The sequence below is a fragment of the Mustela erminea genome, chromosome 20 (genome assembly GCF_009829155.1).
Source record: "Mustela erminea isolate mMusErm1 chromosome 20, mMusErm1.Pri, whole genome shotgun sequence".
Taxonomy (NCBI): Eukaryota; Metazoa; Chordata; class Mammalia; order Carnivora; family Mustelidae; genus Mustela; species Mustela erminea.
This window is the reverse complement of record NC_045633.1, coordinates 1,009,778-1,067,276: the sequence shown is the minus strand read 5'-3', so window position 1 is coordinate 1,067,276 and position 57,499 is coordinate 1,009,778. Positions and strand designations below refer to the sequence as shown.

The window sequence follows — 57,499 nt, the reverse complement described above, 5'->3', positions numbered from 1 at the left end:
GTTCGAGCTCTGCATTGGGCATAGAGATTACTTAAATAAACAAATAAAATAAAATACAAAGAAAGAAAGAAAGAAAGGGAAAAAACCCAAAAAGCTCAAAGGAAAAGACATTTTAAAAATCATTTAAAAAATAAGAAAATTACTGTAGCAAAAGGCATTAAAAAAATTTTTTTAAGGGGCGCCTGGGTGGCTCAGTGGGTTAAAGCCTCTGCCTTCGGCTCAGGTCATGATCCCAGGGTCCTGGGATCAAGCCCCGCATTGGGCTCTCCGCTCAGCAAAGTGCCTGCTTCCCCAGCTCTCTCTCTGCCTATCTCTCTGTCAAATAAATAAATAAAAATCTTTTTAAAAATCTTAAAAATTTTTTTTTTAAGATTTCATTGATTTATTTGAGAGAGTGGGAGGGAGATGAGAGGGGAGGTCAGAGGGAGAAGCCGACTCTCCGCAGAGCTGGGAGCCCGATGTGGGACTCGGTCCCAGGATTCTGGGATCACGACCTGAGCCGAAGGCAGAGACACAACCAACTGAACCACCCAGGCACCCCAAAGCGAAAGGTATTTTTGACAATATGTCATTCCAACCGGATTACCGCTGGCAAAGTTGTGTGGGGCTCCATGTGGGGCGGCGGCTCTGGGCAGAGCAAAGAGGATGGATCCAGGCTCCAGGCTGAACGCTCAAGAAACGGAGCCTACCCCCACAAGCTGCGGACAGTGGGGTGCAGGGAAAGATGAGAATCCGAACATGGCGTGTTCACTGCCTTCAAGACATCCCAGGAGAGCGATACTGAGAAAGCTGGGGGCAGCTGTTCGCTGGGGACAGAACCAAAGGTCCTCTGGGCAGGGTTCTAGCTGCTCCGCACCACAAGCCCATTTTACAGATGAGGGGGCCACAGACAGAGACATTCCGTAGCCTGACCCAGAACAGGCCCGGCTCAGTGCCAAGCACTTCCCATTGACAGAGACTTGGCTCCTCACAACCTCTCTGTAAGACACATGTCCTTACCCTCATCCCTCAGGTGAAGAAAGAGAGAAACGTAACAGCGCAAAGACTTTTCAAGGCTCAGACTACGAGCAAGTGCTAGAGATGAGCTTCAAAACCAGGTTAGGGCACCTGGGTGGCTCAGTTGGTTAAGTGTCTGCCTTGGCTAAGGTCACGATCCCGGGATCCTGGGACTGAGCCCTGCGCAGGGCTCCTGACTCCTCAAAGAGCCTGCTTCTCCCTCTCCTTCTACTGCTCCCCTTGCTCGTGCTCTCTCTCAAATAAGTGAATAAAATCTTAAAAAAACAAAAACAGGTTGGTCTAAGGGCTCAAGGCCCAAGATAAAGATCACCCAGGTAATACCAGGGTCAGGTACTTAATTACTACACTGCATTTAGAGACATTAACTTAATTAATGGAAGGAACATGGACTTTAAAAAGGACTAGGGGCGCCTGGGTGGCTCAATGGGTTAAAGCCTCGGCCTTTGGCCAGGGTCCTGGGATCAACTCCTGCATCGCACTGGGGTTTTCTGCTCAGCAGGGAGCCTGCTTCCTCCTCTCTCCCTGCCTGCCTGTCTGCCTACTTGTGATCTGTCAAATAAATAAATAAAATCTTTTTTTAAAAATAAAAAAATAAAAAGGACAAATCTAGAGCCACCACATAATTGACTCAAGTAAGAACGAGTGTTAGAGTTGTTGAATAAAACTGAGACAGCAGTGCGTGTGTATGTTTAAGTAATCTCCACAGCAGGCCTGAACTCACAGCCCTGAGATGGAGAGTTGCACGCTCTACCGACTGAGCCAGCTGGGCGTCCCAAACAAGCGATCAAACTTAACATCACCAGTAGTGGGGCCGGCCAACATCAGGGGACTCTAGACATGAAGCACCCAGAAGGATACGACGTACTCCTGTGACAGCCCCAGGAACAATGCAGATCCCAACTGAGGGTCATTTTACAAAAATAACTGGCCTGGACTCTCCACAAATGGCAGTGTCAGAAGGACAAAGAAAGCCCCGAGACATTCTTCCACATCTTTCTTTAAATTTAATTTTATTACTTATTATTTTATTGTGTGGGGTTTTTTTTTTTAAGATTTTATTTATTTATTTGACAGAGAGCACGAGCTGGCAGAGCAGCAGACAGAGAGAGAGGGAGTCCAATGCAGGGCTCCACCCCAGGACCGTGGGATCATGACCTGAGCCAAAGGCAGAGGCTTTAACCCCCTGAGCCACCCAGGCGCCCCATTTCCCTCATTTCTTTAGCGTCTGACCTGAAATTTGAGAAGAGCTCAACTCTGGAATAAATAAGCAAGAACAAATGTCTTCCAGATCTTAATTCTCATCTAAGCTGCTCATTAAAAAGAAAGAAAGAAAGAAAATAAGAAAGAAAGAAAGAAAGAAAGAAAAAGAAAAGAAAAAGGCTTTAATTAGGGGCCTTTAACAAAAATGCTGGGTGGGGTCATCACGGGTTCCTGAATTCAAGAACAAAGAAGACCCAGAAGGGGCTTCTGAGAACCACAGAGTTTTAAAGATGTACCCAAATGCCATACTGAAAATTCTATCACCAAACTGTCATTTGCTTAGGCATACATACAGCAGGGAACATGTTTAAAAAAAAAAAAATAAAATAAAATATAAAATAAACTGGTAGTAAAGCCATGCAGAAGGTAGATGGGTGTTCATTGTTTTATCCTTGCAACTTTTCTGAGTTTGAACGTTTTCAAAATAAAACAGCATGGAAAGATCCAGAATCTGGCTAGTCTTGCTCACATTCATTGCTGCCTCCCTGGGCCAATCTCACTGCTGCTCCAAAGCCCGAGACGGCTGCCACCCGAGCCCAGTCCTCCCAGCGGTCCGCCGGACCACCCCCTCCCTCTCCCACCAGGACTCCCTCTGCTCCTGCCACCCATTCTGGCTTCTGAAGAATGTCAGCCTTGGGGTCTTGCGACCGTAGTGGCCCCACTTGGAAGGCTCTTCACCCAAGTAGCTGGACGGCTCCCTTTCTCGCAAGTGTTGGCTCCAACGTTACCTTGTCTGGACGGCTTCAGCCTGTTTAAAATGCTACACGCCCACGGCCTCTCCCTCCGCGCCAGCCCTTCTTTCCTCCGCCGCACCGCGCACCTTGTCATGTGCTGTATCTACCTTCGCCTTCTTCTTTTTAAGATTTTATTTATTTATTTGACAGACAGAGATCACAAGTAGGCAGAGAGGCAGGCAGAGAGAGAGGAGGAAGCAGGCTCCCCGCTGAGCAGAGAGCCCGATGCGGGACTCGATCCCAGGACCCTGGGATCATGACCTGAGCCCAAGGCAAGGGCTTCGTCAAGGGCAGAGGCTTGGACCCACTGAGCCGCCAGGTGCCCGCTGTATGCACCTCCTTATCTTGTTCCTGCCTTTCTGCCCCCAGGACGTAAGGTTCGTGGCAGGACAAGCCCGGGCTGTGCCCGCGGCCCCTGGAAAGTGCTTCTCCACAGCAGGTGCTGGGGATGGGGACGGGCAGTTGCCAGGCTGAGAGGGGAGCGGGCATCCAGCGGGCCAGAGGGGGCCGAGGAAGGGGTGGAGCGCTGCGAGCCGCGGGAACCCGAGCTGGCGGTGGTGGGGTGCGGGCTGTGGCTTGAAGGCCCTGCCCAGCGCGCACCGCGACTTCCTGGAGGCTGTCCCGGCTGCTCCAAGGCTTGAGAGCTTCGGAGCGCGGCACCACTCGGGCTCTAGACGATGTCTGCCCCACCCCCACCTCCACCCACCGTCCCTCACCGGGGTCTGGACGTGCAGCTCTGACCTTCAGCAGGTCCTTGAAGAGCCATTTCCTGCCAGACACCGCAGCAGATGGGAGTTGGCGCAGGACAGCCTGTCCCCCCTTGCTTCGAAGCGGGGTGCCAGGAAAGCCACAGGAGAGGGGACCGGGGCACCTGAGCTGTGTCACCTCCTCTCTGTGTGGCCTAGGCTCAGTCATTTCACCCCTCTGCCTCAGTTTCCTCATCTGTAAAATAGGGATAATAATGCTATTTTTCCAAAATTTGGGGGAGGATTAAATTAAGTTAGTGTGGGGCCCTTGGTGAGAACTTATCATCTAATAGCTGATGTAATAAGAACCGAATTGATAAGTCCGGTTCTGATCTTCCAGGTTGGGGGGGGGGGGTGTCCAGGGCGCCAGGATGTGGGTTTGCTTTGGGGCCCTGGGGCCCTTTCTTTGCATCCATAACCCTGTCCAGGGACAGGCAGGCAGGCCTGTTCTCCAGGGAATTTCCATCAGGCCAGAGATGTCTATGTACTGATTTATTCACTGGACAAAATTGTTTGGTATTTTTAAATCAAAGTAATGATATTATAAATACAGAGGATTTATCACCAATGACCAGTCTCCTCCCCAAGTCATGGTCTGGGGGAAAAAAAAATGTTTTTAACTTATTCTAGTCTCAGTTCTTCCGATGGGTCCATATCCCTAAACAGGCTGCTAATTCAGCTAGTTCTTCCCATGCCCTCACTCTGCCTGCCATAATCTACCAGCTTCCTCCTCAGTGGCTGGACCCTTGGCCCACTGGCCTTGTCCCACTTCTCAGGTCAGCTACATCCTTTTTTAAGGCTTTGCATCTGTAACTAAAGTTGCGTTATTTTATTTTATTTTATTATTTTTAAATATTTTATTTATTTATTTGACAGAGAGACACAGCAAGAGGGAACACAAGCAGGGGGAGTGAGAGAGAGAAGCAGGCTTCTCACTGAGCAGGGAGCCTGATGCGGGGCTCGATCCCGGGACCCTGGGATCATAACCTGAGACGAAGGCAGACACTTAACGACCGAGCCACCCAGGTGCCTCTAAAGTTGTGTTATTTCAGATAGTAGCCCTGGCTATGGCCATCTGGTCAAGCTCCATGGCACAGTGGTTAAGGAAGTGGACTCTGGGGCCAGAGTTTCCGAGAGTGTGTGATCCTGGGCACCGACGTGGCCTTCCTGTGTCTGCTGTTGCTCACTCGTGAGAAGAGGCTGACCCGGGCAGTATCTGCCAGGCTGCCCTGTCCCGAGGGCTGAATGAGCTCGGACGTGGACGGTGGTCGGAACAGTGCCAGCGCTGTACACGTGGGCTGGAACGAAGCCGCCATCGTCACTGCGCAGCTTCCCTTCCCTTAGCTCTCTTCTGTCCAAGATCTGTTAAGTGTCCGTTTGCTTTTATAGGGCTCTGGGTAGACGGTACTCGCGTTCTCTTCTGGTAGTGTCTAGAGCTGTCCTACCCCAAACGGCAGTGACTAGCCACATGGGGTTATTTTAATTTAGATCAGTGAAAATTAAATAAGATTTTAAAATTCAGTTCCTCTGTTGCAAGTAACCGGCTACATTTCAAGTACTTGAAAACCACATGTGGCCAGTGGTTACCTGACTGGATACAACCCAGTAACCTATTTGCAACCCAGTAACATATTTGCTGCATCTCACTGGCTGGTCCAGAATTTCAGTCTAACAATAAAAAACCATTAATTGTCTTTCCTTTTAAAGGTTATATAATTTGGGAAGCATCTGAGTGGCTCAGTCGGTTAAGCCTCTGCCTTTGGCTCAGGTCATGGTCCCAGCGTCCTGGGATTGAGCCCGTGTCAGTCTGGGGAGTCTGCTGCTCTCTCTCCCTTGCCCTTCCCCTTGCTTATTTATGTTTTCTCTCTCTCAAATAAATAAATAAATGAAATCTCTTATTTCAAAAAGTTAATACTTTTTTCTGTGCACAGCCAATACTTTACTATGATTATCCTCAATTATACATCTTTCCATTTTTCCTCGTGTTTCTTCTTCTTCCTTTTTTTTTAAAGATTTATTTATTTATTTATTTGACACAGACAGAGATCACAAGCAGGCAGGGAGGCAGACAGAGAGAGAGGAGGAAGCAGGTCCCCTCTGAGCAGAGAGGATGCGGGGCTCGATCCCAGGACCCTGAGATCATGACCTGAACCGAAGGCAGAGGCTTAACCTACTGAGCCACCCAGGCGCCCTTTTCCTGGAGTTTCTAATTGCTTTTCATAATTCCTTGCTCCAAGGGGAGGCCTCCCTACCCCCCGCCTCTTCCTGTTGCTACACAACTTTATCCTAGAACCAGTGGTTGTTTCTCTCCCTGGTGGGATCCCCCAGTTCCTGTGCCTAACATCCTCTTCTTTCAAAGGCTTAACCTCCCATTTTAATTTTTATTGTATTTGTTCATTTATTTTAAGTAAGCTCCACGGCCAAGTGGGGACTGAACTCACAGCCCTGAGATCAAAAGTTGCATCCAGGCACCCTCTTATTTTTGCTAGAGCACATCCTCAAATCATTTCTTAATGAAGAGACCTTCCTAAGAAGAAGATAAACTTTTTGATTAATCTTTCCCCTAGATATGTCTTTATTTTATTCCTACACTTGCCTGATATAGAATTCTAAGTTAAAAATTATTTATTTTCTAGTAGGATCTGAACACTTGATTTTACTGAGGAATAGTTTGGTGTTAATGCAAGAGTTTTTCTTAAAAATAAAAAGAGTGGGGGCGCCTGGGTGGCTCAGTGGGTTAAAGCCTCTGCCTTCAGCTCAGGTCATAATCTCAGGGTGCTGGGATCGAGCCCCCGCATTGGACTCTCTGCTCAGGAGGGAGCCTGCTTCCGTCTCTCTCTGCCTGCCTCTCTGCCTACTTGCAATCTCTCTCTCTGTCAAGTAAATAAATAAAATCTTAAAAAAAAAAATAAAAAGGGTGGGGAGGGGGACTTGAAAATCCAATCTCTGAGTTAGAATGCCCTACTCTAGTACTGAAAGCCCCACTTAGTGTTTTAGTGGCTCACTCTGAAGGATGAGAGGACTTTGAAGAAATACCAGACATTCAAAGAAGCCTGGCAAAGTGGAAAGAAAACACCAAAATGAAACTATCCCATCAACCATTCTGTCTCCCTCCCAGCTAAAGAACCCCAGTTTGTTCAGAGAGCTACCCTCCATGCATATCGAGAAGAATGAGCCCTCCTTCCGCCCCTGGTTAAGGGGCCCTAGCTGGCTCAGTCAGTGGAGTGTGTCACTCTTGATCTTGGGGTTGTAGGTTTGATCTTCATGTTGGGTATAGAGATTACTAACAGAGAGAGAGAGAGAGAGAGAAAGAGGAAGAAAGAAGGAAGGAAGGAAAAAGAAAGAAAGAAAGAGTTTGATTAATTTAAAGGAACTACCTTAACCCTTGCCCATGATTAGAAAGGGAAATGTGACCCAGTTATAGCCAGTGAAATGAAGGAAGGGGGCCTTCTTGGAACGTTTTTTACTTTTATTATTTTTATTTTTTAAAAGATTTTATTTGTTTATTTGAGAGAGAGCGAGAGAGAGAGAGAGCATGAATGGGGGAGTGGGAGAAGGAGAAGCAGACTCTGAACTGAGCAGGGAGCCAATGCAGGGCTGCATCCCACGACCCTGGGATCATGACCTGAGCCAAAGGAAGATGTTTAACAGACTGAGCCACCCAGGCGCCCCAGTTCTTTGCTTTTAAAAGAAAACAAGGGCCACTGGTTTCCCTCTTCCACTAGAGATGATTAAAGACACACCCAACAAGTCTGGAAAGAACCAGCCCTTAGATGGTGATGTGCGTGGCAGAGCAGGGAGGCAAAGCATAGGATCCCTGAGGCATTGTAAAAGCCGGATCAGCAGGCCCTGAATACCACCTGTCCCCTTCTGTGCTCTTCCTAGAAGCTGGATCTCTAGTTATTCGTAGTTAAGAGCATTGAGGCACCTGGGGGGCTCATTTGGCTGGGTGTCTCCCTCTTGATCTCGGCTCAGGTCTTGATCCACAGTCATTGTGAGTTTAAGCCCCACGTTGGGCTCCACACTGGGTGTGGAACCTACTTAAAAAAAAAAAAGAATGTAGTAAAGATTTATTACATGTATATAACAAACTGAAAAATAATCCTTGAGGAAACAGTAGAAGTTATATAAAGAAAACGGGGGGAAGGAAGGAAGGAAAGTCGGTCTGGTATTTCTGGAGAAATTGAGAAGATATTGCTTCCTTAAAATATAAACAGGATGCTATTAAAAAGAAATAGCATGCAAGATTGATTTCTTAGAAATTAAAACTGTGATACTGAATTAATAAAAGTATTAGAATATAAAATCAAGAAACCATCCCCCCAAACAGAAACCCCCAAAAGTGGAAAGTGGGGGAGAAAATATGAAAGACAATATATAAGACCAAATTATTTCAGACAAAACTTTGTGTTAGAACAAAGGTGGCCAAAAGAACAAAGTAGATCATTTGTCCTTAATGTAAACAAGTCCAAGTGAAGTGGTGGTGCTGGTGAGGCAGCTCTGTATCTCACATCACCCAGAGACCAGACCACTTCCTCCTCACTTTTATACCATCCACTGGTGCTTAGATAAATCTACTATCTTGAGTTTTAACTGGCAGGAAGAAAAGAGAGTATGGAGGAGGCATGCCTTGCCCACCTTCTTAGATGTATGTCTAGAAGTCTTTGTTTTTAAAGATTTATTTATTTAAGTAATCTCTACACCCAACATGGGGCTTGAACTCATGACCCTGAGATCAAGAGTCACATGCTCTACTAAGCCAGCCAGGTCTTAGACAAGTCTTAAACATCAATTTCAAAACATTCTGTTGTTAAAAACGTAGTCAGATGATCACGCCTAACTGCAAGGAAGGCTGGGAAATGAGGTACCGCCACGTCAGCAGTGGGAGAGGGGATGATTGGATTTTGGTAGAAAATGAGTAGTGCTCACCCCAGAGAGACAGAAGGTCAGTTCAAGAGGCTCGAGCCAACCATACCAGGAGGAGACCACACACACACACACACACACACACACACACACACACACAAAAGGATGAAGGTTAATTATCAGAGAAATAACATCAGACACTCAGCTGAAAACGCACTTTCAGACAGATCCCAATAAAAGACTCCTTGGCTGTATTTATTTCTATGTATTTTATTTTATTTTTTTAGAAGAATTGGTAGAAAGTCATTTATTTATTTTTTTATTTATTTGAGAGACAGAGAAAGGGCATGCTGAGGGGCAAAGGGAGAGGGAAAGAGAGAATCTTTAAGGAGGTTCCACACCCAGTGTGGAGCCCAACATGGGCTCTATCTCATGACCTGGAGACCATGACCTGAGCTGAAATCAAGAGTTGGACGCATAACTGACTGAGTCACCCAGTTGCCCCTTCTTATATATTTTAAATTTTTTAATGCAATTTGTTCTTTTTTTTTTTTTAAGATTTTACTTATTTATTTGACAGACAGAGATCACAAGTAGGCAGGGAGGCAGGCAGAGAGAGAGAGAGGCAGAAGCAGGTTCCCTGCCAAACAGAAAGTCCGATGCTGGGCTTGATCCCAGGACCCCGGGATCATGACCTGGGCTGAAGGCAGAGGTTTTAACCCACTGAACCACCCAGGCGCCCCACAACTTGTTCTTTTTGATGGAGATTGAAACATTTGCCCAATAAAAGAAGACTCATGCCCAGACACTTCACAATTCCCAAAGATGCCAATTATGACTTCCATCTTTCCGAAGGCATAGAAGGCACCTGAGTCCAAAAAACACAGGATGAAATCAGAAGTGAAAAAAGAGACATTACAACTGATAATACAGAAATACAAAGGATCTTGAGAGACTACGATGAACAATTACATGCCAACAAATTGGACAGCCTAGAAGAAAGGGGTAAAGTCCTAGAAACCTACAACCTACCAAGACTGAACTGTGAAGAAATAAAATATCTGACAGACTCATCACTGGAAGGAGATTGAATCAGTGACCAAAAATCTCCCAACAAACAAAAGTCCTGGACCAGATGCTTTCACTCATGAATTCTACTGAACATTTAAAGAAGAATTAATACAAATAGTTCTCAAACTCTTTCAAAAATAGAAGAGGAGGGAATACGTCTGAACTCATTTTATAGAGCGAAAGTTACCGTGATATCAAAATCAGACAAAGAGACTACAAGAAAAGAAAATTATAGACCAATATCCCTGATGAACATAGACAAAACAATTCACAACAAAATATTCAACAATACATTAAAAGGTTCATAAGCCACCATTAAGTGGGATTTATTCCAGAGATGCAAGGGTGATGCAACGTGTGTGAGTCAATCAATATGACGCCACATTAACAAAATGAAGGGTAAAAATTATATGATCATTTCAATAAATGCAGAAAATGCATTTGACAAAATTCAACATTTATGACTAAAAAAACCTCTCAACACAGTGAACATAGAACATAATATCTCAACATCATAAAGGCCATAAATGGCGAGCCCACAGATAACATCATACTCAATGGTAAAAGGCTAAAAGCTTTTCCTCTGAGGTCATGAATAAGGTAAGAATGTCCGTTTTCACCACCTTTGTTTAACATACTATTGGAAATAGATGGAGCAATTAGGCAAAAAAAAAAAAGACATTTAAATAAAAATAAAATAAGTAAAAATTTTAAAAGGTATTTAAGTCAGAAAGGAAGAGATAAAACATTCTATTAGCAGATGTCATGATATTATATAAAGAAAATATTAAGACCACCAAAAAACTGTTAGAACTAATAAAGGAATTCAGTAAATTTGCAGCATACAAAATCAATATACGAAAGTCCATTGCGTTTCTTTCCTTTTTCTCTTTTAAGATTATTTATTTATTTATTTATTTGACAGAGAGATCGTAAGTAGGCAGAGAGGCAGGCGGAGGTCAGGGGAGCAGACTCCTCACCGAGCAGAGAGCCCGATGCGGGGCATGATCCCAGGATCCCGGGATCATGACCTGAGGCGAAGGCAGAGGCTTTAACCCACTGAGCCACCCAGGTGCCCTGTCAATTGCGTTTCTATTCACTAACAGTGAATTATCAGAATGAGAAATTAAGAGAACAATTTATAATTGCATCAAAAAGAGTAAAATGCCTAGGAATTGACTTAACCAGTAGATAAAAGACCTCTACACTGAAAACTGTAAGACAATGATGAAAGAAATCGAAGAAGATACAAATAAATGGAAAAAAAAAAGTCCATGCTCAGGAATTGGAAGAATTAATATTGTTAAAATGTCCATACCGACCAACATAATCTACAGACTCAATAATCAATTTAATCACATAGAAAAATTCCAATGTCCTTTTCACAGAAATAGGACAAGCAATTCTAAAATTTGTATGGAACCACAAAAGAACCCAAAGATCCAAAGCAACCTTGAGAAAGAACAAAGTTGGAGGCATCATCCCATCATGATTCCTATTTCAAACTATATTGTAAAACTGTAGTGATCAAGTATGATATTTGCATATTAGTATAAAAACAGACACACAGACCAACTGAAAAGAATAGAGAGCCTAGAAGTAAACCCACACATATATGGCCAGTTAACTCATGACGAAGAATCCAGACTATACAAATGAAGAAAGGCTAGTCTCTTCAATAAGTGGTCTGGGGGAACTGGGCAGCAATTAAAAAGAAAGAAAACAGACCCTGATCTTACACCATACAAAAATCAACTCAAAATGGATGAAATATTTGGACATAAGACCTGAAATCATAAAGCTCTTAAAAGAAAATATAGAGGGTAAACTTGATATGGATCTTGGCAAAGATTTTTTTTGGATTTGACTACAAAAGCAAAAATAAACAAGTGAGATGACGTCAAAAAGCAGAACCTAAAAGCTTCTGAATGGCAAGGAGCCACTGGCAAAATGAAAAAGCAACCTACCCAGTGGGATAAAGTTTTTGAAAATCACATATCTGATAAGGGATTAATACCCCCAGTATATAAAGAACTCATACAACTCGATAGCAAAAACAAAACAAAAACAATTTGATTAAAGATGGGCAGAGGAGGGGCGGTGCATGGGTGACTTGGTGAGTGAAGCATCTGCCTTTGGCTTGGGTCATGATCCCGGGGTCCTGGGATTGCGCTCTGCATTGGGCTCTCTGCGAGCAGGGAACCTGCTTCTTCCTCTCCCCACAGCTCATGTTCTATCTCTCACTCTCTTTCTCTCTCAAGTAAATAAATAAAATCATTTTTTAAAAATGGCCACAGCGGGGGTGACTGGCTGGCTCCGTAGAGCGTGCAACTCTTGATCTCAGGGTGGTGAGTTTGAGCCCCACGTTGGGTGTGGAGCCAGTTGGGTGGGCAGAGGATTTGAATAAACATCTTCCTGAAAAAGGCATACAGATGGCCAGCAGATTCATGAAAAAGTGCTCAACATCACGAATCATCAGGGAAATGCAAATCAAAACCACAATGAGAGCTATGAAACAGGACCTTACATCTGTTAGAGTGGCTATCGTAAAAAAGAAAGAAAGATCGAGGGAGAAAGAGAAAGGAAGAAGAAGGAAAGAAGGCAGGAAGAGAGAAAGAAGAGGAGGAGAGGGAGGAGGAGGAGGAGGAGAAAGGAAGGAAGAGAGAGAAGGAAAGAAAAAGTGTGGGCAAGGCTGCGGAGAAGGGAGGATGCTGTGTGCCATTGGTGGGCGTGTAAATTCGTGACGCCACCATGGAAAACAGTGCAGAGATTTCTCAAAAGCTTAACAAGAGAAATATCATGATTTAGCAACTCTACTTCTGGTATTTATCTGAAGAAAATGAAGACACGAATTTGAAAAGAGATCCACACTACCATGTTTCTTGCAGGACTGTTTATAGTAGGCAAGGCATGGGAGCAGGCTAAGGGTCCATCAGCGGGGGAATAGAAAACACACACACTCACACACTCTCACACACACTCACACACTCACACACACACACTCACACACTCTCTCACACACACACACACTCACACACACACACACTCACACACACTCACACACACACACACACACACACACACTGGAATATTATTCAGCCATCAAAACGAATGAAATCTTGCCGTCTGTGACCGCATGGCTGGACCTTGCGGGCATTATGCTAAGTGAAATAAGTCCAAGAAAGACAAATACTGTCTTGGTCTCGCTCGGTCCCACTCACTCTTGTTTTGGACTCTAACACAAGACAAAACCAAAAAATGAATTCACGGATACCGGGAATGGACAGGTGCAGGTCAGAGGGGGGCACAGGAGGGAGTTGGGCAAATGGGGGAAGGGGGTCAAAGGTACAACCTTCCGTGTGTGAAATAGGCAAGCCCTGGGATGTAATACAGAGTGTGGTGACTATAATTCATAATGCGGTGCTGTTTATTTGAAAGTTGGCTGGAGAGTAGATAGATACTAGTTCTCATCACAAGAAAAAAATATAACCGTGTCACAATATATTTTCAGTAGACTATTGTGGTGGTCTGCCAATATGAATACACTCTATTGCTACAAACACATTATGCCATATACCTCAAACTGATACAATGTTGTATGTCCATTTTGTCTCCATTTTTTAAAAAAGAACACAGATGATGAGTTAAAATAAAAATGAGAGAAAAAAAAAATCCAAGCCCAATAAAGGGCTAATAGAGGGACCAAGTTGACATTTGACGTGGAGCTTCTTGGGGCTAAGCCCAGAAGGGACAATTTACAGGAAGAGATCCCTCTGTCAAAAAGGAGAAACATGGTAGTTAGTTCCTCTGAGGAGTCCAGAACTCACTTCTAAAATTAGTTCTCATGAGAGACCGTACCTCATGCCAGCTGATGTCACGGCTGTAATGGTGGGTGGACAATGTGTCAGTCACGAGAGAGGGTCTGGGCCTTGGAGACAGACAAACGGGCTGGAAGGTGACTCTGCCGGTCATTAACTGTGTACTCCTGGGCACATTTCATTTCTGGGCCTCAGTTTTCCTGCCTGCCCCCACTTTCTAGGAGATGTGGGCAGGGGCAGAGAGAGAGAGAGAGAGAGAGTCCCAAGCAGGCTCCACACTGAGCATAGAGCCCCACGCAGGGCTCGATTTCACGAACCCTGAGATCATGACCTGAGCTGAAATCAGGAGTCGGACGCTTAACTGACTGAGCCACCCAAGTGCCCCAAGGCCCTTGTTAAAATGGGTCACACTTGGTGTTCTCTGAGAACCTCGAGGAGGCCGGTGGCTTGAGCAGAGCACACCACAGGCAGAGGGTGGAGGGGAGGTCAGAGAGGAAGTGGCCATGTCCTGTGAGGGGACTTAAGGACTTCTGCTCCGGGTCAAAGTCAGCTGCTGATGGGCCCTGTCTCTGAAACGGCCCCTTCTGGCTGCTACAGGGAATCTGGGGGGACATGGAGGGGAGGGGGAGCAGGGAGACCCGTACGGACACTCCTGGACCTGGCCAGGTCGGAGACCACCGGGTCCGAGCCAGGGTGATGGGAGACGCGGAGAGACGTGGGCAGGTGTCAAACATCTTTTGAGGTGGAACCAGCAGTTGTTTAACAGGCGGGATGTGGGTGTGCAAGAGAGAGCAAGGACAACACCAGGGCTTTGGCCGGACAGACCGTAGCGATGGAGTTGCATTTTCTGATATGGGGAGGCCAGGGTGGCACGGGTTTGGGGAGGAAGATAAGGGTTTATCTGGGGGCAGCTTAAGGCTGGGAAGCCCTAGTAGACAGCCACGTGGGGGTACCAAGTGAGCAGTTCTGAAGCTCACAGAGGGGGTCTCCACTGAAGACGTAAATTTGGGGGATATCAACATTTGGATGGTGTGGGGTTTTTTGTTGTTGTTGTTAGATTTTGTGTATTTATTGGACAGAGAGAGAGACAGAGCACACAAACCGGGGGAATGGCAGGCAGAGGGAGAAGCAGACTCCCCGATGAGCAGGGAGCCCGAGGTGGGGCTTGATCCCAGGACCCTCGGATCATGACCTGAGCCAAAGACAGATGCCCAATGACTAAGCCCCCCACAATCCCCTGGATGGTGTTTAAAGCCATGAGTCTAGACAGGTTCACCTCAAGAGTGAGCGCGAAGAGAAGAGCCCAGCACTGACGTGTGAGATGGGTACTACTTCAACTGCAGAGAGAACCGTAGGGGCTCAGAGAGGTTAAGTAACTTGCCTCAGGACACACAGCTGGTAAGGGGTGGAAGCCTTGGGGCTTGTTGCCCTGAGCTGGTTGTGATCTACCTGCCGCCCTCCAGAGCCGTCGTCTGCTCTGCTCCTTGACTTGAAGGTTCCTTTGCACTCGGCTTCCCCTTGGGCTTGGCTAAAGGGAGGACGGGTTGGAGAGCAGAGGGAGAGGCAGAGCAAAGGCGTCGGGACATTTCTTCCTTGCTCCCTTCCTAACGTGGGTCGCACCTCTGGCAGTGGCTTCATCTCCACACGCTTGTCTAGCATCTGTCAGGTGGTCCCTTGTGATAGTGGGACTTATCATAACTATATATTTGGTCTCTGTCCCCGTTTCTGGCACGGAGTTCTCCACACACACACACACACACTCTCTCTCTATCACTCTCTCTCTGGAACTGGTGATCAGGATTTTAGCCCTCCTCCGCATCTCCAGCTTTTCCCTAGTTTCAGTGACAGCATTCCGCCCCTTCCCCAACACTCCTGTCCCTTGTTGCTGGCCCAAGTGCTTCCACATTCCTTGTGGGTTCTTTCAACCATCCCCACCTCCACATGGAGTCCTTGTAGTCAAGTCTCTAGAATTGGTTTGTGTGTGTGTGTTTTTTTAAGATTTTATGTATTCATTTGGCAGAGAGAGGGAGGGAGCGCCCACAACGGGAAGGGGCAGAGGGAGAGGGAGACGCAGACCCCGCACTGAGCGCAGAGTCCAACGCCCCAACGCGGGGCTTGATCCTCAGACTCTGAGATCAGAACCTGGGCCAAAACCAAGAGTCAGATGCTTAACCGACGGAGCCAGCCAGGAGCCTGGGAATTGTTTTTTCTTTCTTCTTCTTTTTTTTTTTTTTTTTAAGATTTTAATTATTTATTTGAGAGAGAGAAAGAGAGTGAGCACAAGCAGGGGGAGGGTCAGAGGTTACCTATTGAGTTAGGAGAGTTCTTTGTGTATTCTAGATACACGTCACTCCTATTAGCAGCCACTCCTCATTCCCCACTCCCCCCACCCATCCTGGCAACCATTAATCTATTTTTTTTAAGATTTTATTTATTTATTTGACAGACAGAGATCACAAGTGGGCAGAGAGGCAGGCAGAGAGAGAGGAGGAAGTAGGCTCCCTGCTGAGCAGAGAGCCCGATGCGGGACTCGATCCCAGGACCCTGAGATCATGACCTGAGCTGAAGGCAGAGGCTTAATCCACTGAGCCCCCCAGGCGCCCCCCCAAACAGACCCTTAGATACAGCGAACAAACTGAGGGTCTCCAGAGGAGCGGTGGGGGGAGGCGGGTTGCAGGAAACGACTAAGAGCCCCCTGTCCCAAGACATCCCTCTGGTATGGCGGGTATGCTAGTCACTCCGGCCTGTCCTTCAGGAAACTCCTCTGGACACGGACTGGCCTGGCCAGTGGAACGTGTGACTCTGGATCTCAGGGCTGTAAGTTCGAGCCCCACGTTGGGCATAGAGATTCCTTAAAAAGAAAATCTTAAAAACAAAACAAAACAAAACAAAACAGCCCCCCCAAAACCCCCCAAAACAAAAACCAAACACCAACTCCAGAAAGCCCCAGTTTCCAGGTAGTGCTGGGTTTATACCTGGATAGTAACAGCCGCGCTCAGCCCGTGTTCTAACGTGCATCGCATGTGCACACACAGCCATCCGCGTACCACGGAACGCCTTTGTCATCAGGTAGTGAATATGAGCGTCGTGAATCCGTCCCGCGCATAAAAGGCAGCCTCGAGTCTAAGTGCCCGTTACAGTGCTCGATCAGCTGGCGAGTCCGACTCCTGTGCGCTCCCTGCTGATGGCGGGTATCCAGGCTCCGCGCCCGGCTAGCCGGCGGCCGGAGGGCCCAGGGCGGCCGGAGGGCCCAGGGCGCCCGCGCCAGGCTCTTTCCTCCACCTGCTCCCGGCCCGGCCCCACGGGCTCGCGGGCTCAAGAACACGGAGAACAGCGCCCTCTGCTGACCTCCACGGAGAACTTTGGGTTCATTTGTGGAAAACCAGAGGCTGCCCGCTCCGGTCTCTCCGCCACCACGGATACTGGGGCGCAGCATGGTGTAACCAAAAAGCCTGACCGGGGCTTCTGATCAGAATGAAGAAACGGGGCCCAGATATACCTGATGTGGAGAACAGCGGCAAGAAAAATATTCCATTTCCTTACAACCCACTGCCCATTGACAAGTCTCTGCGACAGGCAGGGGGAGCTTCCTCCAGGAACTCAACATCTCTGATGCTAACACCTTGCTAAGGGCAAGAGGCAGCATTGGCTTAACATTAGCCTGACCTCCAGGATCCTGTAAGTCTCTTTGAACATGTAAAAAATTCCTTTGGAAATTTCCTTTATCTCTACTCCCCAAGATACACGGTAGCAATCGTCTTCCGAGCATATGACCCACCAGTAGACATCTGAAGGGTCTCAGGACTAAGATTTTACTAGACAGTCATAAATGACCTTTTTCTAACAACAGCTATCCCCTCAAGGTCCCAGAAACCTTGCTTCCAAATTCCTTAGCAACTTCTAACCCCCTTCCAACCTGAATGTCTATAATCAGTCCTTCCTCACAGCCCTAGTGAGCTCTTTCGGCCCACGGGACCTATCACCATGCTTTAATAAAACCACCTTTTAAAAAATTTTTATTTTTTAGAATTTTATTTTTTCAGTGTTCCAAGATTCATTGTCTATTTCTTTTTATTTATTTATTTATTTATTTATTTATTTGAAGATTTTATTTATTTATTTATTTGACAGAGAGATCACAAGTAGACAGAGAGGCAGGCAGAGAGAGAGGGAAGCAGGCTCCCCGCTGAGCAGAGAGCCCGACGCGGGGCTCGATCCCAGGACCCTGAGATCATGACCCGAGCCGAAGGCAGCGGCCTAACCCACTGAGCCACCCAGGCGCCCTGTCTATTTCTTTTTAAAGATTTTATTTATTTATCAGACAGAGAGAGATCACAAGCAGGCAGACAGGCAGGCAGAGAGAGAGGAGGAAGCAGGCTCCCCACTGAGAAGAGAGCCCGATGCGGGGCTCGATCCCAGGACCCTGGGATCATGAAGGCAGAGGCTTTAACCCACTGAGCCACCCGGGCACCCCTCATTGTCTACTTTTTTTAAAGACTATTTATTTATTTATTTGACAGAGAGAGATCACAGGTAGGCAGAGGGGCAGGCAGAGGTGGGGCGGGGGTGGGAAGCAGGCTCCCTGATGAGCAGAGAGCCTGATGTGCAGCTCGGCTCGGTCCCACTACTCTGAGATCATGTCCTGAGCCAAAGACAGAGGCTTAACCCACTAAGTCAGTTGCCCCGAGATTCATTGTTTATGCACCAAACCCGGTGCTCCATGCAATAACCACCACCAGGCTCCCTGGGGTGGCTCCCTCTGCCCCTCCCCCACTCCCTCCCCTCCAAAACCCTCAGTTTGTTTGTTTCTCAGAGTCCACAGTCTCTCATGGTTCGTCGACCCCTCCAATGTCCCCCACCTCACTTCTGCTGTCCTTCACCCAATGTCCTTTGTTATTCCTTATGCCCCACAAGTAAGTGAAACCATATAATGGACTCTCTCTGCTTGACTTATTTCACTCAGCATAATCTCTTCCAGTCCCGTCCATGTTGCTACAAAAGTTGGGTGTTCGTCCTTTCTGATGGAGGCATAATACTCCATAGTGTATGTGGACCACATCTTCTTTAAAACCACCTTTTTTTGCACCAGAGATACCTTAAGAATTCTCTCCTGACCATTTGCTCCCAAACCCCAACATTTTCACATCTTAAACAAGAAAAAGAACTTTCGGTCCCTGGACAACAGGCAGTGCAGGGTAGAGAGCCATATGGCTTCCTTGGCTCCCTGCCTGGAGAGAATTTCTGGGCTGTAGCCCAGGAAGAGGGAACTCAAACAGACTCCAGCAGTCTCCCTGGGGTGAGGAGACCACATTCCACAGGGAGAATCCCCAGGGCAGAGAGGGACGCTAGGCCCCGGGCAGAGGTTGCCACACACCTTCAGGTGAGCACCAAGGGGGTTAAACAATCCCCAGGGTCTGCGTGCGGTGGAAAGAGCTCGTGGTCCCACCAGCCAGAGCGAAAAGATCACCAAATGCACAGGTGTCTAGTAGAGGACTCAGAAGGTCATTGCCGCAGCAATGGGGCCAAATTCACCCTAGACGGAAGCTATTCTGGTCCTGTCTAACATGTAAAGGCAAACCTTGAAAGGATCAGACTGTTTCGAGCCATTAAGACCCTCCAAACTTTTTGGACGAGGAACAGAACGATTTCCCAGAACAGAGTTCAAAATATTTAAAGGAGGACGTTTCCACCTACGGTTGAGTGGGGAGGTCAGCAGATCCTCTCGCCAGAAGCAGCTCTAATGCTGCACAAGGCAAACCAAACAGCCCGTTCGGGGCTCTGAGATCCACCAAAGGCCGACCACAATCTGAGAAGCGAACCGTCTTGAAACCCACTCAGCTTTGAGTTAGAACAGGGGGAGTCTCGCTTTCCAGTGTGGGAGTCGCAGAGGCTCTGGCAAGGTTGGGGGTCGGGGGTGGGCTTTGAGGACTGGAAGCTTCCCTGCTGCAGGGGGTTTCTTTGATTTGGACGTGTGGACGATGGCCACACCCCGTGATGTCGCAGGAGGAAGCCGCAGGCTCAGTGGCGAGTGGGGACAGCGACAGCCCACAGCGCTCTTAGCCTGACTTGGGGTTGGGGTGGAGGCAAGCATGCTCCCTGCTGAGGCTGTGGGCATTTGCAGGCCTAACCCTGGGGCTGCGTGCGCGGGGGCGGGGGAGCAAAGCTGGGGTCAACCTGAAAATGGCCCAAACTTTGTCCTCTCCCACGCACATATAGATCATTGTCAGAGGACAGAATTCTCACTGGCTCAGGGTGGGGGGCTCAGTGGGTTAAGCGTCTGCCTTTGGCTCAAGTCATGATCCCAGGGTCGTAGGACCAACCCCCCTTTCGGGCTCCCCTCTCAGCCTGGAGTCTGTGTCTCCCTCTCACTCTGTTACTCCCCCTGCTTGGGCTCTCTCTTTCTGTCAAATGAATAAATAAAGCCTTAAAAAAAAAATTAGCGGATCATGAAGCTGCCCAGACACAGGGGCATTCCTAGGAATCCGAGCTTAAGAATAAAAACAAGAATTATTTTAAATGGGGCAGAGACAGCAGTGGCCACCCACCCTGGGGGAAGCAGGTTGACTGATGTGGCCCCGGCAATTGTTAAACAAAGAAACAAACCAAAGCCAGTGACAACAACCACCTGTAGAGGGCATCAGAATCCAGTCTGAACGCAGGAAAAGCCAGTACTCTAATCTGTCTGCGCCGGGGCCCAGATGTTGCAGTTAGCAGACAAAGACTTTGGAACAGCTATTATAAAATATGCTCAAAGAACTAAAATAAAAAGACTCAAAGGAAAGTGTGACAACAAAATAAATAATCTTGATAAGGGCTTAGAAAAAAAATTTTTTTGAGAGAGAGTGGGGAAGGAGCAGAGGGAGAGGGGGACAAGCAGACTCACTGTGCGGTGAGCCCAACGCAGGGCTCGATCTCGTAACCCTAACTGAGGCGATGACCTGAGCTGAAATCAAGAGTTGGCCGCTTAACGGACTGAACCCCCCAGACGCCCCAGAATTTTTTTTTTTAAAGGAATGAAGTACTGATATGTGCTACATTATGGATGAGCCTTCCAAACATGCTAATTGAAAGAATCTGGATGCATAAGGAAAAATACTGGGCTTGGGCTTTTTTAATTTTTATTTGTTAAGGGAGGGACAGGAGGGAAAGAGGGAGAGAATGTTAAGCAGGTTCCACACCCAGCATGGAACCCAACACGGGCCTTGATCTAATGACCCTAAGATTATGACTTGATCCAAAATCATGAGTGGGCTGCTAAACCGACTGAGCCACCCAGGTGCTCCCAAAAGGAAAAATATTGTATGACTCCACTTATATGAGATACCCAGTATGAAAATTCACACACAGAGACAGAAATAAAACAGAGGTTATCAGGAGCTGGGGGAAGGGAGGAATGAGATGTTGGTTAGTGGAGTGTTTGTTGAGAAATGAATCGTACATGTACTTAATGCTATTGACTTATACACTTAAAAAATGGTTACAAGGGAGGCGGGTCTGTCTGACTCGGTTGTTGGAGTGTGCACCTCTTGATCTCAGGGTTGTAAGATAAAGCCCCACGTTGGATGTAGAAGTTACTGAAAAAGAAAATCTTAAAAAAAAATAAATGGTTAAAATAACAATAAAAAATAAATAGGAGCGCCTGGGTGGCTCAGTGGGTTAAAGCCTCTGCCTTCGGCTCAGGTCATGATCCCAGGGTCCTGGGATCGAGCCCCGAGTCGGGCTCTCTGCTCAGCAGGGAGCCTGCTTCCTCCTCTCTCTCTGCCTGCCCCTCCACCTACTTGTGATCTCTGTCAAATAAATAAATAAAATCTTAAAAATAAATAAAAAAATAAATAAATTCCAGAGTTGAAAAGTGTAATAATAACTGAAATTTAAAATTCAGTAGAGGAGCACCTTACTGGCTCAGTGAGTAGAGCACAATGACTCTTGATCTCGGGGTTGTAAGTTTGAGTCCCATGTTGGGTATAGAGATTACTTAAAAAATAAAATCTTAAAAAAAATTCACTAGAGGAGCTCAACTACAGATCTGAGCTGACAGTTGACGGAACCAAGGAACATGAAGATGGGTCGATAGAAACTATCCAACCTGCAGAGGGGCAAAGGGAAGAAGAAATGAGTCCTTACTCAGAAATCTGTGGAATGACATCAGGTATACTAGCATAAGAATAATAGGAGTCCCAGTAGGAAAGGAAAAGAGAGAGCAGAAAAAGATACTTGAGGAAAAAATTGTAGAGCTTCCAAGTTGTGTCCCACTAGAGTTCCACACACTGGGAGGGTAGCACACCCCATTTTCATGGGACCCAAAACTCCCGAGCTTGGGACCCTTCCAGACCCCATCCTGTGTACTTCTTCATCTGGCTGCTCATCTGGTTATCTGTATTCTTTTTTTCCCTAAAGATTTTATTTATTTATTCGACAGACAGAGATCACAAGTAGGCAGAGAGGCAGGCAGAGAGGGGGAAGCAGGCTCCCCGCTGAGCAGAGAGCCCGATGTGGGGATCATGGATCATGACCTGAACCAAAGGCAGAGGCTTAACCCACTGAGCCACCCAGGTGCCCCAGTTACTTGTATTCTTTATAGTACTCTTTATAATAAAGCAGTAAACATAAATTAAGACTCAAAGTCATGAGTCTCGAAGCCATGTGTCCAGATTCACACAACTCATAACTGGTGGAGCTGGAATTGAAATCTGGGACTCTGTGTCTAGGAAACCAAAATCTTAACCATTTTTTCACAGAATACATCACCACGAGAACTCATAGAGTACTTTATCAGGGAAAAAGAAAAAAGAGAGAAACAATGGCCAAAAACTTTCCAAATTTGATGAAAAACTAATCTACACATCCAAGAAGTGCAGTGAATGCCACATAGGAACAATATGAAGAGTCAGTCACATCATAGTCGACATAGTCAGACACATCATAGTCAAACCACTGAAAGAGAAAACAATAAAAGCAGTAATGAAAATGACTCATTATGTGCAAAGAAGCATTGATACTGATCTACACGAACTTCTTGTCTTAAACAATGGAAATCGGTAGAATGACACATTCAAAGGGCAACAGACCAAAAATGAAATTAAGAAAGTAACTCCAAGAACAACTTTGTGCCAGTAAATTTCAATCATATAGATGAAATGGACAGATTCCTTAAAAACAGCAACTGCCAAAGCTAACTCAAGAAGAAATAGAAAACTTAAATAGCCCCACATATAATTAATGAAATTGAATTGTAGTTAAATCTTCCCATAAAATTAATTGGAGCTCTGTGCCTAAAATAAAAGCATTATTTTTGGAATGGGCACAGACCTCTAGGCACTGAAAGGAAACCTGCCTAGAGGTCTGTGCCCATTCCAAAAATAATGCTTTTATTTTTCTCTTTCATTCCCAGAAATACTCTTTCATCATAAAATGTTTTGTTGTTGTTGTTGTTGTTTTACAGGAGCCAACTTTCAAAATATTTGGAAACAGAAAGGATTCTCTCTCAAGTTTCTCATCATTGCTGTGCTGGTGAACTTGATAAAACCTATTGAATTCTTTTACATTTCCCATATACTGGAGATAATAAATGGAAATATTCAGGGGAAAAAATTCCTACAAAAAAAAATTCCAGGTACAGATGGTTCCCTTGGTAAATGTAGTAATTTTACATAGATTTAACATTATTCACATCAAACTCCAAAAACATTTTTTAAAAAGATTTTATTTATTTTATTTATTTGACAGAGAGAGATCACAAGTAGACAGAGAGGCAGGCAGGGGGTGGGGGGGGGTGGGGGGAGTAGGCTCCTTGCCTAGCAGAGAGCCTGATGCAGGGCTTGATCCCAGGACCCATGACCTGAACCGAAGGCAGAAGCTTTAACCCACTGAGCCAACCAGGAGCCCCTCCAAAAACATTTTTTGAGAAACTGACAAGCTGATTCTAAAATCTGCATAGAAATGCCAAAGGACCTAGACTAGCCAAAACAATTGGGGGAAAAAAAAAGTTAGAGGATGTTCACTACTTGGTGGACTCACTCTAAAGCCAGTTATCAAGACAGTACAGTATTGGAGGGCACCTGGCTGGCTCAGTCAGTAGAACATGCAATTCTTGATCTTAGGGCCATGAATTTGAGTCCCATGTTGGGCTTAGAGATTTTTTTTTAATGAAGGAGAAAAAAGACTGTGTGGTATTAGTATGGAGATAGCCATTGAAATCGATGGAATAGGGGTGCAGGGGTATCTCAGTCGGCCGAACATCTGACTCTTGATCTCAGCTCTGGTCTTGATGTCAGGGTTGTGAGTTCAAGCCCTGTGTGTGGAGTCTACATTAGAAAAGAGAGAGAGAAAAGGGGAGAGAGCATGTACCTACGTGGCTCAGTCAAAAGTCTGCCTTCAGCTTAGGTCATGATCCGAGGGTCCTGGGATCGGGCTCCCTGCTCAGCAGGGATCTGCTTCTCCTTCTCTCTCTCTACATCTTCACCCTTGCTTGTGTTCTCTCTCTCAAATAAATGAATAAAATCTTTAAAAAATTCCAATCAATGGGATAAAATCTGTAATCCGGAAATAGATGAACATATATGTGGTCAGTTGATGTTTTGCAAAGGTGACAAGGCAATTTTTCAACAGCAGAAAGGATAATCTTTTCTACAAAAAGTGCAGACACAACTGGCTACCCACAAGCAAAAAAAAAAAGTGTATACAAAAGTTAACATGAATGGGGGCGCCTGGGTGGCTCAGTGGGTTAAGCCTCTGCCTTCAGCTCAGGTCATGATCCCAGGGTCCTGGGATCGAGTCCCGCATCAAGCCCCACATTGGGCTCTCTGCTCAGCGGGGAGCCTGCTTCCCCCTCTGTCTCTGCCTGCCTCTTTGCCTACTTGTGATCTCTGTCAAATAAATAAATAAAATCTTTGAAAATTAATTTTAAAAAAGTTAAAATGAATGGATCGTAGACCTGATGTCAGAGCTGAAACTATAAGACTTAATGAAGATACAGGAAATTTGGGGGATTCTGAGATTTCTTGAATAGGACACAAAAAGCCACAAACTGTAAGAAAGAACAATAAAAAATTAAACTTCATCAAAATTTAAAACTTTGACCCTTCAAAAGATATTGATTAAAAACAAGTTTAAAGGGGCGCTTGGGTAGCTCAGTGGTTAAACTTCTGCCTTCAGCTCAGGGCATGATCCCAGGGTCCTAGGATCGGCCCCTGCCTCAGGCTCCCTGCTCAGCAGGAAGCCTGCTTCTCCCTCTGACCTTCTCCCCTCTCATGCTCTCTCTCTCTCAAGTAAATAAATAAAATCCTTTAAAAAAAAAAAAAAAAGGAAAGAAACAGGCATTTCACCAAATTTTCTGGCTAGACTTTAGGATCCCACAGACCCAGGTTCACATGCTGGCTTTACCACTTTCAGGCTGCGTGACGTTAGATAGTCACTTTACTTCACCTCTATGAGCCTCATTTTTCTCATCAGCAAAATGGAGTTAACTTGTAGTAGGTAGTCAAGAAAATTCTTTCTTCCCTTCCAAATACAGATAGGTTTAGTGATCGAATTTCAAGCCTTGGAAAAGCCAACACTGTGTTTAAGCCTAAGAGGTTAAGACAGAGAAATGTGTCCAAAACAGGGCATTGGAGCTGCCAGCCCTGGGGCTGCAGGGCAGAGATCCATGGTCGGCGGAGATCGGAAACCAAAAGCAAGAATAATAGCGTCAGGACAGGAAAACCAGACGCTGCCCAAGCAAATAAATCTCAGGCAGCACAAGCGTCTGCTGTGGGTTGTACGCGCTTGTCGCATGCTGTGTTTACGCAGGTGGGGAGACCCAAGCCAGCCTCCTGGAGAACAGGGGACCTGGTGGGGACAGGGTAGCAGCAGCCTTCACTGGCCAGAGGGAGATGTGTGCTGGGATGGCCCCTTGGAGGGGGCTAAAGCCGTCTGGGGATGGGGGCGCAGCACCTCCCATGGAAAAGCATACCCTTGAACCTGCGGAATGGCCGAAAAGGACCAAGGGGCAGGCCTGGCCTCCAGGTGCAGTTCAGAAGTGGCTACTGACTGGAAGAAACATCCACACTTGGGCCTTGTGCAGAATGTTTGCTTCCAAATCTACCCTGGGGTTGAGTGTCTAGAGGGGCTGGGCATCTCTAGGACTTTAGCTTGGTTCTTGGGAGAAACAGAACGGAAGGCCAGCTGCTTGGGCCCAGGCCTGCCACTGCCTGGGAACCTGGCATTCAGTGATCCTGCCTGCCGAGGAGGCTTCAAGCCCGCCAGGTGGGTCTGGAAGGGGTGACAGATGGATCAAAGGCATTGAGCCCTCCCCACCCAACTCCATGGGCTTTGTGGAGCCTGACTCTTCGCTTATTTTAACTCCTTTTGGCCATCCTCCGTGGTCTTTGTCTCCCTCAAGACCGCACAGATGCCTAGGACAGACCGTGACACTCTGAGCCCAGACTCGCCTTCTCCCACTCCTGCTAGTCTTCTGGAAAAATGGTTTACCAAAGACAAAAGGGTGCATTTCAGAGGTTCTCATGTCATCAGTACAGTGATGACATCTGCGGGTTTGAACTTGAGCCCCCCTGGTTATTTTGCCAATGGCCCTGGGGACACCCCAGTAAGAATGACCTTACTGACCCCTCGGCCTTGTTCCCTGAGACTCTTGGATCTAGATACCTGTACACTGCCAGGTCATAGCTCACCCCTTCGGGGACAACAAATAACCTCATTAGCCTCAAGTTTCTGGTCTTGCTCGAGAGGGGAGTGTCCCACGCAGGACCAGGAAAAGACTTGGCCCGTTCCCTATTCATTCGTCAGGACTGATCTCCAGTCTCAAGCTATCTGGTGGAAACAGACCAGGAAGAACTGTCCCGGGTGTGGTGTCGGGCATCTACGCTGTTGGGCCCAGTGGAAGAAACGCTGACCAACCTGGGGGATGGGGGGTGGGTTAGGAAGCCTTGTAGGGAAAGGAGGCTTTGGACCTGATACAACACACGTGTATTAACTGGTCTTTCCCGGATAAAAGAAGAGAGAAAGGCATCCCTGCGCAGGCCTGGAGAAGTGAAAAGGCCTCGTTCTGGGGGGAGGCTGGGGCTCGCAGTCAGGGACCCGACGGGACAAGAAAGCAAAGGCGGACGTGGAGCCGGAGGGCTCGAGCCGGGCCCGGAGGCCTTCTCCGTCAACTTCAAGTTGTTGAAATTTATCTTCTTTTTTTTTTTTTTTTTTTAAAGATTTTATTTATTTATTTGTCAGAGAGAGAGCGAGCGAGCACAGGCAGACAGAGTGGCAGCAGAGGCAGAGGGAGAAGCAGGCTCCCTGCGGAGCAAGGAGCCCGATGTGGGACTCGATCCCAGGATGCTGGGATCACGACCCGAGCCGAAGGCAGCCGCTCAACCAACTGAGCCACCCAGGTGTCCCTGTTGAAATTTATCTTGAGGGAAACGGAGCCAATACAAGTTTTCAGTAACGGGGGCGGGGGGGCTTCACCCCCACGGTCTTCCTTCTCAAAACCCATAACCCATATCTAAGCATGAGAAAATACCAGACAGCAAAAGCCTACATTTGAGAAATATTTTACAAAATACCTAGGCAAGGCTTCTCAGAACTGTCCGAGTCAGCAAAAACAAGTCTAAGAAACTGTCAGGCCAGAGTTCAAGGAGACCTGACAATTGCATGTGAGGGAGAATCCCAGAAGAGATTCTGAAACAGACGAGGGGCATTAGGGGAAAATGAGTAAAATCCAAAGAAAGTGTGAGGTTTAGTTAATGATAATATAGTATACATCCATACGGTGGGACAGTATTCAATAAAAAAAAGAAGCATAGAGTACTGTTACGTGTTACACAAATGAATCTCGAAAACTGGCCAAGTAGAAGCAGACGCAGAAGGCACGAGACCACGTTTAGGCGTCCGTCTGTATGAAATGGCCACAACAGGCAACTCTGCAGAGACAGGAAGACTGGTGGTTGCCGGGGACGGGGGTGGCTGGAGGATGAGGGGGTGGAGAGGAAGGGGGCTGCTGATGGGTGGGGTTTCTTCGAGGGTCGACAAAAATATTCTAAATTTGGATTGTAGCGATGTCTTACAACCCTAAGGATATACTGGAAAAAAAAAAACCACTTAATTGTACACTTCAAGTGGGTGCGTTACATCTCAACAAAGTGGTTGGTCAAAGTATTAATGTTGGTTCATTACAACAAAGGTACCAGTGAAAGAGGTTAATGAGGGAAACCGGCTGAGCTCACTGTGCTATTTTGTACGTTTTCTGTAAATCTGCAACACCACTGTGTTGTATAGAAGGCTTAAGAAAAATTACATATGTCCGTATCTACCCGCAGACGTGTACACACTGTTTAAGGAAGAGCAAGGGAGGGGCGCCTGGGGGGCTCCGTGGGTTAAAGCCTCTGCCTTCGGCTCAGGTCATGATCTCAGGGTCCTGGGATCGAGTCCCGCAACAGGCTCTCTGCTCAGCTGGGAGCCTGTTTCTCCCTCTCTCTCTGCCTGCCTTTCTTGTGATCTCTCTCTATCAAATAAATAAATAAAATCTTTAAAAAAAAAGAAGAGCAAGAGAGTTAAGCGTGGATAAGGGCTTGAAACAGAGACAAGGCCACCCGGAGAGAGAACTTAGGGACGTTCGCGGGAGGGGAGGGCATTCAGCCAGATGGGGAATGTAGTTTCCGACTACAGCTATAACAAGCATAAATTCAGTGGCTTGAAAGACAGACTTTATTAGGATTCTAGAGGTCAGAAGTCCACAGTGGTTCCCACCGGGTTCAGACCCACAGGAGGGCTGCCTTTTGTGGTGGCCCTGGGGAGACTTTTCATGCCTTTGCCAGCTTCCACAGCCACACATGCCTTGGCATATGGCCCAGTCTTCCATCTCCAAATCCAGCAGCTGTTTAACGCCCTCACCTCCCTCTCTCCGACCCTCCCGACTCTCTTCGGCTTTGTAGGACCCTTGTGATGACACTGGGCCCACCCACCTCAATAATCCAGAGTAACCCGTCCCCCAACTCAGTCACTGATTTAAGCACCTACAAAGTCTCTTTTGCCACAGAAGGTCCCATATTCAGATCTCTTGAGGATACGACATCTTTGGGGGACCACTGTTCTGCCTACACACAGCATCATCCGGAAGGTTGGGGCATCCTGGGTGGCTCAGTGGGTTAAACGTCTGACTCTTCATTTCCGCTCAGGTCATGAGCTCAGGGTGCTAAGGTCAAGTTCCATGTCCGGCTCTGTATCAGGCTCTGCCCTGGGCATGGAGCCTGCTTTAGATGCTCTCTCTTCACTTTACCCCTCCCTGCCCAGCTGGCTCTCTCAAAAACAAAACAAAACAAACAGAACAAAACAAAAACAAACAAAAAACCAACCGTCAAACCAACGGTGAACACTAAGACAGGGTGAGCTCTGGGTAGGTCTGTTCAGTGGTCCTCCAAGAGCACCATGCCCTTGGCCTTCATCTGTTCACCAAACACTAAGCCCCTCCCACAAGTCAGTCACTGGGGTAATAAAAGTGACGGGTCTTTTGCTTTTCACTTCTGAACGTTTCTGAAATCAAGACGCACCTTTTAATCAATGACATCACATAAAGGTAACTGGCAGGGGTTTCTCTCTTACGACTTACCGCAGGCAAAGGCATCTTGGAGTCAATGAACACCAAGTCTGGGCCGGCACTAGCGTGGACCCCGTTATTAGAGAAGCTGGAGCCCTCACGGGAGCCCCGACTCTCCCCAGGCCGTCCTCGTCTTCCTGCTTCCCAGCCTGGCTCCTTCCACCTGGCGAGTCTGGTGCTTCTCCACCTGTCTGCACACTGGAATCCCCTGGGAGCTTTCAGAAGCCCCCACCACCAAGCCACTACCTAGCCCGATTCATTTGGAATCTGAGGAGTAATCTTACAGCTCCCCCGAGACTCCAATGAACAGGGAAGTTTCAACCTCAGCCGGTGCGAGAAGAGGCACGTGGCAGCACAGGTGAGAGGCTGCGGTGCTGGGTCCAATGACACCTGCTTGTCTCCCTCCCGACCCCACGCCCCGGAATCTCAATTCCTGAAGGGGATCAGCCCCCTAGTTAGCTCAGTTCCCCCAAGGCACTAGCCCCAAACCAGGCACACTTCTGGGAGCCCAGGATATGGAAGCTTCAGGGCCTCAAAAGTGCCACGAAAGGCCTAGGAAAGAAGCCCAGTGGGTCTGGGCCAGCCCCCTGCTTTGCTCTGAGCTCGAGGGAGGCACTGGTCTTTTTTGTGTCCGATCAAGTGTTGGCCCAGTGGCCCTGAGTTCGCCCTTCCTCTGAGGAGCTTGAGACCCCTGGGAGGCCAGTGTGTACCAGGCTTCCTACTCATCCCCAACAAATGTCCTAACCCTTGGAGGCCTAAAATCTTCACTCCTGGCGCTCTACCTTATAATGGCTGCAAACAGACTCGGGGGTTCTAAAAGCCGAAGGCCGAAGACCAGCAAGAGAGGAAGCCTGCTCCGAAAATACTGGAAAACAGCATGTGAACAAAGGGGTTTTTTCCGGTGAGCAGAGTCCACTCGCCCCAGGAGCGGTAAACAAAGGTGAGGTGGTTCAGGTGACCAGAAACTCCCAAGAAGGAACTCGGGAAACAGTCATGAGACGAGTCCAAAGGGGCTGCGAAGGGCCTCGGCTTCCGGTCAGCAGCACAGCCAAGGCCCTGATGTACAACGAAAGGCTTTTATTGGAAAAGGAAAATTGACTGAAAAGTGGCCCCCAAATCCTCCCTGCCTGAGGCAGCCGGGGCCTCCTCCAGAGTCCAGGAAAGAAGGGGACACCAAACTGGGCCCCTGGCCAGCTCAGGTATAGAGGTCAAAGTCAATGCGTTTGGAGTTGTAGAACTGTCCACCGGGAGGGTCCAGCTTCCGGCAATAAACTCCGTCTGCGAAGTAGCCTTCGTTCACCCAGGTCTGCAGGGAGAGAGCGCAGAGCTGAGAAAGGCCTGACGCGGGTGGCGGGGGTGGGGGGAGCGGAGGAGGAAGGGGCTCACCTGCATCTGGGTGCTGGTGAAGGGGCCGTACAGCTCAGCATCCCCCGTGTTCTCCCATTTGTATTCCCACATGACGTCCACCAGACCATCTCCTGGCGACTCTGCTGCTAAAATAACGGGCAGGGCCATCTGGGCGGCTGGCGCCCTGCTCCCTGCCCCCACCACCCCTCCGCCACCTTCCAGCCTTACCTCCCTTCTGGCTAGGAGTCGGAGTCTCCAGCTCTCCCTCGGCCACTTCGTCAGCAAACATGTCCAGAGAGGGGGGTGGTGTGGGCTCAGCGGGTCCCTGGGTCCGGGACCCCAACCCCTTCAGCCGCATGGCTAACCGTTCCCTTGTCTCCTGATAGACACCAAGGTTGCCCCGGGCCACCATCTGGTCAGCCAACCCAGACAGCCGATCCAGGCGCTGGGGGGAACTAGGCCGCCCAGCCCCCTTGCCGCCCCCTTTGCCGCCTCCTCCTCGGGCCCCCAGACGCCTCAGCGCTCCAGCCACTGTCTCTCTTGGCAACAGCAGCTCCAGAAGGCCCTCCAGGAGAGCCTGGGCGCTCATTGGTGTCTGGCCCAGGCCGTCCTCCTCCTCGGAGTCTGACGGCGGGCGCTGATCAGGTGGCCGCTCCCTGATCTTCACCTAGGATAGGAAAACGGGAGGGGGGGTGTTATCTCCAACAAACCGTGAGCGGGGCCTAAGCCCAGCACTTTCTGCCTCCAGACCCCCAGCCAGGTCAACCCCTGGGCCACACCCAGTCAATGTTGTCCAGCCAGCTGTCCCGGATCTGAGCATCCCGGTTCAGGAAGTAGTTGCCATCGGCATCGAAGTGGCCTTCCTCCATCTCCTCCTGCAGGTTGAAGGGTGTGATCCGCACACCTCCCTCACTGGGGAGTGTGGCTGCTTCCTGACCTGCGCCGAAGACACAGGCGTCCCACGCTGAGCGAGCAGAAGGACAAAAAAGCGCTCCCTGCCCCCCACCCGCTGAAGCCCCTCTGCTCCTCGGTGGCACCAGGGGTTGGGTTGAGCTCACCCTCCACATCCTCTGAAGCCAGGATGTCGTACTTGCTGGGCCGCTCGTCGTCATCCTCCTCCTCGTCGCTGTCCAAGGAGTGCTTGTCTTTGAAGCGGCTCCCAGGACCGCCTGCCCCAGTGCCCGGGTCCGCCAGCTGCGAGAGGAGCCGCGAGTCAGGACGCGCGGGCCACTGGCTCCCCCCCGAGTACTCTAGCGAGGTTTGTCTTCAAAGCCTCAAACTGGAAATCCTCCAGACCCACTTCCCAGGGCGCGACGAAGCCGGGGAAGCCGGCCCTTCCCAGGTGTTCTCGGTCCCTGCCCTCACTCCTCCCCACGCTGCAGCAGCCTGGCCGCACCTTCTTCCTGGGGACCCGGGTGTCGTCGTCGTCGTCCTCATCTCGCACGCCTTGGAAGGTCACTTTCCTCTTCGGCATGACCGCACACAGGGGCTCCCCAAGCGGCGCCCAGGTGAAAGGTGCGGACTAAGGGAGCTGGGAGAGGCCGCTCGGCTCCGAAGGGCGCAGCCAACGAATAATCACCTGCTGCGCATCAGATCCGGCCTGGGGGAGAGGGAGCCCCGCGTCAGCGGCCGAGAGAGAAGCCGGCAGCCCCGAGGCCCCCGGGACTCGCTTTGGTCCGAAAGAGCTGCTGGAGCCTGGCCAGAGGCGGGCGCGCGGAGGGGCTTCCCACGGGCAACCCCCGCCCGTGACGAAAGGACAGAGGCTCCCCCTGCACCCCTCCTGGCCCTCGCAGGCCTGGGGCGACGGAGCCCCGCGGGCTGACACCGCCCCTACACCTCCAGCTCCCTCGGAGCCCGCGGGGCCCGGGCCGCCCCTCCTCCTCCCAACTCCGCGGGGAGACCCCCAACTGTCCGGGGCTCGCCATACACGTCAGAGGGCGGCAGAAGCGTGGGGATTCGCGGAGCCCCACCGGCGCGCGCTCACCTAGGGATCCACGGGAGGCGCAGGGGAAAGAAAAAGAGAGAGGCTTTCGCCAGGGGTACGTCCGGGGCACCGGCCGCCATCACCCGGAAGAGAACTGCGAGGGCGCCGCCATCACCCGGAAGAGAACTGCGAGGGCGCGGCGGGAGCCGGAAGTGGCTTCCCCCGCGGGAGCCGGAAGTGGCTCCCCCCGCGGGAGAGGACTAGCGGGGAAGCGGGCGGAAGTGCGCCCTGAGCGGGGAAGACGGCTCCGCCCTCCCCAGCGTGACGTGAGCCGCGGCGGGCGACAATGGCCACGACGAGGGCCGCCTGAACGCCTAGACCCCGGTCCGACGAGAGGGCCGGCCGGATGCGGTTTCGACTCCCTCCTACAGCTCTTAGAGGCTCTGGGGAGGAATGGGGGCGCCCTCTGCTGAAAGGGGCGCCCGGGGCCGTGCCTGGAGGACCGAAGTGGGACCGTGGGTTTCAGCCCGTTTCCCTTTCCAGGGTTGTCCCCCTTGCCCAGGGCTGGCCCAGAGCTTTGCGCCCCTCGCCATCTCTTTGGGAATCCTGCCTTTCCTCTCAGGGTCCAGCTCTGTCCACTCCCACTCCGAGGTTCGGCCTTGCTCTTCTCCCGGCGGCGGCCCCGGATGGCTCTGGGGGCGCTGGCGGAACTCCGCTCTCTTTAGGACCCAGGGGAAGTCATTGACCCCACGCCTGCCCCCGGGCCAGTTCCTGCCTGGCGAGGTGGGGAGTCGCCGGAAAGGTGGCGGTGGTACCTGTGCCCGGTACTCAGGCCAGACGTCTCTTGTGCCCTGACCTCAGGTAGGCCTGCAAAAGGGCACCAGTGCCTGTCTCAGACCGCAGCCGCAGGTAGACAGGAGCCCAGGCGAGCGGCCCCTGCCCTGTTTGTAAACTGGCCCAAGGGGCAGAGCTGGAGGTGGGAGGTGTGGGTCCCAGTGCCGTGGGGGCAGGACCGCTACCTCTGGAGGACAGCCTTAAATCTCACTGGGCTAGGACCACCTCTCTCCTCTGCCGCCCCAGGGTTTACTCTCAGATCGGATTACCATGAAACTGCACCAGAAGTCCGTGCTCAGTTTCTTCCGCGGCTGCAGAGCACAGGCTCCAGACCGGGAGGGCATTTTGCTAAAGAAGGGAGCCCGAAACACCAGCTATCAACGCCGCTGGTTCATCCTCCGGGGAAACCTCCTCTTCTACCTGGAGAGCCAAGCGGACCACACACCCCTGGGCCTCATTCTCTTGGAAAACTGCCAGGTGGAGCCACGCCTTGGGGCCACAGAACCCCATGCCTTTACCATCCTGACCCCCAGGGTTGAGGGCACAGGGGGGCGGGCCTACAAGCTGGCAGCAGAAAATCAGGAAGAGCTGGGAGCCTGGCTGTGGGCGCTGGCTGGGGCGAGCTGCAGGCAGCTGGTGGCGCTCCTACCCACCCTGGAGGCCCAGTACCGGGAGCTCTGCCAGGCAGCTGGCCAAGAGCCCAGCTCACCCCCAGAGGGCTGTGGCTTCCTAGCCACCCTCAGTACCCCCTCCAGCTTCCAGGAGTTGCACGAGCACTTCGGGAAGCAGATCCGGGTGCTGCAGGTCGTACGTGGAAGGCCCCAGGCCAGTAACAATGGAAGCAACAGATCCCAGGCAGAGGAGGGGCCGGAGCCCAAGAGCTGTTGATGAGGGACTGAAAGATGGACCAAAGGCCAAGAGGTGCCTACCTGCCAAGACCAGCCAACTGCTGCAGTCGACACCCAGATCCCGCTTACTCACTGTTTTCCACCCCCTGTCCAGTCCTTACTCTGCCCCCCATTGTCAAATAACAAAGCAGGAGACAAGCCCAGGTACAACAGCAGGTTCTTTTCTGATTCCTCAAAGCGCCGCACAGGGTGGGAGCAGAGACAGAAGAGAATGTAAACATTGGGTTCCACCCCCTGGAGCTCAAGGGAAGACCCCTTCCCCAGATAGGGGCTGGAGGGGAAACAAGGCGAAAGGTGGGGATCCTGGCGGAGACAAAGCAGGAGAAGCCTGAGAACACACAGGAAGGTGGGTGAAGAGGAAAGAGCCAGGATGGCAGGTGGGGGGGGACGTTTCCTGCTCCAGCGCGTGTCCCTTTAAATAAGTGAGTGCAAGAACACTGGGGAAGAACTCAAGGACAGAAGACAGAGAACACACCCACCCTGGACCCCCCAGGTCCTCTGTACATAATTACAACAGAGATGTCCAGAAGGAGAGCGAGGAGAGCCTTGGCCCCAGGCAGGAAGACGGGACCGGCAGAGCTGAAGAAGGGGAAAAGGAACCCCGCTCCACGCACGGATAAGGGGAGCAACTGGTGTAAGAATCTGGAAACTGCTGATTCCCACTGCCAAGTCACCTCCGAGGTGACAAACGGCCCATCAGGACTGCACCTGGGACGGACCCCAGAGGGAACCGGGGCAGGACTGACAGAGACCCCAGCCGGGCCCAACTGGAGGTGAGGGCTCCAGGCTTGTTCACGGCTGCCCCAGGCCGGGCCTGCTCTTGACCAAGGAAGAGGGAGGCCATGCAGTCCAGCCCTAAGACAGAGGTCAGAAGTAAGCATCCTGCCGGGCCTCAGATGCCGAGGACCTGTCCCCACCATCCTGGGGGGCCGGCGGCCCATCTGCCTTTCGACGCAGCGAGAGCTTCCTGCCTTGGGCCTTCTTCTCCTGCTTCTGGCGCTCCTTCTCCTGCTTCTGTTGCTCCTTCTCCTGCTCTCTTTCCCGCTTCTGGCGCTCCTTCTCCTGCCTCTCCCGTTCCTTCTCCTGCTTCTGCCGCTCCCTCTCCCGTTCCTTCTCCTGCTTCTGCCGCTCCTTCTCCTGCTTTCGAGTCTCCTTGCTGGGACCCAGTGGGGTGCTGTTGCCAGTAGGCGAAGGAAGGGATGGATGCAGTCCCTCAGCGGTGACCACAGGCCCTGGGGCAGGCCCCACACTGGCCCGGCGGGCAGGAGGGGGTGGAGAGGGGGCCCCCCCAGCTGCCCGGGAACCTCGGCTCTTGAGGCCAGGGAGGCTCAGAAGGCTGGAAGAGGGGCCCAGGGGTGGCTGCTGTCGCCGCCGCTCCTCATGGATGGCCCGGGAGCCGTGTAGTCGCCGAGAGGGCCGATACTGCAGCTCGCCCCGGGTTTCCCGCCACTTCTTGAGCTGGGCCGTGTTCTCTCGCTCAATCAGTGCTTCCGTCACCGGGAGGGTGGTCACCTAGACCGAGAAGGATTGGGTAGCAGGATGCAGGGGAAGGGGAAGGGGAGGGTGGGGACAGGCAGAAGCAGGTGCCGTGGCCTTGGGCCACCATGGCCTACCTCGTGCACCAGGAAGTCCTCCTGCATGCACTGCTGGGGCAGGTTGCGCAGCTGCTCCATGGTCTCGTACATGCCCTGACAGGAGCGAAGCTTCTCCACTGAGCCCAGCGTGTGCCTCAGCAGCACGAGGGCCACCCGGAAGATGATCTTGACGCCTGGGAAGGCGGAAAAAGAGAGCACAAGCGATCAGGGCTGGAACCGCAGCCCCCCTATGCCCAGCTTACTGCCGTCCTCACAGATGAGGAAATGGAGGCCCCACGGAGGGAAAGGAGCTGCCTTGGGTTTCAGGTTCCCGGGAGGGAGTAGACTTCGGGCTGATGGCAGAGCCAAGACCAGGCCCCAGTTTCTCCGGCCCCCACACCACATACAGGGAAGCCAAGGCCCTGGCGTACCTCCCGGCAGCATGCCCCTCTCTGGCAGCCACTGTTGAAACCCCAGGCCCTGCCGTGGGCTGAACGGGTGCAGAAGTACCTTCACAGAAGAACATGTCCCAAACACGCAGCACGGACGCCCAGGGCAGGGTGCGGGCGAAGATGCACATGAACCACTCGGTCATGTAGAGCACGGGGTCGATGCGCTGCCGCCGCAGGTGCCGGTGCGCCAGTGGGGAGGCCCGGCGCAACAGCGCAAAAAAGATCTCTCCGTCCAGCTGAATGGCCTCCTGCGGGTGGGAGAAGCCATGAGGGGGTCTACGGGGACCCCCTCAGGGCAGCCCTGCCGCTGGGAGGAGATCCTCACTTCGGGGGGGAGAGGCGCAGGGAGGAGGGACAAATGCGCAGGACAAGGACCTCCCCGCGGCCTGGGGCGCCCGAGCCTTTGCACACTCACCAGCCCTGCGCTGTAGTAGCCGGGGAGGTACTTGTCACAGATCTGCACCAGGCACCAGAAAGCTTGCTGAGGAGGGCAAGAGCAAGCGGGGGAGAGATGGGGCCTGAGAAACGGAGGAGAGTGCTCCCCGGTCGCCGCTGCAGGCCCAGGTCCTCCCGGGCCCTCCCCTCCCAGGACCAGGGGATGCTGACCTCCGCAGGCATATGCATGAGCAGCACGGCGGCCACAGGGGCCTGGGCCTGGCAGTAGCCCTCATCGGGCCGGTAGATGGTGTAGGCCTTCAGGATTCGGTACAGGTCCTGCTGCCTGTGGGTATTGGGGAAGACGATGAGGGCAATCCCAGGGGCTGGGGGGTCTCTGCCCCAAACCAAGCCTGCTCCCCCTGCCCAGCCCCATTCCAGACCCTGCCTAGACCCACTTCCAGATTAACCTCAGAGCTTTGCCACCACATGCCTCCACTGATGCTCCGAGTGCCGCCCATCGAGATGAAGCCAAAGACTCCGACCATAACCAAAGCATTCCAGGCTGCAGCCTCACACCCTGCCTGCACACCCCACCTGCTCCCTACCCGTTCCCCCGCACAGGCTGTGCTCTCTCCCTTCTTCATCTGCCGCCATCGCGTAGACCTTCAAGGTCACCTTCTTGGGGAAGCTTCCACTGCCTGCAGCCATCAGCCCTCCTGTCACACTGTCTGAATGCTTTTAGCACCCCAGGGCAGGGGCTTTCCCAGGGCAGGGCCCGCCTCATCTGCCTCACTGGACTGAATCAGGTCCCCACCACTGTGTCCAGCGGGCCCTGGTTCTTGGAGAAGGCCTGGGGAGCCAGCTGTGCCTCAGACCTTTCTCTGGTCTCTGCAACCAAAAGGATCAAGTCCCTGCCCTCGACCCCGCTCCTCTCTTGAAGGTGCGCCATCACTGCGTCTGGGAATCCATTCTGTCAGCCCCACGTTGGAAAAGAGAGGCCTTCCTCAGTTCCAGTGGCTCATCACCAAATCTCACCTCTTGAATTTCATTCGTGCCTGTTCCTTCAGCCTCCGCAGCCATTCCGTAGCACAAACCCTCATTTCTTACCCAGAAAAACATAAAAATGACCTCTTCTATCCCAAAATGTAGTCACTGAAGTGTGATCTTCATTTGTGCTTTGTTTGCATACCCCCCGCTCTTTTTCATTTAGCATCTTTTCTCCGCTTTGCAACGGCATCCATGAAAGGACCGGTTGGACGCACTAGTTATTCTCTCTAATACCTGTTCCAGTGACACGGAATGCCCACAAGCTCCCAGGCTTCACTCACCTGCCTCCCTGCATGTGTCCCTGTTTCCTCCCCCGTGGCTCTGGGAGAAATGTCTGTGATCCTGGCCAAACACAGCCTTTCCTCTTGGGCGCCGCTGCCCATCCGCTCTCACCTACACGGGCCATCACCCCAGCCAGCTCCCACCTCTCCCGCACCATCAGATTTCCTCTCCCTATTAGATCATTCCCCTTGGCATACCAACATCTGTTATTTCCTCCTGCTTAAAAAAAAAAATGTCTCTTGCCCACCCCCCCCCGCCCCTCCAAACACCACATCATTTCCCTCCTTACCTACTCAGCAACACTTCAGGGTACAGACTCGCTGCCATCAAGCTCTCTCCTCCCGTTCTGCAGTCAGGCTTTAACCCACTGCCCCGCACAAAACGGCTTTTATCAAGGTCACCAATGACCTCCACTGTGCTGAGTCCCGAAGTCAATCTGCAGACTTGACTTGACTTGACTCATCAGCAGGATTTCAAGCAGCTGGACCTGAAACCCCTCTTCAATTTGCTTCCAGAAATCACACTGCCCTGGTTTTCCTTCTACCTCTCCAGTTTGTTTCGAGTCTCCCTCATTGGTTCGTTCTCATCTTCCCATTCCAGAAAATGCTGGAGCTGCAGGGCTCAGTCTTTGAGCTTCCTTTTATATCTACACTTGCTGCTCTGATGATCTCATCCAGTCCTATGGGTGAGATTTAGTCCCATCTGGAAGCTGACAATCTCCAGCTCACCTCCACTTTAAACTTCTGCCCAAGTCCCCGACCTGGATGCGGCAGACGTCCATCCGACTTACTCGGCGTCTCCATCTGGACATCTAATCAGCATTTCAAGCCTCATATTCCATAACTGAGCTCCTGACGTACCCCTCAAACCTCTTTTCCCCCATCTTCCCCATCCACATCAATATATAAAATTCCATTTTTCTTGTTTCTCAGGCCCCAAACCTTCCGAGTCAGCCTGAATTGTACTCTCTCGCTCGCTCCCTCTTACTCCGCATCCAATCCGCTGGCAAACCCTTCTGGCTCTACCTTCAGAATATATACCTTCTCCTCATAGTTCCACGGCTACCATTCTGGTCTATGTATCATGATCTCACTACTGGATTACAGAAATGGCCTCCTAACGGGTCTCTGCTTCTGTCCTTGTCCCCTTATAGTCTATTCTCAGCACAGCAGTCAGAATGATCCTTTTAAAACACAGATCCGATCACTTGTAACTCCAGCTCCATTCTCATTCTCCATTCCCGTTTCTGGTTTTAAACTCCTCTTTCATACTTACCACCATTTCACATGCAACATACTTTTTCTTTGGCTTCCTTATGTATTGTCTATCCCCACTAAAATGTAGTAAGCTGCATAGGGGCAGGAGTTTTTGTCTCCTGTTAACTGCTGTCATCTGTGGCTAGACCAGTGCCTGGCAGACAGCAGGAATTAAGTATCTGCTGAAAAGATGAACCAACTAAAGAAGAAAGTCCACCTGAGAACCACTTAATACCATCTTGCATACTACTAAGGACTGATATATACACATCTCGGGGAAGCCTAGTAGATACAACAGAAGTACAAGTGCCTGGCACGTTTTTAAGGGCCTTTGGTGACCTGGCCCTAAACTGCTTCTCCAGCCTCAGCTCTACCCAACTGCACACCCCAGACAGAGCTTCCAGAAACCCCCAGCCACGACAAACCTGCCCCTGCTCTGCTCCCATCTGTCCTTCAAAACCCAGTGCAAATGCGACCTCTTCGGTATGTTGTTGTGCCCTCCTGTCCCCCCTCCAGCAGCCCCCCAAGATTCCAAGTCAGAATCTTCCTCCCAGGACGTTTCCTTCAGTATGGCCTGACACTCAGCCCGTTAAGCGCCGCCCTCCTACAAGCCCTGGAGAGCAAGAACCACTTCCAACCCAGCCCTGTATCCACTGGAGCCCTCTACCAACGCTTGCTGACTGACGCACGCGGTCCGGCCGTCTTACCCATGCCCCCCTCGAGCAGCAAACATCTCATGGAAAGGGAACTGGCGGTGCAGGTCCTTCTCAATCACATCCAGCCACTTAGGGTCCCCAGGCGCCCGTTCCAGCTCCTGCAATGCGACAGCAGGGATGATCTCAGGATCTGGGGGACTGATGATACCCTTCACACCATGTCACATCCCCATACCCTGGACACACCTCAAACTTGCCAGGGTTCTGCTCCAGGAGTTCCTTGCTATTGGACAGGTACTGCCAGGCCTTGGCTCTGAGGGAAGAGGGGATCCCCTTCCGGCAGCGCAGCTTCACCTAAGACAGAACGGCGGGCAGGGCAGCAGCTCCAGGGGCTGGCAGAGCCTCCAGGCTTTCCCCAGCAGCCCTCGGGCTTCCTGGCACACCCCTCACACATCCCACTGGCTGGACGCCACTGGACCTGGCCTGGCCTTCTATCAGCAAAGCTGCTCCTCCCCCCAGGCCCAAGCACCACCTGCCCCCAGTGTAGTCTAGAGAGCAAGAACTAACACGGCTTCCCCGGAGCACATGAGCCCTCCCGGACCTCTCCACAACCGGCCCCATTGGCCTGCCCACCACTCAGCCTTCCAAACCTTCTGGAAACGCCGTGACAGCCACTTATCCCAGTTACTGAACATCTCCAGCCATTTGAGCTCCCGCTGCCGAGCCACATCTACGGGAATGGAGCTCTCTCTGCAGGATGAAGGGAACACGGAAGGGGTCAGAAGGAGTAGTGTAAAGCAGGGACTGCTGGAAGAACTGAAGCAGGCCACCTCCCCGGTTTCAAATGAGAGACTGGATGCAAAAGCATTTTGTGAGCTACCAAGCCATCAGGACATCTGGCCGCTTAGCCATCCAAGAGCCTTGCTCACCACACAGAAAGGACTTCTCTTTGGAAGGAATCTCTATACAAAGGTTGAGCTCTCATGGTGGATCTCTATACATGCTGGGTGTGTTCAAATCCTGCTTATGGCACATACAAGTTTGGGGGGTAGGATACAGAATATTTAAAAACCACACTTTGCATGAGACCTGGGTCCAGGTTCTAGCTTTACCACTCATTCCTTGTGTGACCTTGGGCAAGTCACCGAATTCTGAGCCTCAATTTCGGCATCTGTAAGGCGGAGGTCATAGGAGGGAGCAAACAGTAAGTGCTCAGTAACAACAATAATTATCCACAAAATAAAATAGAGAACAAATAGATTTCTCTGCTCCTTAGAAGCAACTATGTGAGTTTCCCCCGTCAGACTCTTGCGATCTCCTTGGCCGTCTACAATCCCTCCAGGAATCACCCTCGATTCCCAAGTACAGGAGTTTTCCTCCACAGTTTGCTCACTGCTCTGTCACAGCCTCACACTCAAGATGCCCCATGAGCCTTGAGACAGTTACTTGTAGGAGCCCGCACCACGAGGTGGGTGGAATGGAAGAGCGAGCTTGAGGTTCCAGACAGACCTGAGCTCAAATCCCAGGTCCGTCCACTAGAAGTTGGGGAATCTTGGCAAGTGATAACCTGCGTCTCTTCCTCTTCTATAAAAAATGGATGTCGCCACCTACATCACAAAGTTATGAGAGGATTACTGAGAAACTATATAAAGGACTGGTAAATGGGAGGGCTCATTAAATACTAGTTTCTTTTGTCTTAGGAGCCCCTTAAACACCTCTCATTAATTTCCATCCAAAGTCAGTTCCAAACCCTGCTAAGGATCAGAAGAATAAGATAATATCTTTCCTGCCCTCAAGAAGGTCACAAGCTTGCAAGGCAGATAATTACAATGGAGTATGGGAAAGGCAATGAGAAAAACTGCGCAGAAGAGACACCGACTGGAGTAGGAGCAATGGATACCAGAAACGGCTTCCTGGAGGAGGAGACATCGAGTCATAAGCCATGAAGGACTAAACAGGACATACTAAGGCAAGAAGGGGGAGAAAGGCGTTCCTGGCAGGTGCGGAAGCCGGACTAGGAGGGGAGACTACAGCCCGGCTGTCCGACAGGACCGCAGGACTAAGTACGTGGTAGGCAGTCGTGAGAGAGAAGACCAGAACGGCTGGCAAAGCCAGATACTAAGGAGCCTATCTGCAAAATAAAGCACTTGGGACTTTATCCTGTGTCCAGTGGGGAGCGACAAGCTTTTAGGGTAACATGTACCTCAGTCAGTCTTGCCTCAGAAGTATATTCCTCCAGCCCAGATGATAGATTTTATTTTATTTTTTAAAAGATTTTTATTTATTTGACACAGAGAGAGCATGAGAGAGAGCACAAGCAGGGGGAGCAGCAGGCAGAGGGAGAAGCAGGCTCCTGGCTGAGCAGGGAGCCTGATGTGGGACTCAATCCCAGGACCCTGGGATCATGACCCGAGCTGAAGGCAGATGCTTAACCGACTGAGCCACCCAGGTGCCCTGATGATAGATTTTAGAGGGACAAAATTACAAAGCATTAGAAAGAGCAACCAGCACGGTGCCTAGCACACAAGGGGGGGCTCACTAAAATCCAATTCAGTCCAAGTTCCCTAGGGCAGCACAGTACTGACAAGAAGCCCATCACACAGATCCAGATGTGAGTGGGGTAATTCACTCAACTACTTCCATCCTGTTTCTTCACCTATAAATTGGGTACAACAATGCCTCCTCTGTGCATGGGAAAACACCAAGGTCAAACTTCGGTGCCTTCCTAAGACCATAAATGTTGGTGCTCAAAAATTTTCTATTTTGGGGATTATAAAACATGCTTAGATTATCCTCCCAAGTGCTTCCCCCAACCCCAGGCAGGTGCCCCCCACCCCAACACGCACATACACAACTAAATCCTATTCATTCTTCAGCATTCCCACCAGCCTCCGCGGACTTCTAGTGGGTCCCTTCCCTAGATGCTCAGAAAATCCTGTGATGATCTCTAGGCTAACCCTAACACATACCGAAACCAACTCTTTAAGGATGTGCTTCTCCCTCTGGATGATGAGCACCTTGACACAACTATTTCATCCCTAGCACCCAGCACAGGTCTGGCACCGGGGTGCTCGGGCGGTGCTGGAGGCTGACCGGCCCAGCAGGTGAAGGGCTACAGGAACAACGCGCGGGACCCAGAGAGAGGGAAGGAAGGAGTCAGAGGCGATCACACTCCTCCATCAGGAGTGACTCAGGCCCCTGGAGGGAACTAGGAAAGAGTAAGCCGGGCCGCGGAGATGAGGAAATGAGGAAGAGGCCTCCCCCAACCCCTTTCCTTAAGTAAGAACACAAGACCGCCCTTCTCTGTTGTGCACAAGAGCCCTGCCTTCAGGGTCTCCCCTCCATCCACGACTTCCCCATCAGGCCCCATCAGACCTAGGGCTACGGGGCGGGGAGATGCCTGCATCCCTCCTTTCCCCGCAGGCACCAGCGAGCTGCACCACAACCCTGCCCAGCCAGCTTTCCAGACTATCTGGCCCATAGCTGGACCGGGGATGACCTTAGGTATGGTGTCATTCAACCTTTCACTTTACAGAGAAGGAAACCGAGGCACGGAAATAGGGAAGAGCCAGCTCAAGAGCACCGGACACACCCAAAGCACAGCTCCAACCCCGAACTCCTGGCACCTGGTCTGAAACTCCAACACGCAAGCGCCATGGGAACCTCAGGATGCTCCGGGCTTGAGCGGGAACGCCGCGCACCTCACTCCTCTGCCGGAGCCGCTCCCCTGCAGCCTCAAAGGAGGCCGGGCCGCCAGAGTCTGGGCAAGGCGTGTCATTTCCTCCTCCCCAACCTCTGCTCCCCTGAAGCAGTCCCACTGGACGCCCCCTGGGTACTCACAGACTGCCCGAATACTGGCTGCCCCCGAGGAAGCCATACTTGTCCGTCTTGCGCAGGGCCAGCCCGTTTATCTCCGAATCTGAGCCCATGGAGCTCACATCATCCGCCAAGGACTCCAAGGTCCCAGACATGAGGCTCACAGAGTCCAAGTAGCTCAGAGTGTCCGGGGCCTGCCCTCGAGGCCCAGAGATGCCCGGCCCCAGGCTGGACGTGGAGCCTAGGTCCTGAGAGTTTTCAGCAGGCTCCGGAGCCGGGGTGACCGTCACGACAGCTACCAGAGCCTCACACGTCCCGGACGGGCCGGGGCCAGGCCCTGAGGGGTCCTCTGGAGCCTGTGCGGTGGATGCCGATGTCGCCGCTGCAGCTCCATGTCCACTTGTCACCTGTCCCGCTGTCCCTGCTGCAACCCGCGCAGTCACTCCCGAGGCAGCTGTGGCTCCCGGCTTGGGGGCAAGCGGGGGTTTGGCGATCAGAGCCCCAGGAGCCGTTCTGGAAGGGGTCCGGGCGGGGGTCCCGGTGGGGGTCCCCGGTCCGGGGACGGGGGAGGGTCTAGCCTCTTCCGTCTTCGGAGAGTCAGCCCCCGGGCCCAAAGCCATGGGCGTCTCGGTTCCGGCCACCGCCGCGGGCACCGGGGGTTCTGAGCCGGGGGAGACCGGCGCCCTCGCGGCTTCGGGTGCGGCCTCCAGCGTCAGCACCACTACCGTGCTGCTCGCGGCGGTCGAGGCCGGGGCCGGGGCCGGGGCCGGGGCCGGCGTCGGGGCCGGGGCCGGCGTCTGCGGGGGCTCCGGCGCCCAGGCGGGCCGCGCCTCCCCGGGGGGCACCAGGGTGACCGGGGCCGAAGTGGCCGTGGTCACTGGCGGCCCCGGGGCCACCACCACGATGGGTCCGGCCCGGGAGCCGCGGGGCGGCGGCGAGGGGGCGGCGGGGGCGCCATGACGGCGCGGCGGGGCCACCAGGGGCGCCGGGCCGGTCTCCATGGCCGCGGGCCTACCCTCACATCCCCTCGCCGGGGCGGCCGCAGAAGGCGCCGCCCCTCAGGCCGCCGCGCGCCGCCCGCCGAGGAAGGGGAGAAGGAGAAGGGCGCGGCCCGGCGCGCGGCGGGGACGGGGGCGGCGCGCGGGCCGCCGCCGGGCGCGCGGAGGCGTGGCAGGGGTCCCGGGGCGCCAGGCGCGGGGGTCCCGCTCGCGCCCTCTCACCGCTCGCGCTCGCTCGCGGCCGCCCCCTCCCTCCTGCTTCAGGCGAGCGGCCGACCTCGCGCCTGCGCACATGCCCCGCAGCCGGCTAAGCGGCCAGCGGTTCGGCGTTTCACGCCTGCGCGCGGGCAGTCCCATCGCGCTCCTTTTTTTCCTCCCGCCTCGTCAGAGGGTTTGGACGAATAATAGGAGAGAGGGAACTGGGTTTCTGCCAATGGTTGGAAGGGTGGGTGGGGTTGGCGGTGGGAAGGGGCTGGGTAATTTGGGAAGAGGAAATGGAGGGGAGGGCTAGAAGACCAATGAGAGGGCGAGCGAAGGCAGGAGGAGGCGGAACCAAAGGGGTAACTAATAGAAAAGCGGGAAGCTGAACCTTCTGGCCAATAAAAATGGCTGGAGGGTGAGTGACCGCGGGAGGAGGCGGGAGCTGCGCGAGAAGAGGCGAGCCCGGCCGCTGGAAACAGTAAAACGGGAGCCAATGAAAAGCGGCAGTCGGCGGAGGGCAAGTTGACAGACAGCGGTGAATCTTTGGGCGGTGACAGACAGCAACCGCAGTCAATAGGAAGAGCTGCGGAATTCTTCCCGTCTCCCAAGAAGGTCAAGAAGGAATGACAGCTGGGGGGGCGGGCCAGGTTTGCTTGAATTTGCATCGTCAGCCAATGAGCGTATTCCCTCGCTTAAGCGGCGGAGAGGGAAGATAGACGGCTGTCTCAGCCAATGGCAGCATCCAGAGGGTCGGGGCGCTGCCAGCAGGCGGTGCCGGCCCAGGGACATCGGTGACAACCGGGGACAGGCGCAGGAGGAGGTGACAGTTGGGGACAGCGCCGAGAGCAGGCGGGGGCCGCGGACCTTCGAGCAGCCCTTAGCCAATAAGGGGGCCGTGCTGCTCGGCTTGAGTCCTTCTTGGGGCTGCCATTCTCTTTCTCTCTCCAGTGAGCCAGGTGGGGCTTGAACTCACCCCGGGATGGAGAGCCGCAAGCCCTACCGACTAGCGCCCCCGGGCTCCCATTCTGCATCCAGAGCCGCCTCGCTCTGGCGGTGTGTGAGGTCCCATCAGAGATCCACTGGCCTGATCAAGTACCCTCAACCTTCACGTTGTCTCTAATTTTCCTCTAGGCTCGCAACCAGCCTCAACATTCAAAGCCCAGACGACTATAACCAGAGCCCCCACATCCCCTAAGCGTCCCTTCTCCCTGGATCCTCCGTTTCCTATAGGAATCCCAAGCCCTAAGTTCCTCTCCTCAGCAGCCCCTCCCCAATCTATCTCAGCTCCTCCCCAGAATCCAGGCTCTAATTCCTTGGACCTCATCCTCTCAATGCCCCCCACCCCCACATTGTAGTGGGTATCCTAGACCCCAAACCATGAACTCCTGTATCTGTGTTCTTATTCTTTGGGGGATCTGGGACCCATCAACTCCTCTCCCATCACCGCCACACCTCTTTATACTCTCATTTTCTGCTGAGATGCAGACCCCAATCTCATGAGCCCCCAGACTACCATACATGACAAACACAGAGTCCTGACTTTAGGAGTCCCTCTTCTCTCTGACCCCCATCTCTTTGAGCCTCAGGGTTAGAGGTCCCCAATTTCCATAAAGGGTCCACCTCCTGAAAGTTCAGTCAGGCCTAGCTCCCAATGTCCCAGGTCCTCCTTGGTTTCTGAGTCCTCTTAGGCTACTCACTCCCAACTCAGACCCAGATCCTGTGTATTTCCATTCAGTGTCTGGGTTAGATATACAGCTCCTGATCTGCTTCTCCTCAATTTCCTCCCTTTCCATTTGACCCAAGCTACCTGAGCACTTCCTCCCTTCCCCTCTTTGGAGCTTATCTCCCCTCGCAGAACCCAGGATTAAGTGGGCTCCTCCCTGGGCCTAGACCCCCATGGTAACCATATAAGGTGAGACAGCTGTCGATTGACGCAGGGAGGAGCCAGTGTAGGAGGCCAAGGGCAGCTGCTAAGTTTAGGGTGGCTCCTTCTCTTTTCTTAGAGGCAACAGGTGGCTGAGCCCCAGTGCCCAGAAAAGAAAATGTCTTAGAGACATCGGCATGAGCCTGGAGGAGGGCAAAGGGAGGAGGCACCTTCCTCAGGACACTGGGTCCTAGAGGGAGCAAGAGAAGGAGGAGATGGGTGTACTTGCCAACCTTGGCCTCCTGGGGTTTCCTCAGCCACTATTTCCGTGGGAGAGGGTACCTCAAAGTCACACAGTCAGCCGAGGTGGTTCTTGCCCAGAAGGGAGAGAAAGGAACCACTGGCCATCCCAGTCACCTGGGAGGAGGTGACCAACTAGTGTCCCTCTTGGTGCTTTGACCTCCTCCTCTGAGTTCCAAATTTCACAATAGGATCCAAGGAAATGATTATAGATGCATGTTAGATTGTGTTCTCCTGTTTCAAACTTTTCCAAGGTTGCCAAGGTCTCAGTCCTCAGCCCTCTCAGTCTCCAGCTTACACCCTCTGCTCCAGTCCCAACACCGTTCTGGCGACCTGATTTTTCACTCCTCTAGGGCTTTGTCCATCTGTGTCTCCGCTTAGGCCTGCCCTTCCACTTTGACCTGACTCACTTCTCCTGGCCTTCATGAAGTCATCGCCTCCTCCCACACAGGGGCCCTGTACTTCTGTGCTCCTAATCGGCTATTATGTCATTTTCTCCCTTTATCTTGTCTCCACAGCTAGGCTGTACCTGCACCAAGGCAAAGCATAAGTATTAATTGGAATGACTATATTTCATGAAATTGTTTCCAAATAGCGTTCCTAGCCACAAGTTCTGTGGGATGGGGAAAACAGGGCCCCGGGAGCTGAAGCACCAAGCCCGGGATCACAGTGCAGGCTTTCTGCTCCGGGCAGTCTAGCCTCTTTCTCCCAAGTCATTCCATACTTGGCATCTTTTCTCAAAACATCCTCCCTGCCTCCACCAGAGGGGATATAGAAGACCATCTTGATTCTTCAGCTTCCCCAGACAGCTGTCTCCCTTTCACTTCTATCAGCACCCCACACACATACACTTGACTGTGAACTCCCACAATGGGAGTGGGAGCTGTGCTTGCCAAGGGGCACCCATGAAGCACAGGCCAGTGCCTGGCATACTGTAAGTCCTCAGTAATTTTGCTGGCTTTCAATCTGGATAGGGTGCCTGGCTGGCTCAGTTGGTTAGAGCATGCAATTCTTGATTTCTGGGTTGTAAGTTTGAGCCCCACACTGGGTGGAGAGATGACCTAAAAATAAAAATCTTTTTTTAAAAAAATACAAATACATGGAAACAGAAAAATGTTAATTTCAAAACAAGGAGTGTTTTAGACATAAGTAAATAAATAAATAAATATGGACCCATCCCACTCAGGGGTACAGGGGCCTGTTCGATCTTTCTCCCAGTACTGTACCTCACTTTGGTTCCTCTCTGAACTCTGGCACATTCGAGCCCCCTTTTGGGAAAGAGAACATCCTTTCCTGCCCAGGTCCTAGGGAGACATGTATCCCGAGACCCACTCCCTCCTCCCTTCCTGGGCTCCAGCTGCTGCCGGCCCTCCAAGAAAGGAGAGGCCCTGAGCTGGGCTATTTTGGTAACTGGGGTGGGCACCCACAAGGCTAAGGTTACCCTGGTATGTTGAGGGCTCCCTGGGGCAGGACTATATAACCCCAGAGGGACAGGCACAGGCTGACTCTGCTCCTTTCCAGCCAGAGCCACAGCCTTGCCCCCAGGAGACTGAAGACATGGTAAGAATCCCCCAGCCCCTACCCGGATCCCTCTGACTTCAAGGCAGCCTCACTTTTTAAAAGAAAGTAGCCAATTCCCAGTCCAGTAAGAGGAAACAGATGAATCCTCTCTTTCTTGGCAATGTTAATGAGGAGCATACAGAACCATGGTCTAAATCTGCTTAAGTCTGCCAAGGATCATATGCCCAGACTCTCCACACACAGGAGACCCATCCCTCTCAATGCATGCTCCATAGCTTCCTGCACCCCCCCTTCCTAAAACCCTCTGGGATCAGTCAGGCAAGGATTCCAACTCCCATTTTATTAATGACAGAGCAGAGATTCAGACAGGCTGAGTGAGTAGATCAGGGTCACACAGCGAGTCTGGGACTCAGAGGAGGCAAGCTCAGGGCACTGAGAAGGGGATTTGTTGAGTCCCAGTTGTTGGGAAGGATGGAGGATACGAATGTGGGGTTGCACCAAAGCATGTCCCCTCAGCAAAGAGGTCATAAGGTGGGGAAAGCCTAAAGCCAGAAGCGTTGCTTTTAAAAAATGACTCAACTCAAAGAACCCTGAATCTAATCCATTGCCTCCAAAGAGGAGGAGGCATTAGCTCATGGACCCCTTTGCCCACTCCTCACCCCCACCCCAGGCACCCAAGAAGGCCAAGAGAAGGGCAGTGGCAGAAGGCGGAAGCTCCAATGTCTTCTCCATGTTTGACCAGACTCAGATCCAGGAGTTCAAGGAGGTGAGTAAGGGGAGAAGGGAGACTGAAGACTGACCCCCTGCCGCCCCTCCCCCCAATACTGCCTCCCCGGAATGTGCACCTGTTTGGGGGGAGGGGAAGGGCTTAGAACTCCTTGCTCCCCTCCGCATTTGGCATGCAAGGGAACAGCTGGCTGGGGACCAGAATCTGATCTGCCTGGGGTAAAGATGCTGAAGCCTGGCCACGGGGCACCTAACCTCTCCTTGCCCCTGCCTTCCACAGGCCTTCACGGTAATCGACCAGAACCGGGATGGCATTATCGACAAGGAGGATCTGCGGGACACCTTCGCGGCCATGGGTGAGCCCCTTATCCCACCTGTAAAGATTCAAGGCTTCCGAGTACCAGGAATTCAGAAGCCTTGGGTTTCAGCCCTGCTGGCTCCACGCTGGGCCTCAGTCCACCCAGGCGAAAAATGGGTGGGATGATCTGAATTTATGGGAAGGATCAACCCTTGGCCATGGGACCCCACTCCAGCTTGCCCCACCCTGCTCCAGGGCGCCTCAATGTGAAGAATGAGGAGCTAGATGCCATGATGAAGGAAGCCAGTGGTCCCATCAACTTCACCGTCTTCCTGACCATGTTTGGAGAGAAGCTCAAAGGTGAATGAGGTGTCCAGGGTCTGAGCCCCCCGCTGCCTCTCCCAGGACCTTTCAGGGACAGACCCTTCAGCCACTCTTCAGCTTCATGTGCCTTCTGATCCTCCAGGTGCCGACCCTGAGGACGTGATCACTGGCGCCTTCAAGGTCCTGGACCCTGAGGGGAAGGGCACCATCAAGAAGCAGTTGTAAGTGACCCCTCCAGCTTCTCTGGCACACAAAGCCTCCTTAAATTCTTTTTTTTTTTTTTAAGTTTTTGTTTGTTTGTTTTAGATGTTATTTGTTTGAGAGCGAGCGAGCATGGGGGGCAGTGGGGATAGGGAGAAAGGGAGAAGCATGCTCCCTGCTGAGCTGGGCTCCATCCCAGGATCCCAGGATCCCAGGATCATGACTTGGGCCGAAGGCAGCTGCTTAGCAGACTTAACCCAGGTGCCCAAGCCTCCTTAAATTCTTACCAGATGTTAGGTATGATGGAGGGGCTAAGGGAAAAATTAGGACCGTGGAAATGGGCAATAGGATTACATCTTCACAGCACATATAGGAGGGGAAGAGCAAACACTCGGAGGCCAGACTCTTTGGAAGACCAGTGAGGGATCTAGCGTGACTTCGGTTTTCAAGCTGATACTAGGAATGGCAACCAGATGAGGTGGGAGGGAGTGGAAAGGAACCACGAAGCCCAATCTCAACTCCCCATATGTCACCTCTCTCCAGCCTGGAGGAATTGCTTACCACGCAGTGTGATCGCTTCTCCCAGGAAGAGGTGAGCAGGGGAGGGGGCCCGGGGGAAGCAGAGGGAAGGGGGAGGGCAGCAGACAGAACCCGTCGGAGTCGCCCCTACGTCTTTCCCCAGATCAGGAACATGTGGGCAGCCTTCCCCCCCGACGTGGGAGGCAACGTAGACTACAAGAACATCTGCTACGTCATCACGCATGGTGACGCCAAGGACCAGGAGTAGGGGGCCCTGTTAGGCCTCCGCTGGCCAATGCCTTGCAGCCACCCGATCCCGACTCTAATAAAACTAAACTGGTCTCTGTTTCTTAGCGGTGGCGCCTTCAGTGAGTTTGTGGGCGGGGGGCTCCGGGGGGACAGCGGGGCTGAAATACCGCCCGGCAGGAAGCCAGCGCCCAACGAGTGAATGATTCGTGGCCCAGAGGTCTGGGTGGGGCGGCTCCGTTCCACCCGCTACACCCGCCACTTACTCCCGCTGGGAAAGGAAGACTCGCGTGGCCTCAGGGAAACTGCTTTTATTTTTTATTATTTAAGATCTACCGATTTATTAGAGAAAGCGCGCGAGCAAGGCGGGGGGGGCGGTGCAGAGGGAGGGAGAGAGAGAGAAAATATCTAGCAGACTCCCCGCTGAACAGGGAGCCCAGGGCCGCTAGATCCCGGACCCCGAGGTCGTGACCTGAGCCGAAATTAAGGGTCCCACACTGGACAGCCTGAGCCACCCCATCCCTGAAATTGCTTTACTGAAGTCACAGCTTGATTGAAAAGCGGCGGGGAGGGGCCAGGGGCGGGGCTGGGGCTGGGGCGGGGCCAAAGGCGGGGCTACAGACTGGGGACGGGGCACGTCCGTCCGCCCGCGAGCCGCCTGCCGGGGCGGGCCTCTCGGGCTGGGGCTCCAGGATTGGTCAGGAGACCGGCTGAAGGCGGAGCCGAGGTAAAGCGGGGCGGGGCGGGGTCCTCAGAGAGCGTCCGACTGCTCTCCCGGAGTCTGGCTCTGCTGCATCTGGGCCTGCATCTTCTCCAGCATCTCTTGCATGCGGCGCAGCTGTACGGGGGCAAGATGGTGGGCGTGGGGTCGGGGAGGCCAGAGAGGGACTTCGAAGAGGACTTGGGGCCTTGGGGGAAGGGGGAAGAGAGATCCTTGCTCACCTCTTCGTCTTTCTCGCGGATCAACTTCTCGGTGTCTGCCAGAGGCAGCATGGGCAGCGGGATCTCTGTGGCGCTCTGGCGGGAGAGCTTACTAGGGGCCGGGGGGGAAGGGACAGGGAATCAAGGGCGGGACACTCCGCTGTGGGTCGCAGGAGCGGGGCGGGGCGTGGGGCGAGGTTGGGGTCTAGGAGGCGTAAGCAAAGTGGGCGGGGAAGGATTCTGGAGAGTGGTCTGGGGGGTGAAGGCCGGTCCGGGACTGTGAGGGCCGGAACTTGGGAGCCCCTGGGACTCAGGTCGGGCTCTCACCTACGACTGGCCCGATCACGAGCCCCAGGCCGGGCCAGGCTCTGCAGGCAGCGGGCCCGGTAGCCCTCGTAGAGCAGATCGTGGGTCACCTCCTTCAGGTCCTGCAGGTGGGTCTGCACCAGCATCCGTCGCAGGTTCAGGAAGTCGCAGTGATGTGGGTTCTCCACTGCGGGGCGGACCGGCGAGCGTCAGGGAGCTTTGAGTCCAGCCCTACTGGCCGGGTCGGGTCTGCCCGAGTCCTGCCCCCGCCCTAGGTGAGGGTTTGAAGTCCGAGGACCCCTCTTTTGGCTCTTAGGACTCCCGACTTCATGTGTTGGGTGCGGTTGACTCAGAGGCGTTCTGGGCTCCCTGTTGGCCTCACAAGTCGCGCCCACCATACTCACCCTCCACGGTACCCCAGGAGTAGCGACGTCCCCTCACCGGACGGGTCCCGCCGTCTCTCACAACCTCACAGGAACCAACCACTGCGAAAGGGATGCTTTCCTGGAAGGCAGGAGTCAGGGATCACCGTTGGAACACGCCACCCCCCCACACACCCCGCGGAAACTTCACTGTCAGCCTCCACCTCCACATCCGCCTCCCTCGCTTCTTTGAGCCTTCCTCCTCTGCCTCTGCACCTTCATTTCTGCATCCTGCCTCTTGAAGTCTTCATCCTCATCAGACTCACAATCAGGGAACTGGTAGATGTTGATTTCCTCCTCTTTCAGCTGGTCCCGGATCTAGAAGCAGACATGCACAGACGGTGAGAAACAGAGGCGGTGAGCTGCAGACATTGCTTGGCGGGACCCAGTGAGACACAGGTTCCCGGTGGTCAGAGACAGAGAGGAAGACATGAAAGAGATGGTAACATACAGGATGCCCCAAACCAGAATCTCAGAGGGGTGCCTGGCAGGGTCAGTCAGTAGAGCATGTGACTCTTGATCTCAGGGTTCTGAGTTTGAGCCCCACATTGGGTGTAGAGATGACTTAAAATCTTGGGGCGCTTGGTTGGCTCAGTGGGTTAAGCATCCAGCTTGCTTTCAGCTCACGCCTTCATCTCAGGTTCGTGAGTTCAAGCTCCGTGTTGGGCTCCACGCTCGGCGTGGAGCCTACTTAAAAAAATAAATAAAAATAAGAAATAATCTTAAAAATAAATCTCAGACAATGAGAGAGATATAGATGGTGAAAAAGAGACAAAGACACCCTAACAGGGATGACTGAGGCCTGGAAAGATTGTAAGATGAGGGAGACACCAAAGGCCCTGGGCAGAGAGGCCTAAGCAGAAAGAGTGGGAGGGGCCTCTGAAGTCACAAGGCGCGTCATTCTCCCAGGGCTAGAGGGATGTCAGGAGTCATTAAGTCTTTGCTGCCACCCTCAAGTAGGCCTTAGCCAAGTATCCAGTCTGGGGATTGTATTCGGGCCTCCAGGGACACTGCTCCTTCAGCCTTCCTTGGAAACTTTCTCCCACAGTGTAGCTTGACCTGTTAGGCTTCCCAAAGGCAATCCCAAGATCAAAGAAGTCAAAGCCGAGCTCAGATGTGATAATGACTTCTGGCTTCACATGGGGCAAAGCAACCAGAGGTCACCAGACATACCTTCTGCTTGAGGGCCTTGGTTTCCTTCGGCATCAGGGCATCTGCTTTGCCAATGACCGGGATGATGTTGACCTTTTCGTGCACTGCCCGGAGGAAGGCCACGTCTAGGGGCCGGAGCCTGCATGGAGATATCGGTCAGGGCTCAGCCTTAGGCCACAGAAACCCTCCCTGCCCCTCCCCAAATACCCCCACCCCCCAGGGTGTCCCCCAGACCCTCGGCCAAAGGGGGAGATGAAGTAGAGGCAGCAGTGAACACGGGAATCCTGAATGTTCTTCCGGTTCAGGCCGCTCTCATCCCTCAGATACTGCTCGAATTGCTCCTCGATGTAGCGCACCACAGGCTGCCAGCTGGGGTGTGGGGCGAGGGAGTCCAGTCAGAGAAGAGCGGCTGCAGGGCCAGGAAGGGGCAAGGCCAGCCAGGACTATGGGGGTAGGCACTAGTGTCTTGGGCTCCAACCAAAGACATCGGAGAGGTCAGCAGGGTGTAGGCCGATGTGGGATGCACGGGCACTCCGGGCCACGTGGCCCCCAGCGGCAGCCCCCGCCTTCTGGGAAGGGCAAGGGCAGAGCGGACCAGCCCTGGAGCTGAGCGCTCGTCTTCACAGAGCAGCCACATCAGGCAGCTTGGTCCCCGCTCCTTCCCCTGCTCCTCACCAGTCTGAGCAATCCACGGAGTCCCCAAAGCCAGGTGTGTCCACCACCGTCAGCTTCACCTTAATACCCCCCTCCTCGATCTCCACAGCCCGGCGCTCAATGGTCAGCGTTTGTGTCAAGCGAGCTGTGGGGATGGGGAGAGGCCAGGGGGCCGGGTAAGGGTCCGAGCCGGGACTGATGTCCCTTCTCAGAATCACAGTTTTTAGATCTTCCTGAAAAATTTGTGAAAATCACAAATTTTCATTTTTCCCTTCTCAGAACCACCCATTTTTCAGGGGAGTCTCAGAGAAAAGCAACGAGCTGCCCAAGTCCCCAGAAGGTCAGGGGAAGAGCCAAATGGGGGTGGGAGAGACAGAGTCCCTGGGGGGGGACAGGAGGGTCTTACCACTGGCCTCTGGCAGTTGCCGGTCCTCGTAGAGATTGGTGAGAAACAGGCTGTTGATGAGGGTGGATTTTCCCAGGCCTGACTCCCCTGTAGACAAGACAGACCCTCCCACCTGGTCAGGGGAGGGGACAGCCCGGGTCTCTGGAGGAAGCCCACTCCCAGGCCCCACCACTGGTCCCCCGTCCAAAACCCATCAGACCTGCTACCATGAGTGTGAAGTCAAAACCCTTCTTGACGGACTTGCGGTGCAGCTGGTTGGGGAGGGCTGCGAACCCCACATACTCCTTGTCCTGTTGGTGGGAGGGCACACAGAATGAGGCTGCTGGGAGCGGCAGGCAGGGCCCGCAGGATAACCTGCCCTTGCGGGAGAGAAGTCGGTCTACTGTGGCTTGACCTGAGCCTGGCTACTTTGGGGGTTGGGGGCTGAGGGCAGAGATGCCTGTATTCTGGGGCAGGAGGACTCACCATGACCCTGCTGGCTGTCGCTGCACCTGTTGTCTCTCCCCACTTCCTCTGGTGGGGCAGGAAGTTGAGTGTGGCAAATGAGGGGGCGGGCAGTGTAGGAAGCCGAGATGCTCAAACGGGTGGGGAAAGCCAAGACCAAGAATACCTGGAGTTCTCACTTCCTGGATCCCTTTGGCTACCCCCCCCCCATGGGAGGCTTCGGCACCTCAGTTCTCTGCACACCCTTATTCCGAGCCCCTACTGTAGCCCCATCACCTTGGTGGGAGGGAGGGGTGTTGGCAGAGAGGAAGGAAGCAGATTGGTGTCTCTAACAAGTGAGTTGAAGGCTTGGACTGGGATGGTTAAAAAAAAAAGTTCCCAGGGTCTAAGTGGACCAAAAGTCATAATAGGATTAGAGATGGAAGGGCCATCAATTTTCTTTACTAGCTCGGGCAACTGATTCTTTTTCTTTTTTTCATGCAATTGATTTTTTTTTTTAAAGATTTTATTTATTCCTTTGGGGAAAGAGAGAGCACTCTACATGTGAACAGGGGAGGAAGGGACAGGAGAGGGGCAGAGGGAGAGGAGCAGACCCCCAGCTAAGCAGGGAGCTCACCTTGGGGCTTGATCCCAGGACCTTGAGGTCATGACATAAGCTAAAGGCAGACACTTAAGCACTGAGCCCTCAGACACCCCTTTGTGCAACTGATTCTTTTTTTTTTTTTAATATTTTATTTATTTATTTGACACAGAGAGAGAGATCACAAGTAGGCAGAGAGAGAGAGAGAGGGAAGCAGGCTCCCCGCTGAGCAGAGAGCTCGATGTGGGACTCGATCCCAGGACCCTGAGATCATGACCTGAGCTGAAGGCAGCGGCTTAACCCACTGAGCCACCCAGGTGTCCCTTTTTTAAGGTTTTTAAATTATTTATTTGACAGAGAGAGAGAGAGATCACAAGTAGGCAGAGAGGCAGGCAGAGAGTTGGGGGGAAGCAGGCTCCCCGCTGAGCAGAGAGCCCAATATGGGGCTCGATCCCAGGACCCTGAGACCATGACCTGAGCTGAAGGCAGAGGCTTAATGCACTGAGCCACGCAGGCACCCCTGTGCAACCGATTCTTCAAAGGACTTCAAGTCTTTGGACACCACTGCCAGAGACACTTTCCATTAGAATCCTGGCCAAGGCATTCCCCTAATGTAGCTCCTTCAGGGCCTTCCAGTAATTTCAGAATTAACTCTGAGTTCTGGCCTGGCAGCCAGAGCTTTCCACATCTGACCTCATCAACCGTCCCTCACTCCTCCTTGGAGAGCGCCCACCTCCTTCACTCTGTCCACACTGAGCTTTTCCTTCTGCTCTTCCAGATCTTTCAAGGGTTTGGTTCCAAGATCTCTTTTTGCTCCTCTAGGAAATCTTGCCCAGTTATGCCAGGAACAGTTGTTTTCCCTCCTCCGAACTCTCTAACACCTTCCACAGACCTCTCCCCAGTGCTGGCATTTGTTCATCTGGCTATCTTTTCTGCTGGCTGAGCTTTCTGAGGTCATGGACCATGTCCTCTCTTCATTTCTACATCCTCAGGGTCTTGCCCTGGGCCTACCACAAAGCAGGTGTGGGGAAGTAATGTCCTAGTTGAATGTGTGCATGAAGTAATGAGTGAATGCAGTTGGTCATGGCCCAAGGCTAGCAGAACATGTAAAAGGAGCCATGCTTTGGAGGCAGAAAGCTCTGCAAACCTCAGTTCTCCCACTTATTATGGGACCTTGGGTGAGTCACTGCCTCTCTAAACTCCATTTTTCTCCTGGTAAAATGAAATACACACATTTCCACCTGGTTTTCAGGACTCCCGAGTAGTTTTGAATGCCATGAGCTTTGGAGTCCAATCAGCTGTATACATGAGCCTCTTATGAACTGTAGGCTTTAACCTTTATGAACTGAGTCACCTCTCTGAACCTCTAAGGCTAGTCTCCTCCTAGGGCCTCGAAGGCCTGGCTTGAGCTGGATCGTGTCTGCTGCTCCAACCTCATTTCTTTCTTCACTCCTTGTGGTTCTACTTATTATTTTCCTGTTACCCACTGTTGTGGGCTCAATTATGTGTCTCCCCCGATGCCCCAGTCCCAAATTCATATGCTGGAGCTCTAACCCTCAATGTGACTTGGAAAGAGGGCCTTTAAGAAGATAATTGAGGGGGCACCTGGGTGGGTCAGTTGTTAAGCCTCTGCCTTCAGCTCTGGTCATGATCTCAGGGTCCTGGAATCGAGTCCTGCATCTGGCTCCCTGCTCAACGGGAAGCCTGCTTCTCTCTCTCCCACTCCCCCTGCTTGTGTTCCCTCTCGCGTGTTCTCTGTCAAATAAATAAATAAATAAAATCTAAAAAAGAAGAAGAAGAAGGTAATTGAGGTTAAATGAAGTTGTAGGGACCCCTGATCCCATAGGTCT

At 52.2% G+C, this 57,499-nt stretch overlaps 5 protein-coding genes across 6 annotated transcripts; 2 read left to right on the top strand and 3 right to left on the bottom strand.

Annotated features, from left to right (window-relative positions):
- Window positions 1-30,149: 30,149 nt before the first annotated feature.
- Window positions 30,150-32,517, bottom strand: CD2BP2 (CD2 cytoplasmic tail binding protein 2). Its single transcript, XM_032327854.1, has 7 exons — window positions 32,424-32,517; window positions 31,836-32,039; window positions 31,498-31,633; window positions 31,219-31,376; window positions 30,668-31,106; window positions 30,479-30,585; window positions 30,150-30,398 (listed from the first exon to the last, which is right to left on the bottom strand). The coding sequence occupies exons 2-7, from the start codon at window positions 31,911-31,913 to the stop codon at window positions 30,288-30,290; spliced, it is 1,029 nt and encodes a 342-aa protein (XP_032183745.1). The 5' UTR covers window positions 31,914-32,039; window positions 32,424-32,517; the 3' UTR covers window positions 30,150-30,287.
- Window positions 32,518-32,608: 91 nt separating this feature from the next.
- On the top strand, window positions 32,609-34,255 carry LOC116580959 (sesquipedalian-1-like). Its single transcript, XM_032327880.1, has 2 exons — window positions 32,609-33,224; window positions 33,444-34,255. Exon 2 carries the CDS (start codon window positions 33,468-33,470, stop codon window positions 34,083-34,085), a length of 618 nt encoding a protein of 205 aa, XP_032183771.1. The 5' UTR covers window positions 32,609-33,224; window positions 33,444-33,467; the 3' UTR covers window positions 34,086-34,255.
- On the bottom strand, window positions 34,246-44,679 carry TBC1D10B (TBC1 domain family member 10B). 2 transcript variants are annotated; one of them, XM_032327836.1, is made up of 9 exons: window positions 43,591-44,678; window positions 40,401-40,500; window positions 39,997-40,104; window positions 39,802-39,908; window positions 36,738-36,852; window positions 36,547-36,612; window positions 36,190-36,379; window positions 35,719-35,873; window positions 34,246-35,617 (listed from the first exon to the last, which is right to left on the bottom strand). In XM_032327836.1, exons 1-9 carry the CDS (start codon window positions 44,565-44,567, stop codon window positions 34,973-34,975), a joined length of 2,463 nt encoding a protein of 820 aa, XP_032183727.1. In that variant the 5' UTR covers window positions 44,568-44,678; the 3' UTR covers window positions 34,246-34,972. The 2 variants fall into 2 exon arrangements, with proteins under 2 accessions (XP_032183727.1, XP_032183728.1); XM_032327837.1 differs by lacking the exon at window positions 36,547-36,612 and having other exon boundaries at window positions 43,591-44,679.
- A 3,702-nt stretch (window positions 44,680-48,381) lies between these two features.
- On the top strand, window positions 48,382-50,871 carry MYLPF (myosin light chain, phosphorylatable, fast skeletal muscle). The gene is made up of 7 exons (XM_032327882.1): window positions 48,382-48,489; window positions 49,121-49,216; window positions 49,457-49,532; window positions 49,730-49,834; window positions 49,941-50,019; window positions 50,543-50,591; window positions 50,682-50,871. The coding sequence occupies exons 1-7, from the start codon at window positions 48,487-48,489 to the stop codon at window positions 50,784-50,786; spliced, it is 513 nt and encodes a 170-aa protein (XP_032183773.1). The 5' UTR covers window positions 48,382-48,486; the 3' UTR covers window positions 50,787-50,871.
- A 188-nt stretch (window positions 50,872-51,059) lies between these two features.
- On the bottom strand, window positions 51,060-55,298 carry SEPTIN1 (septin 1). The gene is made up of 11 exons (XM_032327851.1): window positions 55,091-55,298; window positions 54,825-54,915; window positions 54,626-54,712; window positions 54,241-54,364; window positions 53,800-53,934; window positions 53,587-53,704; window positions 52,630-52,731; window positions 52,396-52,495; window positions 52,013-52,178; window positions 51,707-51,797; window positions 51,060-51,602 (listed from the first exon to the last, which is right to left on the bottom strand). The coding sequence occupies exons 1-11, from the start codon at window positions 55,091-55,093 to the stop codon at window positions 51,516-51,518; spliced, it is 1,104 nt and encodes a 367-aa protein (XP_032183742.1). The 5' UTR covers window positions 55,094-55,298; the 3' UTR covers window positions 51,060-51,515.
- Between the last annotated feature and the right edge of the window lie 2,201 nt (window positions 55,299-57,499).

Coding starts and splice junctions, on each gene's coding strand:
- MYLPF (XM_032327882.1), top strand. Junction 49,835..49,940: donor GTTTGGAGAGAAGCTCAAAG/GTGAATGAGGTG, acceptor CTGATCCTCCAG/GTGCCGACCCTGAGGACGTG. Junction 50,020..50,542: donor GGCACCATCAAGAAGCAGTT/GTAAGTGACCCC, acceptor ACCTCTCTCCAG/CCTGGAGGAATTGCTTACCA.
- TBC1D10B (XM_032327836.1), bottom strand. CDS start 44,567: ATGGAGACCGGCCCGGCGCCCCTGGTGGCCCCGCCGCGCCGTCATGGC. Junction 40,501..43,590: donor AGCCAGTATTCGGGCAGTCT/GTGAGTACCCAG, acceptor TTCATCCTGCAG/AGAGAGCTCCATTCCCGTAG. Junction 39,909..39,996: donor AGAACCCTGGCAAGTTTGAG/GTGTGTCCAGGG, acceptor GTCGCATTGCAG/GAGCTGGAACGGGCGCCTGG.
- SEPTIN1 (XM_032327851.1), bottom strand. Junction 53,705..53,799: donor ATCTCCCCCTTTGGCCGAGG/GTCTGGGGGACA, acceptor ATCTCCATGCAG/GCTCCGGCCCCTAGACGTGG. Junction 52,179..52,395: donor CTCCTGGGGTACCGTGGAGG/GTGAGTATGGTG, acceptor TCCGCCCCGCAG/TGGAGAACCCACATCACTGC.
- LOC116580959 (XM_032327880.1), top strand. CDS start 33,468: ATGAAACTGCACCAGAAGTCCGTGCTCAGTTTCTTCCGCGGCTGCAGA.
- CD2BP2 (XM_032327854.1), bottom strand. CDS start 31,913: ATGCCGAAGAGGAAAGTGACCTTCCAAGGCGTGCGAGATGAGGACGAC. Junction 31,377..31,497: donor GGCTTCAGAGGATGTGGAGG/GTGAGCTCAACC, acceptor TCTTCGGCGCAG/GTCAGGAAGCAGCCACACTC. Junction 31,107..31,218: donor GGCTGGACAACATTGACTGG/GTGTGGCCCAGG, acceptor TTCCTATCCTAG/GTGAAGATCAGGGAGCGGCC.